This window comes from Schistocerca nitens, chromosome 6 (assembly GCF_023898315.1).
Source record: "Schistocerca nitens isolate TAMUIC-IGC-003100 chromosome 6, iqSchNite1.1, whole genome shotgun sequence".
In the NCBI taxonomy this organism is placed as follows: domain Eukaryota; kingdom Metazoa; phylum Arthropoda; class Insecta; order Orthoptera; family Acrididae; genus Schistocerca; species Schistocerca nitens.
Window position 1 is genome coordinate 79,579,701 of NC_064619.1, and position 72,089 is coordinate 79,651,789.

Sequence of the window (72,089 nt, forward strand, 5' to 3'; positions counted from 1 at the left end):
CTGCCACAATTACAAGGCTGTTCAATAAGTAAAGCAACACTTTTTTCTCTCCCGATTTTATTTCAAAAAATGCAGAATTTGCTGTGGCGTATTCCTGCTTCAGCCCCTGTGTTTTATTATGCTCCTGTAGGGGGTGGGGTTATACGTCTGTAACGGGGTTACGTTCCAAGCAGACAGCTGTCATTGAGTTTCTTTTGACAGAAAACCAGGGCATCACAAATATTCATAGACGATTGCAGAGTGGCTACGTGAACCTGGCAGTGAACAAAAGCACTCTGAGTCGTTAGGCGAGGTGACCGTTGTCATCGCAACAAGGTCAGGCAAACCTGTCCAACCTCCCATGTCCCAACCGGCTGCATACAGCTATGACGCCTCCAATTTTGACGCTTGCAGACACTTTCATTCGAGGTAATCGACGGAACACAATCAAACACCTTGCTGATCAACTGGACGTCTCTACTGGTAGTGCTGACACACTCGTCCACCAATTGTGCTACTCAAATGTGTGTGCGCGCTGGTTTCCTCGTCGCCTAACACAAGACCATAAAGAACAACGAAGCAGCATCTGTGTGGAATTTCTTGCACGTCACGATGCTGATCGTGACAATTTTTGGTCGGTCATCCTCACTGGTAATAAAACATGGTTTCATCACTTCTAACCGGATGCTCTACAGACAATAGTTTGCAGAAAAGACTTTTACATAGAGTGGTAAATACCGACGATTCGTTTTCCACTTCAGATTTCTATATATTAACCTGCAGAAGTTGCGCTGCTGTTACATTTCTCAGACAGGCAGAGCTGTGAGGAAAGGAACAAACATGCATAACTCTACGTTCGATGAAAGTCTAGTGATTGCCAACTACACTCCGAAAAATTTGGAAGACACACTTATTCTCCACAGAGAAGTCAAAGGGCGTAGGATGGACCTTTGGGGAGAATTAGAGATCTATAAACATCTACTAAACATGTACTAAACGACCAGCTGCAGCTCGCCTGTAGACAAATTTTAGATGATTTCAAACCCAGACTGTTGACAAAATATCTTCATACGACAGGGGCAGATGTGGACTCTGACCACATGATGGTCGAAGTAGAGATGATATAAAATGTAGACTGGCAATGGCAAGGAAAGCGTTTCTTAAGAAGAGAAATTTGTTAACATCGAGTATTGATTTAAGTGTCAGGAAGTCGTTTCTCAAAGTATTTGTATGGAGTGTAGCCATGTATGGAAGTGAAACGTGGACGATAAATAGCTTAGACAAGAAGAGAGTAGACGCTTTCGAAATGTGGTGCTACAGAAAAATGTCGAAGATTAGGTGGGTGGATCACGTAACTAATGAGGAGGTATTGAATAGAATTGGGGAGAAGAGGAGCTTGTGGCACAACTTGACTAGAAGAAGGGATCGGTTGGTAGGACATGTTCTGAGACATCGAGGGATCACCAATTTAGTATTGGAGGGCAGCGTGGAGGGTAAAAATCGTAGAGGGAGACCAAGAGATGAATACAGTAAACAGATTCAGAAGGATGTAGGTTGCAGTAGGTACTGGGAGATGAAGAAACTTGCACAGGATAGAGTAGCATGGAGAGCTGCATCAAACCAGTCTCAGGACTGAAGACCACAACAACAACAACGACTTGGGAGCGGTTTATTTTCTCAGAATTCTCTTATACAATTTTTGTGCATATTGCTTCGTTCGTCATTTTATGTTCTACAAGGTTATTGATGCCACCGACTCCTGTCGTGTTTTTCACCTATGGATTTTTTCTTTTTAATGTCACTATGTTTAATAGCGTACTTATGCAAGGGCGTTATCACTTTTCGTACGATGATGCACTGGAGGTTATTTTAATTTGTTTACAGTCATTATACTTGTAATAAAGTACTTATGCACAAACCTCATTATTTTCGTATGATAGTATACTGATGGTCTTATAAGAGCCTTATTGTATGATGGTGGGAGGTAAGCCTTCTATTGCCATGATTTGAGTCACGGCCTGTATTGAAGCCATTGTGATAGTGGGTTTGAAGATGACTGCATAAGGTTTGTTCTATAGTGCTTCTATCAGACTGTTCTCAAGAAGGGCCGTTAAAATTCAGATATATTCTAATCCACAAACGAATTGCTGAAGTAGAATTTGTTGGTACTACTGCAGTACGTGCAGGTCCGAACTTCTTCTTTATTTCTGTATCGATTTGTGGCGAGTACACATGTCTCCATGTTACGTTGTTCAGTTGGGATCGTTCCTCTTGTTGTAAGTACACTACTGGCCATTAAAATTGCTACACCAAGAAGAAATGCAGATGTTGTTGTTGTGGTCTTCAGTCCTGAGAATGGTTTGATGCAGCTCTCCATGCAAATCTATCCTGTGCAAGCTCCTTCATCTCCCAGTACCTACTGCAACCTACATCCTTCTGAATCTGCTTAGTGTATTCATCTCTTGGTCTCCCTCTACGACTTTTACCCTCCACGCTGCCTTCCAGTGCTAAATTAGTGATCCCTCGATGTCTCAGGACATGTCCTACCAACCGATCCCTTCTTCTAGTCAAGTTGTGCCACAAACTCCTCCCCAATCCTATTCAATATCTCCTCATTAGTTACGTGATCCACCCACCTAATCTTCAACATTTTTCTGTAGCACCACATTTCGAAAGTTTCTATTCTCTTCTTTTCCAAACTATTTATTGTCCATGTTTCACTTCCATACGTGGCTACACTCCATACAAATACTTTCAGAAACGACTTCCTGACACTTAAATCTATACTCGATGTTAACAAATTTCTCTTCTTCAGAAACGTTTTCCTTGCCATTGCCAGTCTACATTTTATATCCTCTCTACTTCGACCATAATCAGTTATTTTGCTCCCCAAATAGCAAAACTCCTTTACTACTTTAAGTGTCTCATTTCCTAATCTAATTCCCTCAGCATCACCCGATTTAATTCGACTACATTCCATTATCCTCGTTTTACTTTTGTTGATGTTCATCTTATATCCTCCTTTCAAGACACCATCCATTCCGTTCAACTGCTCTTCCAAGTCCTTTGCTGTCTCTGACAGAATTACAATGTAATCAGCGAACCTCAAAGTTTTTATTTCTTCTCCATGGATTTTAATACCTACTCCAAATTTTTCTTTTGTTTCCTTTCAACCCTGTCTCACTCCCTTCCTAACCACTACTTCCCTTTCATGCCCCTCGACTCTTATAACTGCCATCTAGTTTCTGTACAAATTGTAAATAGCCTTTCGCTCCCTGTATTTTACCCCGGCCACCTTTAGAATTTGAAAGAGAGTATTCCAATCAACATTGTCAAAAGTTTTCTCTAAGTCTACAAATGCTAGAAACGTAGGTTTGCCTTTCCTTAATCTTTCTTCTAAGATAAGTCGTAAGGTCAGTATTGCCTCACGTGTTCCAACATTTCTACGGAATCCAAACTGATCTTCCCCGAGGTCAGCTTCTACCAGTTTTTCCATTCGTCTGTAAATAATTCGCGTTAATATTTTGCAACTGTGACTTATTAAACTGATAGTTTTCACATCTGTCAACACCTGCTTTCTTTGGGATTGGAATTATTATATTCTTCTTGAAGTCTGAGGGTATTTCGCCTGTCTCGTACATCTTGCTCACCAGATGGTAGAGTTTTGTCAGGACTGGCTCTCCCAAGGCCGTCAGTAGTTCTAATGGAACTCCTGGGTCCTTGTCTCGACTCAGGTCTTTCAGTGCTCTGTCAAACTCTTCACGCAGTATCGTAACTCCCTTTTCATCTTCATCTACATACTCTTCCATTTCCATAATATTGTCCTCAAGTTCATCGCCCTTGTATAGACCCTCTATATACTCCTTCCACCTTTCTGCTTTCCCCTCATTGCTTAGAACTGGGTTTCCATCTGAGTTCTTGATATTCATACAAGTGACTCTCTTTTCTCCAAAGGTCTCTTTAATTTTCCTGTAGGCTGTATCTATCTTACCCCTAGTGATATGCGCCTCTACATTCTTACATTTGTCCTCTAGCCATCCCTGCTTAGCCATTTTGCACTTCCTGTCGATCTTGTTTTTTAGACGTTTGTATTCCTTTGCGCCTGCTTCATTTACTGCATTTTTACATTTTCTCCTTTCATCAATTAAATTCAATATTTCTTCTGTTACCCAAGGATTTCTACTAGCCCTCGTCTTTTTACCTACTTGATCCTCTGCTGCCTTCACTACTTCATCCCTCAGAGCTACCCATTCGTCTTCTACTGTATTTCTTTCCCCCTTTCCTGTCAATTGTTCCCTTATGCTCTCCCTGAAACTCTCTACAACCTCTGGTTCTTTCAGTTTATCTAGGGCCCATCTCCTTAAATTCCCACCTTTTTGCAATTTCTTCAGTTTTAATCTACAGTTCATAACCAATAGATTGTGGTCAGAGTCGACATCTGCCCCTGGAAATGTCCTACAATTTAAAACCTTGTTCCTAAATCTCTGTCTTAGCATTATATAATCTATCTGATACCTTTTAGTATCTCCAGGATTCTTCCATGTATACAACCTTCTTTTATGATTCTTGATCCAAGTGTTAGCTATGATTAAGTTATGCTCTGTGCAAAATTCTACCGGACGGCTTCCTCTTTCATTTCTTAGCCCCAATCCATATTCACCTACTATGTTTCCTTCTCTCCCTTTTCCTACTGTCGAATTCCAGTCACCCATGACTATTAAATTTTCGTATCCCTTCACTACCTGAGTAATTTCTTTTATCTCATCACACATTTCTTCAATTTCTTCGTCATCTGCAGAGCTAGTTGGCATATAAACTTGTACTACTGTAGTAGGCATGGGCTTCGTGTCTATCTTGGCCACTATAATTCGTTCACTATGCTCTTTGTAGTAGCTTACCCGCACTCCTATTTTTTTTATTCATTATTAAACCTACTCCTGCATTTCCCTATTTGATTTTGTATTTATAACCCTGTATTCACCTGTCCAGAAGTCTTGTTCCTCCTGCCACCGAACTTCACTAATTCCCACTATATCTAACTTTAACCTATCCATTTCCCTTTTTAAATTTTCTAACCTACCTGCCCGATTAAGGGATCTGACATTCCACGCTCCGATCCGTAGAATGCCAGTTTTCTTTCCCCTGATAACGTCGTCCTCTTGAGTAGTCCCCGCCCGGAGATCCGAATGGGGGACTATTTTACCTCCAGAATATTTTACCCAAGAGGATGCCATCATAATTTAACCATACAGTAAAGCTGCATGCCCTCGGGAAAAATTACGGCTGTAGTTTCCCCTTGCTTTCAGCCGTTCGCAGTACCACAACAGCAAGGCCGTTTTGGTTAGTGTTACAAGGCCAGATCAGTCAATCAGAAATGCAAATGATAAACGGGTATTCATTGGACAAATATATTATACTAGAACTGACATGTGATTACATTTTCACGCAATTTGGATGCATAGATCCTGAGAAATCAATACCCAGAACAACCACCCCTGGCCGTAATAACGGCCTTGATACGCCTGGGCATTGAGTCAAACAGAGCTTGGATGGCGTGTACAGGTACAGCTGCCCATGCAGCTCCAACACGATACCACAGTTCATCAAGAGTAGTGACTGGCGTATTATGACGAGCCAGCTGCTCGGCCACCATTGAACAGACGTTTTCATTTGGTGAGAGATCTGGTGAATGTGCTGGCCAGGGCAGCAGTCGAACATTTTCCGTATCCAGAAAGGCCCGCACAGGACCTGCAAAATGCAGTCATGCATTACCCTGCTGAAATGTAGGGTTTCGCAGGGATCGAATGAAGGATAGAGCCACGGGTCGTAGCACATCTTAAATGTAACGTCCACCCCATACCATCACGCCGGGTGATACGCCATATGGCGATGACGAATACACGCTTCCAATGTGCGTTCACCGCGATGTCGCCAAACACGGATGCGACCATCATGATGCTGTAAACAGAACCTCGATTCATCCGAAAAAATTACGTTTTGCCATTCGTGCACCCAGGTTCGTCGTTGAGTACACCATCGCAGGCACTCCTTTCTGTGATGCAGCGTCAAGGGTAACCGCAGCCATGGTCTCCGAGCTGATAGTCCATGCTGCTGCAAACGTTGTCGAACTGTTCGTGCAGATGGTTGTTGTCTTGCATACGTCCCCATCTGTTGACTCAGGGATCGAGACGTGGCTGCACGATCCGTTACAGCCATGGGGATAAGATGCCTGTCATCTCGACCGCTAATGAAACGAGGGATCCAGCATGGCGTTCCGTATTACCCTCCTGAACCCACCGATTCCATATTCTGCTAACAGTCATTGGACCTCGACCAACGCGAGCAGCAGTGTCGCGATACGCTAAACCGCAATCGCGATTGGCTACTATCCAACCTTTATCAAAGTCGGAAACGTGATGAGACGCATTTCTCTTCCTTGCACGAGGCATCACAACAACGTTTCACCAGGCAACGCCGGTCAACTGCTGTTTGTGAATGAGAAACCGGTTGGAAAATTTCGTCATGTCAGCACGTTGTAGGTGTCGCCACTGTCGCCAAACTTGTGTGAATGCTCTGAAAAGCTAATCATTTGCATATCACACCATCTTCTTCCTGTCGGTTAAATTTCGCGTCTGTAGCACGTCATCTTCGTGGTGTAGCAATTTTAATGGCCAGTAGTGTTGAACCACTTCATCAATTCATAAGGGACGCTGTCTCAAGGCGATTATTGTGCGCATTAGCGCAACAAATGGCTCTGAGCACTATGGGACGTATCTTCTGAGGTCATCAGTCCCCTAGAACTCAGAACTACTTAAACCTAACTAACGTAAGGACATCACACACATCCATGCCCGAGGCAGGATTCGAACCTGCGACCGTAGCGGTCGCGCGGTTCCAGACTCTAGCGCCCAGAACAGCACGGCCACACCGGCCGGCTTAGCGCAACAGTTGCGGTTATTAATCTAGATTTTTATCCTCGTGTTAGCCATCGTAGGGTCTTCCGCAGTGCTTCATACAATGTTGCAGCAATTTGACGCTGTAATTGGCATGTTCTGTAAGGTATTTTTCGTCACTGAGTAGATTTGAAAACATACTAGCAGCGACATCTGCTTTACTTTGGGCCTATTTGGAGCCGTGAAAGAGTTCGCTGTTTGAAGGTCTGCTGGTCGACTTGCATTGCACTTCATAGTTTGTGCACTAGGGGCCACCACCGAATGCGCTGAGGTATGCACTCTGGATAACCTATTCTGGAAACGGCGATTTCAGTTTAGTGGACGAGACGGTCGACTCAAATTCGGTTGAAGTTCACTGGGGTCAAACGAAGGATGAAGATTAGTACATAGCCTCCAGTGACAGTGAGATAGAATGTGAAAATTGGGCCAGTGCAGGGCGAGAAATTGCTTAACGCTGACATTCTAAGGGGTACAGGCGTAACGTTAGTTGTGTAGTGAAAACATAGAAATTGTGTAAAAGAGGACAACGTCAAAGTTGGGAGATGGTTTCTTGTCTAGGACAGGTCGTGACCGAGGGCGGCCGTTGGGGACGTAAGTGCCCTACTGATGTGCCGATTGAAAGTAGTCCGTTGAACGTATCTCGCAGGACGGCTTTCCGAATTAAAAAATGTGGGCAGCTTTTCAAGGAAGGTGTCGGTGGTATTTCCTTACCCATAAAGAAGCCATAGACATAATGAAGGTAAAGCCAGCCATAAAAAAACTCTTAGAACACAGGTCTAAGAAAGGCAATTCTACGTTTATAGGATGGTAGATTTAGAAAAAGTTTTTAACAGTGTCGACCTGAATCCATTCTTGGAAATTCTGATGGTAGCAGGGGTAAAATACGGGGAGCGAAAGGCTATTTGCAACTTGTACAGAAACCAGACAGCAGAAGGCATCAAAGAAAAGCAGCGGTTGAGAAGGAAGAGAGACAAGGCTATAGCCTATTCCCGATGTTATTCAGTCTGAACAATGAGCAAGCAGGAAAGGAACTAAATTTCAGAGAAAAGAAATAAAAACTTTGATGTTTGCCGATGACGTTGTAAGTCTACCAGAGACAACAAAAGACTTGGAAGAGCAGTTGAACGGGATGGGCAGTGCCTTGAAAGGAGGATACGAGTTGTAAACCAACAGAAGAAAACAGGAGTTAATGGAATGTAATCGAATTAAATGAGACGATGCTGAGGGAATTAGATTGGGAAATGAGACAGTTAAAGTAGTAGATAACCGTTGTTATTAGGGCAGCAAAATAACCGATGATGGAAGAAGTAAAGAGAGTATAAAATGTAGACTGCCAATGGCAGGCAAATCGTTTCTTAGGAAGAGAAATTTATCAAAATCAAATGAAGATTGAAGTGTTAGGAAATCTCTTCCGGGCGCTGAGCACTTTCTGCCTCGGCGTCTGAAATGCCCTGGAGGGAGGGGGGGGGGGTGGCTTACTGCTGCACAACGACGCTACGAGAGCGGAAGCTTGTTGGCTGATGAAATGTGTAACTGTTAACGCTATTTTATGGAGCCAACTCCGGACAACATCCTGACGTCAACCAACCGTCTCGATTCAACCCTGCCATTGTAGAGGCTACCACCCTGTGCTTCTACATAACCTAAGGCTCTCCGTAGACCTTGGAGTTATTTATAAAACAAAAAATCATGGTATTCTGTGACTACAGTATCGACAAGTTACAGATGTACTCGATGTAACAATTTGTAAGCATATGAAATGGAAAAATCCCATAGGGTTTGTCTTAGGTAAAGCAGATGGCAGACTTCAGAATACTTGTGAAATGTCTGGATGTCTACAAAGGAAACTGCTTAAAAATCATTCGTGCTACCCATCTTAGAATAGCGCTCACATATGTGATAGCCGTATCCAATATATACAGAGAAGGGTAGCATGAAATTCATTGGTTTGACCAAAGAAGAATCGCACAGAGAAGCTGAAGAAATTAAACTGGACGACACTTGAAGATAGACGCAAACTATCCCCAGAAAACCTACTTACCAAGTTTCAAGAATCAAGTTTAAAAGATAAATCTACGAATACACACACATCAGAAAAAGGTTTGCATCACCTCGGTTCCGAGAATTCCGGAAACTGTACAGAAAATTGGATTAGAGATCAACATAAACATCATTTCCGCCCTTTTTATTGCTCATGAAAACCTCACATTGCATGTTGCACCACCATACAGAGAGTCCCTCAGAGGTGGTGGTCCACATTGCTGTACACACCGGTACCTACAATACCCAGTAGTACGTCCTCTTACATTGATGCATGCCCGTATGCGTCATGGCATACTATCCAGAAGTTCATCAAGGCACTCTTGGTCCAAATTCTCCCATTCCTCAACGGCGATAGGGCGTATATCCCTCAGAGTGGTTGGTGGGCCGCAGCCCTTTTCAATCTATCTCAGGCATGTTCGATAGGTTTCATGTCTGGAGGACATGCTGGCCACTCTAGTCGAGCGATGTCGTTACCCTGAAGGAAGTCATTCACAAGATATGCATGATGGGGTCGAAATTGTCGTCGACAAAGACAAATACAACGATACTATGCTGCCGATATGGTTGCACTATCGGCCAGAGTATGGCATACACGTATCGTACAACCGCTACGGCGACCCCACATATAGTCACCCCAAAAGAGCAGGGAACCTCCACATTGCTACACTCGCTGGACAGTGTGTCTAAGGCGTCCAGCCTGACCGGGTTGCCTCCAAATATGTCTCCGACCATTGTCTAGTTGAAGGCAGATGCGACACTCATCGGTGAAGAGAACGTGATGCCAGTTCTGAGCGGTCCATTCGGCATGTTGTTGGGCCCATTTGTACCGCGCTGCATGGTGTCGTGGTCGCAAAGATGGACCTCACCATGGACGTCGGGAGTGAAGTTACGCTTCATTCAGCCTATTGCGCACAGTTTGAGTCGTAACACGACTTTTTGTGACTACACGAAAAGCATTTTTCAACATGGTGGCGTTGCTGTCAGGGCGCCTCCAAGCCATAATCCGTAGGTAGCGGTCATCCACTGCAGTAGTAGACCTTGGGCGGACTTAGCGAGGTATGTCATCGACAGTTCCTGTCTCTCTGTATCTCCTCCATGTCCGAACAATATCGCTTTGGTTCAGTCGGAGACGCCTGGGTTCAAATGGCTCTGAGCACTATGGGACTTAACATCTGAGGTCATCAGTCCCCTAAACTTAGAACTACTTAAACCTAACTAACCTAAGGACATCACACACATCCATGCCCGAGGCAGGATTCGAACCTGCGGCCGTAGCAGCAGCGCGGTTCCGGACTGAAGCGCCTAGAACCGCTCGGCCACAGCGGCCGGCTTGTGCCTAGGGTGTGGTCCTCTTATTGTACTTAACGAAACGCTTAAATGCGGGAGTAAGTGAACACTTTTTACAGCGTTGTGTGCCGCATACAGTAAAGGAGCAGTTGGAACACGATGACTGTAGCTGTCAGCATGACAATGCTCCCTGCCGCAAAGCAATATCTGTGAGGCAATGGGGTTATGGACAGCAACATCTCTGAAATTAGTTGGTCTGCCCAGAGTCCCGACCTGAATCCAGTAGAACACCTCTGGAATGATATAGAAAATGTCGTCTTCGCTCCAGACCCCAGCGTCTAACATCACTATGTTCTGAGGTTTTGTGTCTTCAGGAACGATGTTGAAACTAAATTTAGGAAAAGCAATAAAAGTGCAAGAGGGACCTATAACAATGGCAAGTTTCGCAGCAGCCATAGTACAGTGTGTTTATAAATGAATATCGGGGATTAACGCTTTATAATATTTATTATATTAAACTTACAGCTATAAATGATATGTCAAATGAAAGATCAACTCAAACAGTTTTACCAAGACCCTTATAAATGTTCAAAGTGAGCACCATTTGTCACACGGCACACATTAAGTCTACAGCCGAGTTCTTCCCAAACGTTGATAAGTGTGTCTTCAGTGTCTGTAGCAACAGCTGCTTCGATCCCGTTTCTTAATGCAGGGAGGTCTACTGGTAGCGGAGGCACGTACACACGATCCTTGATGAAGCCCCAAAGGAAAAAATCGCATGGCATTAGGTCGGATGAACGTGGAGGCCATGCAAAGCAAGCCCTGTCATTGGGCCTTTTGCGGCCCATCCAGCGTTTGGGTACAGTGAAGTTCAACCAATCGCATGCTTCGCTACGCCAGTGAACTTTTGTAAGGTTCTTGGTAAAACTGTTTGAGTTGCTCTTTCATTTGACATATCATTTATAACTGTAAGTTTAATGTAACAAATATTATAAAGCGTTAAAACCCCGATATTCATTTATAAAGACCCTGTACTTCTGATCGGAGCTAAGAAAGGATTACAAAACTTGTTGAAAGGAATTAACAACGTACTTCGAGCGGAATATGGATTACGAGTAGACAAAGAAATGAACGAAAGTGATGAAGAGTAGCGTTTGGTGGTTCTCGTACTTAAGTCCTGAATGACTGGGTTTTACTGATTTTTGTCGAAACTTTAGACCGTGAGGGCTCAAATCTAGATAACTCTTTAAAGTCCGTACCGCCATTAGACTGTTTTTTATTTGCAGTGTTACATTTACACGATCATGATTCCGGCTTCAAAGTGCCGTTATCAAGTGTTTTAACTGTTATACAGTGCCTAAGATGCCATACTGTCGTATTGAAAATACACTGTTAGACACATTGTCTAAGTGTCAATATTTGTGGTAAAGCCTACTGCTTTGTTTTATCACTGAGTATACCATCTTGACTGAATGATAGGTGGCTAAGGTATGTATAACAGTTAAAACACTTGATAATGGCACTTTGAAGCTAAAATCATGATCGTGTAAATGTGACACTGCAAATAAAAAACAGTCTAATGGCGGTACTGACTTTAAAGAAATATATTATGAATGTGGCCCCACGTTATGAAAAATTATTAAATCTAGATAAGAACCAGTTCCAACAACCCGGCCCGGATGAACCGTGCATAAAAAACCGCCCAGAGCCGAAAAGACAAACATTTCCGATTATGAGCAACACATCCAGTGCTCATAGTCTTGCTGGAACCTTAAATTCGCATCTCAACATACGTAATTCCTACAAATGCAGAAGTTCCAACGCTCGAGGCGAACAACAATTCCAAGTAGTTAATCACTACATCCAAAGAATAATTATTACTCCTTTCAATGCATGTGTAGCTTTATATGAGAAGTAAATTTCACTTTGCTGTAATATTTTCAAAACGGTTTCATCACGCAGCACAGTCATTCAATCTTCGCACTACGTAAAAAAAAGTGCAGTACTGAACGCTAATATATTGTGAAACCACATACGAGTGTTAGAGAACATTGTTGTTTCTCAACAACCGTATACAATTTTTAAAGAAACGAATTTTGCAGCCAACCGGTTGCAAATAACTTTGCTACAATTGACCTAGATTTCGACACCTAATAAGGGTGTCTTCATCAGAATGAAAATATTGAAGAATCGTAAAACTACATTGCAACAAAGAAATGGTCGGAATTTATAGCAGCTATGCTCAAGTTAAAATTTAAACAAAATACGCTCCAGCCTTGTCACGTATGCCTAACTAGGAATAACATTCCTAGCTAGGCACACGAATAACATTCCTAGCTGGGCATAGGAATAACATTCCTAGCTAGGCGTACGTGACAAGGCTGTAAAATATTTTGTTCAATTTTGACTTGAGCATAGCTGCTGTAAATTCCGACCATTGCTTTTTCGCCATTTAGTTTTACGATTCTTCAATTATTTCATTCTGTTGAAGACACGCTTAGTAGATGTCGAGACCTAGGTCAATTGTACCAAAGTTATTTGTAAAACTGCTTTGTTTAAAAACATACTAGTATAGAACTACCGGTGGTGCGGCTTATGATACCTAACTTTCAAATAAGTCAAACCAAGTTAACTTCAGTATCAATATAAAATTGGCTGACCTGGTGTAATAAGATACTAATATCGGTCTCGAATGAATATAGGTCAATGACTGATCCTCTACATCCTTTCCAATCGGAAACAGCTCCCGCCCACTTCGGCGGTACGTCACAAAAAATGTTCAAATGTGTGTGAAATCTTACGGGACTTAGCTGTTAAGGTCATCATTCCCTAAGCTTACACAGCACTTAACCTAAATTATCCTAAGGACAAACACACACATCCATGCCCGAGGGAGGATTCGTACCTCCGCCGGGACCAGCCGCACAGTCCATGACTGCAGCGCCTAAGACCGCTCGGCTAATCCCGCGCGGCGGTACGTCACATAAATGGACATTTGGAGAAAGGGAAAGGAAGTCTTTGTTGTGCGACTTGTGAATTATTTCAAGACTGTGTACGTGTGCGCGATGTATAAGAAAGATTTAAAAAAGTTAAATAATACCACCAAAAATCACAAACAGCGATGTGATATAAAGAATAAAAGAACATTCTTTTTATGAGTGTAATGAAAATGAACATGACCAGGGACTTGCTTTATTGAAAGCTCTCCTGTTTTTGTTTCGTCTGGAGGTAGCGCCATTGTAGCGCTGGATAATAATTAATGTAAGTTTTTCTGTATTTTTGCAACATATAATAGAAATTGTTATTATAAAGTGTGTATTATTGACTTAGTTGCCACCTCTCATGATCGCAACCATTAATTACAATTAACAATTTTTTTACAGAACTTCGTAGTGCAGGGAGCTCATCTCCCCTAGCAGGATTTAGTTGGCCATTACGCTGACTGTATTATTTAATTAAAATTTCATGTCATAATATTAAATGTAAATGCGAGAGGTTTCTCTATCTTGATCTTACAATAGTCTCCGAGTTAACAGAGTAAAAATAGATTTCGTTTATTAATATTTAGAATACTGAATGAGTTCAATATGTTTCATTTTGTCCACCTAACGGCAGATGAGATTCTCTCCAGTTTTGCCTTGCAAATAATGAACAAGAAATACTGAAAATCATTACATTCCGCAATATCTCAGTTAATCTTTGTGTAGTTTGGTGCATAAATAACCAGTAGCCCCTGAAACCCATATTAATAATTACAGTTTGCGTAAGAATACGCATATTTTCTTTTCTAAATAGCAGCGCTCTAGCAAACTACTTATTAGAAGGCGGTGAGTCGCTCATTGTGTTTAAAAAATATTTTATTTTACGTACTTCGGGGCAGCCGATGTCCGTACGAGTGTTATCGCGGTATTTGTTAATTAAAAGTCTCATGCTAGCCTACAATATTTAAATCCACCCTAAACAAAATCATAAAAAATATAATTATAAAAACAAAAATATATAATTATTACGTGATAAGCTGGCCACACACACACACACACACACACACACACACACACACACACACACATATATATATATATATATATATATATATATATATATATATATATATATATACAGGGTGAGTCACCTAACGTTACCGCTGGATATATTTCGTAAACCACATCAAATACTGACGAACCGATTCCACAGACCGAACGTGAGGAGAGGGGATAGTGTAATTGTTTAATACAAACCATACAAAAATGCACGGAAGTATGTTTGTTAACACAAATCCTACGTATTTTTAAATGGAACCCCGTTAGTTTTGTTAGCACATCTGAACATATAAACAAATACGTAATCAGTGCCGTTTGTTGCATTGTAAAATGTTAATTACATCCGGAGATATTGTAACCTAAAGTTGACGCTTGAGTACCACTCCTCCGCTGTTCGATCGTGTGTATCGGAGAGCACCGAATTACGTATGGATCCAAAGGGAACGGTGATGGACCTTAGGTACAGAAGAGACTGGAACAACACATTCCGTCCACATGCTAACACCTTTTTATTGGTCTTTTTCACTGACGCACATGTACATTACCATGAGGGGTGAGGTACACGTACACACGTGGTTTCCGTTTTCAATTATGGAGTGGAATAGAGTGTGTCCCGACATGTCAGGCCAAGAGATGTTCAATGTGGTGGCCATCATTTGCTGCATACAATTGCAATCTCTGGCGTAATGAATGTCGTACACGCCGCAGTACATCTGGTGTAATGTCGCCGCAGGCTGCCACAATACGTTGTTTCATATCCTCTGGGGTTGTAGGCACATCACGGTACACATTCTCCTTTAACGTACCCCACAGAAAGAAGTCCAGAGGTGTAAGATCAGGAGAACGGGCTGGCCAATTTATGCGTCCTCCACGTTCTATGAAACGCCCGTCAGACATCCTGTCAAGGGTCAGCCTAGTGTTAATTGAGGAATGTGCAGTTGCACCATCATGCTGATACCACATACGTCGACGCGTTTCCAGTGGGACATTTTCGAGCAACGTTGGCAGATCATTCTGTAGAAACGCGATGTATGTTGTAGTGGTCTCCGATACACACGATCGAACAGCGGAGGAGTGGTACTCAAGCGACAACTTTAGGTTACAATATCTCCGGATGTAATTAACATTTTACAATGCAACAAACGCACTGATTACGTATTTGTTTATATGTTCAGATGTGCTAACAAAACTAACGGGGTTCCATTTAAAAAAACGTAGGTTTGTGTTAAAAACCTTACTTCCGTGCATTTTTGTATGGTTAGTATTAAACAGTTACACTAGCCCCTCTGGAATCGGTTCGTCAGTATTTGATGTGGTTTACGAAATATATCCAGCGGTAACGTTAGGTGACTCACCCTGTATATACCGTGATTCCACGCCATGCTGTCCGCTTTACTGTTGAGTTGCCGTGCCCGCTCGCGCCTCTTCCGTCCAGCAGTCCATCCCCTGGAGGGTTGAAATATTGCACGTCGGCTTGTCACTCAATGTGAAAAAGGTTTCCAGAACAATTAACAGAAATTATTATCCCCACGGTGTTGTCAGGGCGTATGGCGGGCGACAGTCAGATTGGTATCCTGCCATTGTCTGGGCACCTCCAGGCACGTCTTCACTGGCCATCAGGGCTTGGTTCCAATTGGGGCTCATCACTGAAAACAATTCTGCTCCAGTCTATGAGAGTCCAAGCTGAAGAAGTGCCTGGAAGCACTCCGGTCAGCAGTGGGATAACAACCTGATTGTCGCCCGCCATACGGCTCCAGAACCAGGAGTGATGGTGTGGTGTGCCATTTCATTTCATAACAAGACCCCTTTGGTTGTCTTCCCCGGCACCCTTGCGCCACAGCGGTACGTCGACGACATTCTAAATCTCGTTTTGTGGTCATTCATGGCAGGCCGTCCTGGGCTTACATTTCAGCAAGATAATTCCCGGCCGCATACGCTGTGAGTCTTTACTGCTTACCTTCGTACTTACCAAACTCTGCCGTCGCCAGCAAGGTCCCTTGATCTCTCCCCAATTAAGAACGTTTGGAGCATTGTGGGCAGGGCCCTGCAACCAGCTCGGGATTTTGACGACTTAAAGCGCCAAATGGGCAGAATTTGGCACTAATCCCTCAGAAGGACATCCAACAAATCTGTCAATCAGTTTCAAACCGAATAACTGCTTACATAAGGGTTAGTGGTGAACCAACACGTTATTGACTTGGGAAATTTGTGAAACTCTTTCCCTTGAACAAAACATCCAATTTTTCTGAAATTGTAATCGTTTGTTTGTCTGTACTTGTACATCACATCTACCGATTTCCATCCCATTCGGACAATTTCTTCACGGTGCGTCTGTTTTGTCTTGGAGATTAACGGCATGTCCGTATCATGAGAGATTAAAATAAGTAGATTAGCACAGACGGAAAAAACCTTCAATAAAATACTTCTGTTGGTATCACATATTTATATGTATATGAGGAAGAGGTTCCTGAAACAGCACATATGTAACACATCATTGTATGGAAATGAGGCATTGTTCATCGAAATCCGTAGAGGAAGAAAGCAGGAGCATTTGAAATGAGTTACCAATTAAAAATTTTAAAAATTAAGTGGACTAAACGAAGAAGTTCTAAATAGAGTAAATGAGAGAAGACGTTTATGAACCGTCACTGCCAGCGGCAACAAGGTAGAGACACATGTCTGGCAACGACAACATCTAAAATGTCTGGTATGTACGGAAACAAATTGCAGTTAACTTTTTGCTGGAACGTGCGGCAGAGAGAAAAATAAAAGGGGCACAACAATGATTATAGAATATGTTCGACGTAGTAGGTAAGTAGAGATGAAAGGGTTATCACAACTCAGGTGAAGACAAAGAACAACACCAGAATAGTAGAAACATTGATGACTTCAGAAATGCGAACAAAGGACAAATACCACGTTGTTCTCAGTTTAATTCGATGGCTTCAAGAGTTCCAGGTACACAGCCAGTTCTTACAGTCTGGTAAGAAAAAAATTACATTTTGGAGGATACGGACATGAGAAGTGCTTTGCTTGATTGTTCTCGGTCTCCCTAAAGAATGCATACAATCTTGTAGGTGACGTGGATGTGCCTATCGACTTTGTATTACGTCCATAATTACATGTAATCTTAGAGTTACAATTACTCGTGGTGTCTTCGGTTGATACAGTCTATGTTTTAATAGAAATCCTTTATCTCAGTTATTAATTTGGAAGAATAGTGCTGCTGGACCAATTACCTACATCTCAGCATGCCATTTGGGCATGTATGCCTTCAAGTAAAATAAAGAATGGGCTGTTAGAAAATCCAATAGTTCCATCAAGAGACTATTATTTTAAAACGCACGTCGTTTGCTAAAAAATTCGATAATTTTGGGTTAAATAGATGCACATCGTGCCTTGTACACTGCGTACGATGTGGTTTCGATGACAGCTCAAGACTGGCAAAATAAATCAGGTCTACGAAGGATACAGTTGAAAACACGCTTCGTATTACGAAGATGATGACAGCGCAACTATATTCTGTGGTGTATAAATACGCAAATATGCAAAACAGTCATGTAGGTTTCAAGAAGACGTTCAGTGAGCGAAGAAAAATGAAAATTCAGTGTTCTGAAACTTGCTTTTTTCTGGCTTTTAATCCAAAATTTCCAAGCAGTAAATGTCAATTAGCTCTGTCTCGTCTCTATTATTAATTGTAGCCATGTTTTCTACTGTCGATATTCACGAGCACATGTTGCTACTTAACATCGGTTATTAATAGTTTCTTTTGTGACATTACGACAGCACTTCTAGTTTTAGTGGCAAAATATCCTGCTGCCTTTTTTATAGAACTATTCCTCTGCAGTGACCTCATTTCAGGCGACAGCTGAGTGACAAATTCTGTTTCGAGACGGATGGTCTACACGAGTTTTACCGAAACTTTCAATAAATCATTTGGAGCACTATGCCCAGACGAAAATGGCGCGTTTTGACTGACGACAAATTGATAGAAAGTCTTAGTAATGCTGCTTATTTTCGTTGCGCTTCAGAAACACGCTGACAGAGATTCTTCGGTTTTGTGTTTCTCGTCCTCAAGGACCTGGTGATATTTCACGAAGAGGTCGATGCACCGATATTTCTCTTTGACAAAGTACCGAGGAGAAAATTGTCCCGCCAGCGAGGTCAGAAAATAAAGAAAATTACTGATGTGGATCGTTCCAGTTATCCTTTTGTGTTTGTGTGTGTCTGTGCTTCGAGAACAACAGACAGTGCATAGTTTCTGCGTGAGCTGCTTTTCATTACGTGAGTATTTCATTCTGCAGCGGTGTGTGCGCTGATGTGATAGTACCTGTCAGAGTAAATCTGTGTTTGGCTGAGTCTAGAATCGAACTCCTTGGCTTTCTCAGGCAATGCTCTGAAAACAAGAGAGAATTATTTTAGTTAATTGTTATTTGATGTTTTAACAACAAGACTAACAACCGCTCGCAATTCCACAGAAGGGCCGAATATGTGAAACTGCGATGCGGAAGAAAGTGTCTCTCGTAACGGACGACTTACACAAATTCTGTGAACAAAGTTATTTCCAATAACTGTGGCATTTACAATATTTCAGCACAAGAAATAAAAATAAAATAAAATAATTTTTTTCAGAGAACAGGTAAACTGGAAGTCATGTGGGGGAGGGGACGTAATCTTCTTTCTTGTCTTTTATCATCTACTCTATAAGACTCCTCGAACTCTGTTACACACAAATTCTGCTTATGAGGAAGCTCCACGAGCTTGGGTCGGAAGATTGATGGCTATCTCGAGCGAAAGACAGATGGTGCCCTACCGCCAAGTATGTGAGCATATAGCACTGTAATCACTCCTTTTCTCTGCCCGTGTGAACATATTCCTCAGTTCCTAATATGCTGCTACTCTTTGTCGATATTGTGACCTAGAGCAGGTGAAGAGAGGTGGTTACTTTATTTCCTCAAACTGATTTATTTTTATGGCAAGAAAGCACGATCTCTAATCTACAGTTCTCGTATTTTTCATCACACTGCCTTGTATATACATGGTATTTTTTTTCGCAAATTTTCTTGTTAATGAGAGTTTTTTTCGTAACATCGTACATTTTGTATGCAGTTATTGGTAGAAATGAAATTAATAAGAAGTAATTAATCATTTATAGACTTGTTTCGTGGCCATTCACTGATCACATACAACATCTGTAACACCTATTTGCTTGCTTCACCCACTCGTCACTTGAGTCCTCCACATGTTTCGATGGTGATACGATTATTATCAAGCGGATTTAATCCTGGTACACACGTTGAACTGCATTTGTGGCATGCAGTGTCTTTGGCGCAGAGCAGTGAAACGAGTAGGTTATGTGTTGTCAGGAATCAGTGGTTACACGTTAACGTTACTTACAGTGGTAAAACGCATTTTGTACAATTCTACATGTAGCCTGTAAACATTACGTACTTTTTAATAGATGAAGATTGTTCACCATCGGTGTCGTGTATTCTACGCCCTGCGAATTTTCCGCCCTGTGAAATTTCCGCCCAGAAAAGGTCGAGTAAGGGCCCTTTAATCCCCCGTGTATTCTCTGTCCTGTGAATTTTCCGCCCTGTGAAATTTCCGCCAAGAAAAGGTCGAGGAAGACCCCAGTGATCCCGTGGGGACGCGAGCTAGCATGCTCAAGCCGTACGGTACTAGCCATCTATATGTTGCCTGTAACAATTTCAGTATTATTAGTTCTGATATGTACATGTTTTTACGTATAGATTTCATACTGATTAAAAGTAAAAAAAAATGATTCTATTAATTTAAGCAGAAATTTGTTTTAGAACACACACACAGTGACGTTGCCCAAGTGGAGCACAAAATAAGTAAATAAATAAATAAACAAATAAATTGCGGTCAGGTTTTTGAAGGGCCATTTGTTAGCTGGTTCAATGCTGAAATTTGTTAAACTTACGTCAGAGAAGCACTCGACCCACAGGACATGAAAGAAGGCGCAAAAATATTATAGTTCAAGAGTGCATTTGTAGAGGATCAAAAAATTGACGAGACTAGCAAAAATTAAGAACCCATTAAGTAGGTGGTTCTTGGAAAAACTGAAGGACTTAAAGAAAACGTAGAAAATCTTGCACATAACTGTTATGCAAAAGAAGACAGAGTAGTAATTTAAGAAAGAGCAAATGAAGAAGAATCCGATGAAAGTAGTAGTAATATTTTCTTTTCTGACATCTGTCAGTGGCCTTTGACTGTCTTGGAAATCTAACAGTTGAATCATCAAATCAGTGACAAAACATTTAAAAACAAACGTGACTCATTCGTTTTTGTTTAACAAACAATCAGATAAAAAAAGCGTTAACCAACAGTTAGCGTCTGACTCCTTCTATATCAGCCACAGCGTGATAATGTTTTTAGAACTTGGATAGCACATTTAATTAAAAATCACAGTTTGTTCTGTTCTTGTTGTAGTCTCTTTACCGCAGGCACGAGTTTGAACAATGCATACACATTTGTTAAAAGTTTTCAAGCATGGTTGAATTTTTAAACCTTAAAACATTAGGGAGAAGTCTAACTGCAAACAGAAATATCTTACCCAGACAGCTCCTAATCGGAAGAATGGACCTATCGGAATTAGTAAATAAATAAATGATTTTATGAGGATGGTAATTGGTGAGAATGACGGAAGTCCTCGTTGGGTTCCAAAATACATAGCTAAACAAACCACTGCGTAAACGTCAGTCTGAAGCAGAAAAAATATTCGACGGGTAGGTAACAAAATAGGAAATTAATACAGTTCTGTGAGAGCTCGAAACTCATCACGGCACATATCGCCAAGTCATCCAGTAACTTAATGTTTAAATAGCTCAGAAGTCTCATCTTCCCATCATTAGTGCGAGTCTTTCTAAAGTGAATGGAAACTCACAAAAAGCAAGTTTACATTCCAAAGATATGCTTAATTTTAGCTCAGTATATGATCATTCATCATTACAACGTAGAGAAAACCAATTTTGCGTTTGGTGTTTCATGTCACGTCCACAGTTGTGGTCATTAGAGATTTAGATTTAACTCAGATTGTTGGTTACGGAAGAGGTGGGGGTGGGGGAGGGGGGGCGGGAGGAAGCTACCATGACCTCTTTAACGAACCTCCACAGCATTTGCTTAAACAAGGAAAACCAAATACAGTAGACTATGAACGGTCAGATGATTGAGCCCTGATTAGCCACTGCGCTTACCTCGCTTATTACGATAAACAACAAATAGACGGTAGATAGAACAAAATAGGACTTCACAGAGACATTAGAATATTTCAATACATAAAGAAGATTCGTTTCTTTACAGCACCAGACAGCAGTCATGGTCAACAGATACAGTTTCATAAAAGTGTGCTTATTAAATACATGGAAATATTAAGTGGCATTATGTTCACATATGTGTAGTGCAGCTTAATTTTAATTGTTAATTTGTAAACGCTACTGAGGCATGGGACTACTGGCGCTTTGGGTTTCGATGTGTTAGAAATCACATACCTAAATTTTAAAAATAATCTGATTCCCATCGCACTTTATCCAGGCTTTGGACCGGCTAAATGGCAAAAGTAATTTTATTGTTATTTAGGCGTGTTTAAAATCAACTTATAAACTTCGTGAAATTTTTTATCTTCTTTTTGTTCTTTTTTTGTATTTTTTAAGACTGCTATTTAAATTTCATATATTTTTATTTGCATACTTATTTTGACACATTGTTTAATCTAGTTTTGGAGGTAGTAGATAGCCTTCAAGCAAGCCCTTACCTCACCATCCTCCTCGTACTTTTTCTATATTTTCTCCAGCCTTTCATCCCATTTCATGTATACCGTTTTCTTTCTTTTACCTTCCATACTCTGCTCTGTTCACATTAACGTGCAAGCTGAATTTTCTGCTTCTGTTTTCATGCAAGTAATTACTTAACTAGTTTTAGGATTTGGTTTGGAAAGCATATTATTAATTTTGTGACGCCAGCCCTCTACGGAGTTAGTTGTTCGATGGAGCCGTTTGTAACAGCTTCACAGGCATCAGGGTTTTCTTCATTTTCCAACCATCTCTCTACAAAATAGTCGAAAAAGTCAGAAAGCCTAGGAACACCCGGTGTACGTGAATGTATCTCCAGCCAGCCATCACATGCATCTTCAGGCCGTAGAACTGCCAGCGCAGCACACATGCGAATTTGCTGTCTCACGTCTTCATTTTCTTTATATTCGCGAGTGAGTCCAAGATACTGCACTTCTCTCGAGAGAGACTTTCTCATATTGAAATGGCATCCACGCACTGAGGAAGTTGGTAACATATGTATAATTGCAGAAATCGCTGCTGACTCAAAATTTAGTCACACTTGGAGGGTTTCATTCTGGAATATTTTCCAGCACATTTCTTAAAATTCGGATGTATGTCTTTTTCCTTTTATTTGGTAATAATGCAAAGACAACTGGGTAGATATTAGCCTCATTTTTATTACTTCCAAAAACTGCATGTACTGTATATATCTGTGAAAACTGTTTTCTACAGCACTTGAACGTACCATACATAAAAAAGTCTCGTTTACTTCTTACAGCCTCTCTCCCTTCTCTTCCACAAAAAACTATTATCCCGTCTCCTGATTTATAGTTGCTTAACAGGAAACTGCTGCCATCACTCATAGTTAATGTTGTTGTTGTTGTGGTCATCAGTTCTGACACTGGTTTGATGCAGCTCTCCATGCTACTCTATGCTGTACAAGCTTCTTCATCTTCCAGTACCTACTGCAACCTACATCCTTCTGAATCTGCTTAGTGTATTCATTTCTTGGTCTCCCTCTACGATTTTTACCCTCCACGCTGCCCTCCAATACTAAATTGGCGATCCCTCGATATCTGAGAACATGTCCTACCAACCGATCCCTTCTTCTAGTCAAGTTGTGCCACAAGCTCCTCTTCTCCCCAATTCTATTCAATACCTCCTCATCAGTTATGTGATCTACCCATCTAATCTTCAGCATTATTCTGTAGCACCACATTTCGAAAGCTTCTGTTCTCTTCTTTTCCAAACTATTTATCGTCCATGTTTCACTTCCATACATGGCTACACTCCATACAAATACTTTCAGAAACGACTTCCTGACACTTATATCTATACTCGATGTTAACAAATTTCTCTTCTTCAGAAACGCTTTCCTTCCCATTGCCAGTCTACATTTTATATCCTCTCTACTACGGGCATCATCAGTTATTTTGCTCCCCAAATAGCAAAACTCCTCCACCACTTTAAGTGTCTCATTTCCTAATCTAATTCCTTCAGCATCAGCCGACTTAATTCGACTACATTCCGTTATCCTCGTTTTGCTTTTGTTGATGTTCATCTTATACTCTCCTTTCAAGACACTGTCCATTCCGTACAACTGCTCTTCCAAGTCCTTTGCTGTCTCTGACAGAATTACAATGTCATCAGCGAACCTCAAAGTTTTTATTTCTTCTCCATGGATTTTAATACCTACTCCGAATTTTTCTTTTGTTTCCTTCACTGCTTGCTCAATATACAGATTGAATAACATCGGGGATAGGCTACAACCCTGTCTCACTCCCTTCCCAACCACTGCTTCCCTTTGATGTCCCTCGAGTCTTATAACTGCCATCTGCTTTCTGTACAAATTGTAAATAGCTTTCCGCTCCCTGTATTTTACTCCTGCTGCCTTCAGAATTTGAAAGAGAGTATTCCAGTCAACATTGTCAAAAGCTTTCTCTAAGTCTACAAATGCTAGAAACGTAGGTTTGCCTTTCCTTAATCTTTCTTCTAAGCTAAGTCGTAGGGTCAGTGTTACCTCACGTGTTCCGATATTTCTACGGAATCCAAACTGATCTTCCCCGATGTCGGCTTCTACTAGTTTTTCCATTCGTCTGTAAAGAATTCGCGTTAGTATTTTGCAGCCGTGACTTAATAAACTGATAGTTCTGTGATTTTCGCATCTGTCAACACCTGCTTTCTTTGTGATTGGAATTATTATATTCTTCTTGAAGTCAGAGGGTATTTCGCCTGTCTCATACACCTTGCTCACCACATGGTAGAGTTTTGTCAGGACTGGCTCTCCCAAGGCTGTCAGTAGTTCCAATGGAATGTTGTCTACTCCCGGGACCTTGTTTCGACTTAGGTCTTTCAGTGCTCTGTCAAACTCTTCACGCAGTATCATATCTCCCATTTCATTTTCATCTACATCCTCTTCCATTTCCATAATATTGTCCTCAAGTACATCGCCCTTGTATAGACCCTCTATATACTCCTTCCACCTTTCTGCTTTCCCTTCTTTGCTTAGAACTGGGTTTCCATCTGAGCTCTTTATATTCATACAAGTGGTTCTCCTTTCTCCAAAGGTCTCTTTCATTTTCCTGTGGCAGTATCTATCTTACCTCCTAGTGAGATAAGCCTCTACATCCTTATATTTGTCCTCTAGCTATCCCTGTTTAGCCATTTTGCACTTCCTGTTGATCTCATTTTTGAGACGTTTGTATTTTTTTTTTTTTTGTTTTTGCCTGCTTCATTTGCTGCACTTTTATATTTTCTCCTTTCATCAATTAAATTCAATATTTCTTCTGTTACCCAAGGATTTCTACTAGCCCTCGTCTTTTTACCTACTTGATCCTCTGCTGCCTTCACTATTTCATCCCTCAAAGCTACCCATTCTCCTTCTATTGTGTTTCTTTTCCCCCTTCTTGTCAATTGTTTCCTTATGCTCTTTCTGAAACTCTGTACAACCTCTGGATTAGTCAGTTTATCCAGGTCCCATTTCCTCAATTTACCACCTTTTTGCAGTTTCTCCAGTTTTAATCTACAGTTCATAACCAATAGATTGTGGTCAGAGTCCACATCTGCCACTGGAAATATCTTACAATTTAAAACCTGGTTCCTAAATCTCTGTCTTACCATTATATAATCTATCTGAAACCTGTCAGTATCTCCAGGCTTCTTCCATGTATACAGTCTTCTTTTATGACTCTTGAACCAAGTGTTAGCTATGATTAAAGTGTGTTCTGTGCAAAATTCTACCAGGCGGCTTCCTCTTTCGTTTCTTAGCCCCAGTCCATATTCACCTACTATGTTTCCTTCTCTCCCTTTTCCTACTGATGAATTCCAGTCACCCTTGACTATTAAATTTTCGTCTCCCTTCACTATCTGAATAATTTATTTTATTTCGTCATACATTTCTTCAATTTCTTCGTCATCTGCAGAACTAGTAGACATGTAAACTTGTACTGCTGTGGTAGGCGTAGGCTTCGTATCTATCTTGGCCACAATAATGCGTTCACTATGCTGTTTGTAGTAGCTCACCCGCATTCCTATTTTCCTATTCATTATTAAACCTACTCCTGCATTACCACTATTTGATTTTGTGTTTATAACCCTGTATTCACCTGACCAAAAGTCTTGTTCCTCCTGCCATCGAACTTCACTAATTCCCACTATATCTAACTTTAACTTATCCATTTCCCTTTTTAAATTTTCTAACCTACCTTCCCGATTAAGGGATCTGACATTCCACGCTCCGATCCGTAGAATCCCAGTTTTCTTTCTCCTGATAACGACATCCTCTTGAGTAGTCCCTGCCCGGAGATCCGAATGGGGGACTATTTTACCTCCGGAATGTTTTACCCAAGAGGGCGCCATCATCATTTAACCATACAGTAAAGCTGCATGCCCTCTGGAAAAATTACGGCTGTAGTTTCCCCTTGCTTTCAGCCGTTCGCAGTACCAGCACAGCAAGGCCGTTTTGGTTAGTGTTACAAGGCCAGATCAGTCAATTATCCAGACTGTTGCTCCTGCAACTACTGAAAATGCTGCTGCCCCTCTTCAGGAACCACACGTTTGTCTGGCCTCTCAACAGATACCCCTCCGTTGTGGTTGCACCTACGGTACGGCTATCTGTATCGCTGAGGCACGCAAGCCTCCCCACCAACGGCAAGGTCCATGGTTCATGGGGGGGGGGGGGGGGGGGGGGGGGGGAAAGAAATCAGTAAACACGAAAATTTGTTACTGCACTCTGACACAAGTTACAGTTTCAATACCGATACAATCTCTAACCATCTGCTGCAGGGCATCTCGTCACGATAACTCCGTAAATATGAAGAATTTTGAGAGTCTGCTCATAATAGTATTCGCTTCTTTCCAGCGAATATATATATATATATATATATATATATATATATATATATATATATATATATATATATATATATACACTACTTCTCCATATACACTACTTCTCCATATTTTTGTCCAAAACTGTACGACCAACAAACAAATTAAAAAGTAACTCTAAGCCTTCGGTTCCGACCAAGGGTTTTGGGAGGTTATCTTTCGATACAAGACACTTAACAGAACAGGTAATCCTATCCCAAATATTCCTACTTGGGAAATAACGTAATACTGTAAAAAACTGGCCCTCTGTCCTACTACCAGCTCAAGAGGATTTCGCTGGAAAGAAGCGATTTCTATAATGAGCAGGCTCTCAAAATTAGGACTCAAATCTAAGAACACGTTTGTAGCCACCCTCTTCATATTTATGGAGTCATCGTGACCAGATACTCTGCAGCAGATGGTTCGAGATTTTATATATATATAAAATCTCGAACCATCTGCTGCAGAGTATCTGGTCACGATGACTCCATAAATATGAAGAGGGTGGCTACAAACGTGTTCTTAGATTTGAGTCCTAATTTTGAGAGCCTGCTCATTATAGAAATCGCTTCTTTCCAGCGAAATCCTCTTGAGCTGGTAGTAGGACAGAGGGCCAGTTTTTTACAGTATTACGTTATTTCCCAAGTAGGAATATTTGGGATAGGATTACCAGTTCTGTTAAGTGTCTTGTATCGAAAGATAACCTCCCAAAACCCTTGGTCGGAACCGAAGGCTTAGAGTTACTTTTTAATTTGTTTGTTGGTCGTACAGTTTTAGACAAAAATATGGAGAAGTAGTGTACGTACGTTTACCTATTAGTGTGAGAATTTAAAGTCAACGAGCTGTTCGATATGTACGGAAGGCCTGCAGTATGACTGTTTAAAACTCCCGTGAAACTACGATTAGACGTAAAATAGCAAATACAGCAAAAAAAGCCCAGAATCACATACAAGACTAACGGCAAAGACTGGATGGAACTGTAAATGATGTTAACCAAAGAACACTGAGAATAACACTTCGAATAAAAGGTCAAATCATCATTCACAAATCTAACCAGAGATGTACGTTAATTTTTAGAATTTTAGAAGTGAACATACTGACATTAAAAAGTTTTCGTATCTGATATTTAACTAATATGGCGTGATGTTTACTTGTGGTGATATTACAGTTAATGCCATCCATTTGGGACCCGCCAACATGCAATCCGCTGTGCAAAACCTTAATATTGTTTTGAATGTTTCCTGCTGCCATTATTTACGTAATTTAATGTCCGCCGAAACCACTCTTATTTGACTATGAGCATTAGAACGGAACTACCCTTCGTTCCAATTGTAATTTTAACGGTCTCATATAGGTCGTAAGCTCGCGAATGTTTCCGAACCCGTGCCCTTTTCTGATCTATAAATTATCCTAGTATAATAAAATTAAGGCCTTCGAATTAAATTATCAATTTAATGAAGATATCGTTAAGCGATATCACTCTACAATTGCAAATTGGATTGGAACAGCAATTTCTGACGATGTGGATAACGCTCTGGAAGAGGACAGTCAAAGAAAAGTACGTTCTGGATACGGGGCTCGATTTCTCTGCACAACTCATTGCAGGCATATTGATCTCCCTCATAAAAGATGATAGGAACGGAATAGTCAACAGGTTAGCGCGAAACTGAAATCATCGGCATGACAAACAGAGCTCTCTTTTACGTACCCGATTAATTTACTCGAAACACAACCAAAAATCAAGGTCAATTTTCACTCTACAGCCAACACAGCTATTAACCAAACGTGACATCTAGAATCTCATTGATATAACCCACCACACACCGAAATCGTTTGCGCACACAAAAGGGAACGCAATTGCACATTAAACGACTCATGTTTTCCATATGCATTCGCACGCGTGTACTGACTAGAGCAGTACACAACCACCTGAGAGACTAATTATCATGGGCAAGCTGAGCAAAGCAGTAGGTAAAGTGGATTACGAGAGGCCCGCTCTTTTGAGACACCCCGAACTCTACCGGAGCTTGAAGCAAAAACTCGAGTCGCAATGCACGATAATGTATCAAGCAAAGGAAAGGAGAGCTCATTAATTAGAAACACGCCGGCAAGCGACATAGGAAACGGAAGCATGATTACTAGGCCTCGGTTTTCTGAACGCGTGAAGCGAGGGTGGACGAAGACAAACCCGTTTTCGGCATAAAAATGAGCACGAGAAATGGCTACAAACTAATACAGCATCGTTTATTTAATGTCGGAAACGGGATTACTTCGGGTAGAGTGAAGGTTTGGTGTGTGCATGGGCGAAGCCCCTACTACTTGAACACTGCCACATGGAATGTTACTGCATTGTTTCCTCTGCGAAATTTCAAGAATTCCATGGGCATCGATTAATAAATCACGCTGGATTTTAAACGATTATTATGCACTGATTTAAACCAAGACTATTATGGAAGGTGCCACTGCTCGCTAACCACGAGTTTGTGTCCGCGTGCCGCGGTGGAGAGACAAAGGGAGGCACGCTAAACTGCAATAAATCGTCATCCAGATGACCACGAATATGCTCAATGTCAACAGGTGTTTTGAGCAAACTGCACCACTGCCATTAATAGACCTCGTGGTTGTGCACAGCACAAAGACATGGCAAGTTTGGAGGAGAACTATGGACATATTTCCCTGAAATCTGACGAAAATAGCACTCGAAAACTCCCACTCCCAAGTACACACAATTAACAGACGCGGACTTTTCAGAACGGCTACCACTCAGGCAAAAATTGGTAACTCAAGGCAGCACACTGGAACTCATCATCGCTCTGTGCTTTACACATCGAAATTACAGAAACGACCAAAATCAGAAAACCCTACTCAGTTCAGTAAGAATGACGCTCCTGAAAGAGAGAGAATTACTAAATTCTACAACTAAGCAACATATTCTGATTCCTGAATGGAGCATCTGCACATTTACCCCTCCGAAGAGCCAACGCTCAAAACAAGGCGGATTGTAAACAACGGCTCTTAGTTCAACAGGTGTTGGGGAAAATACACCTGGGGGCTGTTGCCAACCATGGAACACCAAAATGAGATTTTCACTCTGCAACGGAGTGTGCACTGATATGAAACTTCCTGGCAGATTGAAATTGTGTGCCGGACCGAGACTCGAACTCGGGACCTTTGTCTTTCGCGGGCAAGTGCTCTACCGTATGAGCTACCCGAGCACGACACAGGACTGGTTCTCACAGCTTCAATACTGCCAGTACCTCGTCTCCTACCTTCCAAACTTCACAGAAGCTCTTCTGCGAGCCTTGCAGAACTATCACTGCTGGAAGAAAGGATATTGCAGAGACATAGCTTAGCCACAGCCTGGGGGATGTTTCCAGAATGAGATTTTCCCTCTGCAGCGGAGTGTGCGCTGATACGAAATTTTCATGGTACACCAAAGTTTGAAGCCCTCTATACCTCTGGCTCACTTACTGTTACGCACAGCTCGAAACAAGAATAACCAATAGCTGAAATCGGGAATCGGTAATGTGACGTCCGTATCTCGCTGTATGGTGCGATCTTTGTCTCGACGGCCAGATTAACAAAAGCGTTGTTAAGGAGTCAACCCCAGATGAATATTTGCGACAATCAAGACTATAAATAAAACTGCTGCTCGTTTCGTTCGCGGCAATTTAAGCTGCATTCTTAGGTTCCTATCTATCCACACCGCTGGAAACTGTGACATTTTCTGAAATAAGCAGCCAAATAATTGTGACAAGCTGGAATGTAGAAGTGATTTAAGCTGTACTCTTAAATTACTGTGTAACCAGAACATCTAAATCGCAACATATTAGGAAAAAAAGGTCAGATATTTGTGACAAGAAGAAATGTAAATGTCGTTGCTGCTTGTTTCCCTCGTAGCAGTTTCATATTTCGTTTTTTAATCAGAGTGAAGTCACGAAGTGCAAGAAACTAATTACTGAGAGAGCACGATTTTATGCGTAAATTTTTGTAAACCCTCGTCGCCAGTTTTGTAAAGGCCTTGTCACTACTGCAGGGGAGGCCGAGTTGTCACTGTTCTCACGGTAGCCCTAGTTTGTGAGTTAGTGAAACAGCTTCTGGTGCAGTACACCGCTAAGACAATTTCTTCCTCCCACTATTACACAGCTATGCCCCAGGATCAGGTAACAGGACAGGACAAATTAGTAACAAAGTTACAAAAGTGAGTTAAAAAAGTTTAATTATCTTTGTGACTTGAAGAATAGTGAAGTGTCCAACACTGCTTGTAATGATGTTGTTGTTGTGGTCCTCAGTCCTGAGACTGGTTTGATGCAGCTCTCCATGCTACTCTATCCTGTGCAAGCTTCTTCATCTCCCAGTACCTACTGCAACCTACATCCTTCTGAATCTGCTTAGTGTATTCATCTCTTGGTCTCCCTCTACGATTTTTACCCTCCACGCTGCCCTCCAATGGTAAATTTGTGATCCCTTGATGCCCCAATACATGTCCTACCAACCGATCCCTTCTTCTAGTTAAGTTGTGCCACAAACTTCTCTTCTCCCCATTAGTTACGTGATCTACCCACCTTATCTTCAGCATTCTTCTGTAGCACCACATTTCGAAAGCTTCTATTCTCTTCTTGTCCAAACTGGTTATCTTCCATGTTTCACTTCCATACATGGCTACACCCCATACAAATACTTTCAGAAACGATTTCCTGACACTTAAATCTATACTCGATGTTAACAAATTTCTCTTCTTCAGAAACGATTTCCTTGCATTGCCAGTCTACATTTTATATCCTCTCTACTTCGACCATCATCAGTTATTTTACTCCCTAAATAGCAAAACTCCTTTACTACTTTAAGTGTCTCATTTCCTAATCTAATCCCCTCTGCATCACCCGATTTAATTTGACTACATTCCATTATCCTCGTTTTGCTATTGTTGATGTTCATCTTATATCCTCCTTTCAAGACACTGTCCATTCCATTCAACTGCTCTTCCAAGTCCTTTGCTGTCTCTGACAGAATTACAATGCCATCGGCGAACCTCAAAGTTTTTACTTCTTCTCCATGAATTTTAACACCTACTCCGAATTTTTCTTTTGTTTCCTTTACTGCTTGCTCAATATACAGATTGAATAACATCGGAGAGAGGCTACAACCCTGTCTCACTCCTTTCCCAACCACTGCTTCCCTTTCATGTCCCTCGACTCTTATAACTGCCATCTGGTTTCTGTACAAATAGTAAATAGCCTTTCGCTCCTTGTATTTTACCCTTGCCACCTTCAGAATTTGAAAGAGAGTATTCCAGTTAACGTTGTCAAAAGCTTTCTCTAAGTCTACAAATGCTAGAAACGTAGGTTTGCCTTTTCTTAATCTTTCTTCTAAGATAAGTCGTAAGGTTAGTATTGCCTCACGTGTTCCAACATTTCTACGGAATCCAAACTGATCTTCCCCGAGGTCCGCTTCTACCAGTTTTTCCATTCGTCTGTAAAGAATTCGCGTTAGTATTTTGCAGCTGTGACTTATTAAACTGATAGTTCGGTAATATTCACATCTGTCAACACCTGATTTCTTTGGGATCGGAATTATTATATTCTTCTTGAAGTCTGAGGGTATTTCGCCTGTCTCATACATCTTGCTCACCAGATGGTAGAGTTTTGTCATGACTGGCTCTCCCAAGGCCATCAGTAGTTCTAATGGAATGTTGTCTACTCCCGGAGCCTTGTTTCGACTCAGGTCTTTCAGTGCTCTGTCAAACTCTTCACGCAGTATCTTATCTCCCATTTCGTCTTCATCTACATCCTCTTCCATTTCCACAATATTGTCCTCAAGCACATCGCCCTTGTATAAACCCTCTATATACTCCTTCCACCTTTCTGCCTTCCCTTCTTTGCTTAGAACTGGGTTTCCATCTAAGCTCTTGATATTCATACAAGTGTTCTCTTCTCTCCAAAGGTCTCTCTAATTTTCCTGTAGGCAGTATCTATCTTACCCCTAGTGAGACAAGCCTCTACATCCTTACATTTGTCCTCTAGCCATCCCTGCTTAGCCATTTTGCACTTCCTGTCGATCTCATTTTTAAGACGTTTGTATTCCTTTTTGCCTGCTTCATTTACTGCATTTTTATATTTTCTCCGTTTATCAATTAAATTCAATATTTCTTCTGTTACCCAAGGATTTCTATTAGCCCTCGTCTTTTTACCTACTTGATCGTCTGCTGCCTTCACTACTTCATCCCTCGGAGCTACCCATTCTTCTTCTACTGTATTTCTTTCCCCCATTCCTGTCAATTGTTCCTTTATGCTCTCCCTGAAACTCTCTACAACCTCTGGTTCTTTCAGTTTATCCAGGTCCCAACTCCTTAAATTCCCACCTTTTTGCAGTTTCTTCAGTTTCAATCTGCAGTTCATAACCAATAGATTGTGGTCAGAATCCACATCTGCCCCTGGAAATGTCTTACAATTTAAAACCTGGTTCCTAAATATCTGTCTTACCATAATATAATCTATCTGATACCTTTTAGTATCTCCAGGATTCTTCCAGGTATACAACCTTCTTTTATGATTCTTGAACCAAGTGTTAGCTATGATTAAGTTATGCTCTGTGCAAAATTCTACAAGGCGGCTTCCTCTTTCATTTCTTCCCCCCAATCCATATTCACCTACTATGTTTCCTTCTCTCCCTTTTCCTACTGTCGAATTCCAGTCACCCATGACTATTAAATTTTCGCCTCCCTTCACTACCTGAATAATTTCTTTTATCTCGTCATACATTTCATCAATTTCTACATCATCTGCAGAGCTAGTTGGCATATAAACTTGTACTACTGTAGTAGGCATGGGCTTTGTGTCTATCTTGGCCACAATAATGCGTTCACTATGCTGTTTGTAGTAGCTAACCCGCACTCCTATTTTTTTATTCATTATTAAACCTACTCCTGCATTACCCCTATTTGATTTTGTATTTATAACCCTGTAATCACCTGACCAAAAGTCTTGTTCCTCCTGCCACCGAACTTCACTAATTCCCACTATATCTAACTTTAACCTATCCATTTCCCTTTTTAAATTTTCTAACCTACCTGCCCGATTAAGGGATCTGACATTCCACGCTCCGATCCGTAGAATGCCAGTTTTCTTTCTCCTGATAACGACGTCCTCTTGAGTAGTCCCTGCCCGGAGATCCGAATGGGGGACTATTTTACCTCCGAAATATTTTACCCAAGAGGACGCCATCATCATTTAATCATACAGTAAAGCTGCATGTCCTCGGGAAAATTACGGCTGTAGTTTCCCCTTGCTTTCAGCCGTTCGCAGTACCAGCACAGCAAGGTCGTTTTGGTTAATGTTACAAGGCCAGATCAGTCAATCATCCAGACTATTGCCCCTGCAACTACTGAAAAGGCTGCTGCCCCTCTTCAGGAACCACATGTTTGTCTGGCCTCTCAACAGATACCCCTCCGTTGTGGTTGCACCTACGGTACGGCCATCTGTATCGCTGAGGCACGCAAGCGTCCCCACCAACGGCAAGGTCCATGGTTCATGGGGGAAATATAACACAAAAAGGCCCTCGATGACTAAGTGCAAATAATCGTAGGTAAACGTCACAGTACATAGCAAATGAATTTCACAACAACTGTCTGTTCACTTCTATTGGTTCACTAAACGACGTTTGCTGTCCAAGTCAGCCCTGGACAATCTATAACCAAGTGGACGAGAGCTGCTTTTCTATCTTCCGAGTAGGTTTCTGTCCGTTGTCGTTCAGTCATTGGTGGATTGTACTCGGCCGGCAGTTGGCCCAGGCAAAGTCGATATCTTCAACTTCAGCTCCGCTCTTGGTGCTGGTGGAACTCGCGCAAGTTGCGAGTCTCTATGGCACTGGGACCAGCATCTTTGCGCCTGTGGTGCTTTTGTCCTGGCTGTGTCTTGTTCAGACGACACAGCATAAATAACATCGAATATTGTAGAATACCTCCGATACATAAATTAGAAGTCTCAAATGGTTGAAATGGCTCTGAGCACTATGGGTCTTAACTTCTGAGGTCATCAGTCCCCTAGAAATTAGAACGACTTAAACCTAACTAACCTAAAAGACATCACACACATCCATGCGCGAGGCAGGATTCGAACCTGCGACCGTAGCGGTCGCGCGGTTCCAGACTGTAGTAGCGCCTAGAACCGCTCGGCCACCCCGGCCGGCTAGAAGTCTCAGAATGTGTTGCAAACACGAAGACTAATAGAAAAGAATTAACCACGTTCCAAGACACGAACGTACGTCCCTCTCTTTTACAATAATATAGCATGGCTGTTCGCCATTGGCTTTATTGCCGTTCATGTTGAAATGTCCTTAGGATTTTTGCAGTCGAAATTATATTAACTGGCGCTTAATTACAGGAAATCGTACCTAGAGTGAGACGTTTGTCATAAATCTTCATTGCGCCGTTGCCTTGAAACCGCATACTGTCATAACACGCGATTTATATCCAATTCCGATAAACTCAATGTGGCGAGAAAGGGATGGCCCATGTCTTACATGCCAGACGCTAGCCATGGTTCTCCCGAAGATATGTTCTCACAGTTACAGGACATCTGGTTATATAACATAATACGTATTTTTCGACGATGATTTGTGATTTACTAAAGACAAATGAATTTTGACGTAACACTTGAAACCGGCCCAAGGCTGAAATATAGATATTGAAATAAACCAATTATATCCAGTTAAATGGTGTAAATATCTTTTCGAAAACTTCCGAAGCCATCGTACTGGCAGTCGCTATTCTGAAATGCTACTAGTAATTCTCGTTTCGGGGCGAGCAGTCCCAAACGGTTAGGTCTGGCTGAACCCCCTGTCTTTACTGTTTGCTGTCCGCCCCTGGTAGCTGCGTGGTCAGCGAGACGGAATGTCATACCTAACGGCCCGACTTCGATTCCTGGCTGCGTCGGACATTTTCTCCACTCAGGGACTGGATGTTGTGATGTCCTTATCATCATCTTTTCATCCCCATCGACACTCAAGTCGCCGAAGTGGTGTCAACTCGAAAGACTTGCACCAGGCGAACGGTCTACCCGACGGGAGGCCCTAGCCACACGGCATTTCTATTTACTCTTTGCTAAACTTGCCCGAAACGTTACGTTGGTAAGGAGCTCATCCTGTCACCCTACACATGCATCTGTGGTTTGTCTGCGCCACCATTCAAACCTCATGCCCACACTTTACAGGAACAAAGAGAAATCACACACGGAGTGGAAAAGAGAGTGCACCAATTAAATGAATGAAAACGCAGTTGTTCCACTCTTTTTCCAGAGGCTGTCGGTGCGCTGACTCAATAATTGCGTAGCAAAAGAGTCGTAATGAATGAATGAAAGGTGCACAGGAATGAAGACTAATGGAACGGTACGTGCAATCCATTTCAAGGGTAGAAAAGGTCCTACCGATTCGATTATTGTAGCAAATATTGCAATGTTCTGTATTTGGCATTACAGTCTGTAACACGTAACATCTGAATGATACGCTGGAAACCGGCCGTGGGTCACAGATGACATATGTGCCGTCCAAGTGTGGGCAGTGCACAGAACGTCAGCACAGGGTGTGAGGCCCCCGCATGGCAATAGGGGCTGTGGTTCAAACCACAAAACGTGACTGCCACGTCTACATACCCACTTTGAAAACCACTGTGAAATGTATAGTAGAGGACACTTATCACAGCAAGACATGTAACGCCTTCTTCCCATTCCAGTCGTGCAGTCGTGTATGGTGCGAGGGTAGATTGCCTGCTTAAACACTCCATGTATGCTGCAACTAGCCTAACCTTGTTTTCATAGTTCCTATGGGTGGGAAGCGGAGGAGTCTGAAGAATATCTCTTGATACTTAAAGTTGGTTCTTGCAGCTCTGTAAGCTGTCTCTTTTGAGATAATTAACGTTTGTCTGCAAGAGTGTGGAACAATACCTGCAGCTTTTTCGTGATTTTCATGACATTCTCCCGTGACTCAAACAGCCCTATGACCATTTCTGTCGCCCTTCATCGCAACCGCCCAATGTCCTCTGTTAGAACTGCTTGGTATGCGTCCCACATACTTTAGCAATAATCGAGGATGCGTCGCAGAAGTGATTTGTAAACCGTCCCCCTTGCAGACTGACAGTATTTTCCCAATGTCCTGCCAATGAAGCAAAGACTGCCCCCTGCCTCATCTACAGTTAAATCTAAGTGGTCATTTCATTTCATATCTCAATAAATGGTTACTTCCACAAATTAGCATAAATTCTATAGCACTATCTGCATGTACGTGGATAGTCTCCAAACCACACTCAGGTGCCTGGCAAAGGGTTCATCGAAACACTTTCACAATAATTCTCTATTACTCCAATCTCAAACAGCGCAGGAAAAACAAACACCTATATCTTCCGTGCGTGCTCTGATTTCCCTCATTTTATTATTATGATCGTTTCTCCCTATGCGGGTCGGCGTCAACAAAATATTTTCGCATTCGGAAGAGAAAGTTGGTTCTTGAAATTTCGTGAGAAGATTCCGCCGCAGCGAAAACCGCCCTTGCTTTAATCATGTCCACCCCAAATCTTGTACGATCTCCGTGACGTTCTCTGCTCTATTTCGCGATAGTAGAAACTTCTCGATGTGCTCCGTTAATCCTATCCGCTAAGGATCCCAGACCGCACACCAGTACCCCAAAAGAGGACGGACAAGCGTAATGTACGCAGTCTCTTTAGTAGATCTGTCACATTTTCTAACTGGCAGCCTTTGTTTTGCCTTCCCCATAATTTTTTCTATGTGTTCTTTCCAATTTAAGTTGTCCGTAATTGCAATTCCTGGGTATTTGGCTGACTTCATGGCCTTCAGATTTGATTGACGTATCGTGTAACCAAAGTTTAACGGATTCCTTTTAGCACTCGTGTGGATGACCTCACACTTTTCATTATTTAGGGCCAATCGCAAATTTTCAAACCCTATAAATATCTTTCCTAAGTCGTTTTGCAGTATGTTTTGATCTTCTGATGACTTTTCTAGACGACAAACGACAGCATCATCTGCAAATAACCTAAGGCGGCTGTTCAGATTGTCTCCAATTAACTGATTTCAATTGTGACTCATTACATACTTACATAGAGAGTCTTGCAAATGATCAAAACACACAGTTCATCCTGTTATCAGCTATAAGATTGTATTGTATTCTTTATTTGGTTTCCTAATGCTGTTGCATTCTTTTCCAGTACATATGTGATGCAAGTAAAGTTCTAGCAACAACAACCATTTACAGAGTCTGAAACAGCTTGCAACGGTAATTCTGAAGCGCTCCATGACATCCACCTATCATATTCCAGTGGTGAGCCTCTCTCCATGCTGCATATTGGCTATTGGAGTAATAATCCCCCTAAGCAGAGTTAACGTGTTGTATACAAAAAAAAAAGTATTGACTAAGTATTTTTGCAAGTGCCAGGTTGTCGGAACGAATATTCCGTCTACTGGTCGAATCTCGTGTTGTGTATAAAATAACTCCTTTTCACTAGATACATGTTATAGTAAAGCACAGAACCGTGAAGCAACTCTATTTCGCAGGTCACCTACATGCATAGAGTGCTTTCAACAGCAGCCTTATGTGGGAAATGCTCTGCACGATGCATCTAGCGATGATGCAGACCCCGCGGCAGTGGGCGATATTGCTTGCGTTGCGAAAATGCAACTGTAAGCTCTGTAACGCAACCTAGTTCTCGCAATTACACGAACGCACACCGCTGGCACCAGCACATCGTCACCCTTTTTGCACCAGCCTGCCAGCGGTGTGCTCATGTGCAATTCCGACAACTCGATCACGTCACAGCGCTCATACCTAGGCCTACATTTTCGCAATGCACACACTGTTTCCCACTGTCGCGGGGCCTGCGTCCTCACTAAAATCATCGCACGCAGCAGTTCCTGCATACTGCCGCTGTTAAAACCACTCCACAACTGCAGAGAAGTACAGCTTACGTTTCATACGCTGGTTCTTTCTTTCTTAACGCCTACGAAATAACGTTGCTTGACAGTACGGTGGAGAAAAATTCATTTCTCCTGCTGCTTTAAATTAACGCATAGCGATGTAGGTCTTGGTTTACACACAACAACCGATTCGACCAGTAAACGGAATGTTCTTCGTGACAAGCTGAGGCCTGCAAAAGTAACTACTCAATACTTTTAGCTTTTTTTGTATACGTAACACAATAACGACGCTTAGGGGGATTCTTTCTCCAAAAGCCAACCTGCAGTTCACCACACACAGATTGGTATGCAGGCTGCTATGGAGCACTTCCGAATTACCGTCACAACTGTCGTTCCATCAGTTTTAAACTATGCAAAAACAGAATGAGATTTTCACTCTGCAGCGGAGTGTGCGCTGATATGAAACTTCCTGGCAGATTAAAACTGTGTGCCCGAGCGAGACTCGAACTCGGGACCTTTGCCTTTCGCGGGCAAGCGCTCTACCATCTGAGCTACCGAAGCACGACTCACGCCCGGTACTCACAGCTTTACTTCGGTAGCTCAGATGGTAGAGCGCTTGCCCGCGAAAGGCAAAGGTCTCGAGTTCGAGTCTCGGTCGGGCACTTCTGCCAGTATCTCGTCTCCTACCTTCGAAACTTTACAGCTCTCCTGCGAACCTTGCAGAACTAGCACTCCTGAAAGAAAGGATATTGCGGAGACATGGCTTAGCCACAGCCTGGGGGATGTTTCCAGAATGAGATTTTCACTCTGCAGCGGAGTGTGCGCTGATATGAAACTTCCTGGCAGATTAAAACTGTGTGCCCGACCGAGACTCGAACTCGGGACCTTTGCCTTTCGCGGGCAAGTGCTCTACCATCTGAGCTACCGAAGCACGAGTCACGCCCGGTTCTCACAGCTTTACTTCTGCCAGTATCTCGTCTCCTACCTTCCAAACTTTGCAGAAGCTCTCCTGCGAACCTTGCAGAACTAGCACTCCTGAAAGAAAGGATATTGCGGAGACATGGATTAGCCACAGCCTGGTAGAAGTAAAGATGTGAGGACCGGGCGTGACTCGTGCTTCGGTAGCTCAGATGGTAGAGCACTTGCCGGCGAAAGGCAAAGGTCCCGAGTTCGAGTCTCGGTCGGGCACACAGTTTTAATCTGCAGGAAGTTTCATATCAGCGCACACTCCGCTGCAGAGTGAAAATGTCATTCTCGATTGTGTTGTATTAACCCCCAGAAACTGATAGTCTCTCTCTATCCCATACTTAAAATTTCCGTTGAGTGTCGATCCCGCTTATGCAGACCTAATCGTGTTAATATAGTAATATGCTGTCTGCAACATATGGCACATTCCAGATGCGCCATAGACACTTGATTCTCGACTAACCGAAATGTCTAAAGTATTCGTTGTAGACTTTTCATAGCCACATGCTCCCTAGCAGTTTAATGTACCATTTATCGTATGTAGGGCTGGTTGCACTGTTTTATTTTGTCCTCAATACGTTGCATTATGCTGGTGATAAGTGAACTACAACGTGTGAAATTGTATCCTGCTGTTCGAACACGGTATATGTTCCAAAAATCTTAAGAACTACTCCCAATCTTTGGACAGTGATATTGCTGAACCCGTATCTGCAGAATCAAGCGTTGAATAATGCTTATGGTGGAGTATGTGTTATTGGTTCCTCCATACGTCATCTCGTTACAATAAAAGTGAATTACGGCACCATACGCTATAGTGAGCGCATGTTATGGTCGTTTGCTTTGGTAATTCTATAATGTTTCCTAGGTGGAGCATAATAATTGCTAGGGGGACGGGCGTACATTTCGCCTAAAAAGACACCTAAAGTTCTCCTTTAGTAGTTACATGGACCTCTTTTATGCTCCAGGTACCGCTTTACTGTGCAATAATGTAAAAAACGGGTGACGATCTTGTTTTGTAGTGTTTATGACAACGCATCAACTCGACTACTGTCTACGTCATTTACTCCAGTTTTCGTTCCTGGACTTCGAGGTCCTACATTTTTGGTTTTCTTTTGTTTTTATATTAATTTTTGTTTACAGGATGTTTCCGTAAGAGCGTGCAAATATTTAACAGGGCATAGAGGAATCTCCAACGAACAATTTGAGGTACGGAACCTTGCTTCGGAGAAGTTAGCTTATGGAGATAACGGGAATAAAACTACATCACTGTCTAATATTTTTATTTACATTACTTACAGTTAACTGCAAATACCATAATTGATCCAATGCATGTACCACTGGTACTACGCTTTACAAAATGTGCTGAAACTGACGACCATCAGCCACAATGCAAGCATGACATCGGCGAACAAGGCTATGACACACCCTGACGAATATCCCTGGTTTGTTACGAATCGTGTCACAGGTAGCTACAATTCTCGCAACTAATTGCCGGTCGCTGTGGCCACCCGGTTCTAGGCGCTTCCGTCCGGAACCGCGCTGCTGCTACGGTGGCAGGTTCGAATCCTGCCGCGGGCATAGCTGTCTGTGACGTCTTTAGGTTAGTTAGGTTTATGCAGTTCTAAGGCTATTCGACTGATATTACGTCCCATAGTGCCCAGAGCCATTTGAACCATTTGGCAACTAATTCCATCACCGTATCCACTGACGTTTCATACACAAGTGACTACAGACATCCCAATCGGATATAATCAAGGGGATTCCGGTCAGGGGATCTCGCAGGCCATGGAATAGGACCTTCCCTCCCCTTCCAATCCAGCGATCAGGAAATATAGCACTGAGATGGTTGCGGATATCCACACTAAAGTGAGGCGGTGCACCGTTATGCTGTATCCTCATCCTCTCACAAACATCCGAGGCCACGCTTTCCAAAAACTCAGTTAGAATTCTTTGCACGAACTTCAAGTACAGGCGTCCATTCAGATGGCCAGGTAGAAGATATCGCCGAATGAGGTTGTCGCATACAATGCCGGCCCAGGTTCGTCCTACTTGTTTCCTTGCAGGAAATAAAGAATGTACAGGTAAATAAACAACACAGTACGTGTAAACTTGTACGCATGTTAGCTGCAAATAAGCTGAGAAACAGTGATGCTAGACAAAGACGTTGACAAGTTTACTTCCATAGGTCCTTAAACTGGCTTCTCCGACTCCAGGTCCACTACCTCAAATTGTTCGTTGGAGAATGTCCTATTACATTTTTGCACGCTCTCACGGAAACACGTTAACCGTTTTCAGCGGGTTATTACTACAGTATACAAACTGCAAGCACCACACGTAGATAGGCCTTCTTTTTTTTGTATGCAGAGAGTCCATTGGAATATAACAGCAGGCTACTATCCACAGACTATTCTGCCTCACGGGAACTATAATATGGATGGAAATTAACGGATGTGTGTCGCTCTCTGTGTTTCCTCACTGCCACGCAGCAGTCATACGAACCAGCTTGCTTCGGTAGTTCTATACAGCTTCCCAGGTGGGGCGTGACGTTTGCTTGGAGGTGACATCTCGTATACAAAACGACACCTAGGATTATACACTCCTGGAAATGGAAAAAAGAACACATTGACACCGGTGTGTCAGACCCACCATACTTGCTCCGGACACTGCGAGAGGGCTGTACACGCAATGATCACACGCACGGCACAGCGGACACACCAGGACCCGCGGTGTTGGCCGTCGAATGGCGCTAGCTGCGCAGCATTTGTGCACCGCCGCCGTCAGTGTCAGCCAGTTTGCCGTGGCATACGGAGCTCCATTGCAGTCTTTAACACTGGTAGCATGCCGCGACAGCGTGGACGTGAACCGTATGTGCAGTTGACGGACTTGGAGCGAGGGCGTATAGTGGGCATGCGGGAGGCCGGGTGGACGTACCGCCGAATTGCTCAACACGTGGGGCGTGAGGTCTCCACAGTACATCGATGTTGTCGCCAGTGGTCGGCGGAAGGTGCACGTGCCCGTCGACCTGGGACCGGACCGCAGCGACGCACGGATGCACGCCAAGACCGTAGGATCCTACGCAGTGCTGTAGGGGACCGCACCGCCACTTCCCAGCAAATTAGGGACACTGTTGCTCCTGGGGTATCGGCGAGGACCATTCGCAACCGTCTCCATGAAGCTGGGCTACGGTCCCGCACACCGTTAGGCCGTCTTCCGCTCACGCCCCAACATCGTGCAGCCCGCCTCCAGTGGTGTCGCGACAGGCGTGAATGGAGGGACGAATGGAGACGTGTCGTCTTCAGCGATGAGAGTCGCTTCTGCCTTGGTGCCAATGATGGTCGTATGCGTGTTTGGCGCCGTGCAGGTGAGCGCCACAGTCAGGACTGCATACGACCGAGGCACACAGGGCCAACACCCGGCATCATGGTGTGGGGAGCGATCTCTACACTGGCCGTACACCACTGGTGATCGTCGAGGGGACACTGAATAGTGCACGGTACATCCAAACCGTCATCGAACCCATCGTTCTACCATTCCTAGACCGGCAAGGGAACTTCCTGTTCCAACAGAACAATGCACGTCCGCATGTATCCCGTGCCACCCAACGTGCTCTAGAAGGTGAAAGTCAACTACCCTGGCCAGCAAGATCTCCGGATCTGTCCCCCATTGAGCATGTTTGGGACTGGATGAAGCGTCGTCTCACGCGGTCTGCACGTCCAGCACGAACGCTGGTCCAACTGAGGCGCCAGGTGGAAATGGCATGGCAAGCCGTTCCACAGGACTACATCCAGCATCTCTACGATCGTCTCCGTGGGAGAATAGCAGCCTGCATTGCTGCGAAAGGTGGATATACACTGTACTAGTGCCGACATTGTGCATGCTCTGTTGCCTGTGTCTATGTGCCTGTGGTTCTGTCAGTGTGATCATGTGATGTATCTGACCCCAGGAATGTGTCAATAAAGTTTCCCCTTCCTGGGACAATGAATTCACGGTGTTCTTATTTCAATTTCCAGGAGTGTACTATACGAAAAGGCCGTTGGGTTTGACTGTTTACCGTGGATGACCCCCAGATGTAGAGTAAAACGTACATAACATATTCATATGTCAAATCACAAGCCAAGGAGTGAACAAAGTGTTTGTTAATCACCTTATAGGTTTTATAAAGTGTCCAGACTTGCAAGTTTTAGGTCTTACTTGGATTATCAGGCTAGAGACCACAGTATACAGTTACAGAATGGATCGTGTGTTTGATCCCAGTATAAGACTGTTCCGGTCTTTTCAACTACTCTGTTATGGAATATAATTACTTTGCTTCGGCAATTATTGGTAATTACCCGCCTCTATCGTTGCTTTACTCACGTTACTTTATCTGTTTTCCGTGTATTACGACGTCGATAGCATCGTCTATGCAAACCGGAAATGTCATGCTGTCACATTCAAGTTGAAGTACCATACCTCGTAATATTTACAGCCATTTTGTTTAAGCTTTGCTTATTGGAGGTCCGAACATGAACGATGTGGTAGAGGATATTGTATTAAGCGTATATTTCAGTCGTAGCAGCATCAAGGATTCGTAGAATCTCTGACGTCATTTCAGGTTCTGACATACTAATCCAAAAATACAGTTACTAGCAAATGTCCGTCTACGTACCTGTATGTTATAGAGAATAACATCACTTTAAGACGTGTTGCGGCATTTGCTTAGCATTTATAGCAATGGAGGGTGGTCATACAATGGTGTGCTTGCAGAGAATGTCTCGCTTTACACGTCAGGTATTAGGCGTTAGGCGTATTTGATGTCTCATTATGCTTGCAAGGTGTGCGAAATCTCACATATAATAAAACTTTATTTTTTCCTCTAATTTTCAAATAGGTCTTGTATATTAATACAAGCATCCTGGATGTGTACGCATTCTAAGGAGTTATACAGACAATTTATATGTAGCAATATGTAATTTGAACTTTCATTATGTTTGCATTGTGGGAGAAATATTACATGTAATGCAATTTTATTTTGCTGGAGTTTTCGTAGAGGTCTCGTACATAATAGGATAAGCATGCATTTTGATAAGTAAGTACAGACGATTTACATGCTGAAATTTTTTTTTTTAATTTCATTGTGTTCGCAAAGTGTGGGTCGTCTCACAATATATGGCAAGTAATTTTATTTATTTCCGAGATGCCGTCTCTGACGTTTTCTTTGAAAATATCACACATCTCCCACTAGTACCGTTTTTGGGCGTCTCTTTCGCGAGTGTGTGTTTATAAACGGCCCACGTCGTTCTACAGTTTGAGTGTTATATGCTGATAGAGCTCCTTATTCCCTCCTAAAATCGAACATCTTTCTCCTTCCTCCCCTATTGAGACAGTTGTGTTATGCATGTGTGTCTGGCGGTACTATAATTAGTTGTTGGTGTAGTTAATTAAATATTTTGTTCTCAGGAGCCATATTTTCCCAAAATGCAGCAGAAGTTTGTTTGTACTATTTTTCTTTTTTTACTTGTGGTGCGTCATCTCTGCCCCTCCTCCCCCACCCCCACCCCCCCAAACTCCCCCCTAGTCTGGTGATGAACAAAAGAAACGTTATGTGATTACAGTACACACATTATCAGACTGAATGCACTTTACGTACTTAGATACTGCTGCAACCTAAATTTTACATTATCTGATGCGTGTTAGAGTATTGTTGCATCATAGATGTGGTAACGTAATTAATTTGAGCCTTACAACGTTTCTTTCGTTCTTAAAGTACACTATTATTTTTGCACTATCTATAATCGGATATATTTTTCTAGTGATACAGTTTCTTCAGTCACCTCTTCCCCTTGACACTTAGTTTAGACTTCACAGGCATAACGAGCTATGTGTGGAAAATAATTTTGATGTAAATCACTGTGATACTGCGCAGATTAAATACATACTTCCCGTATTTAGACAGTGCTGCGACGTAAACGTTACGTTTTCTGATGCATTTTAGAATATTGTGACACCACAGATCTGGTAAAGTTATTGAACAGAGCGTTACAGCACTTTTTCTTGTAGTTAACCTCAACTAGCACCTAGATAATCAATGTAAACATTGCGCTTTTCACATGGCCGCTGTATTTAAAAGACATTTTAGAATATTGTGACATAATATATGTGGAAAATAATTACTTTTAGTTTCTTTTATGGGTTAAACCAATAATGGTTCATAAACGGAACTTTGAACGCTTTTAGCAACTACAAACACCTGTCGGTGATGGCGAGAACAATTATGGTACAGAGACCAAACTTTTCTTGCATTTTGACATTCGAGCCATCTGTTGGTAACGGAACAACTCGTAGTACTGATGCGGAACTTTTGTGGCTTTTCAACGCTGGAGCCATCTACTCGTGACAGTAAGGAACTGAGATGTGAGACTACTTGATTTTATTTTGCGAGGAATAGTATTCAAGGTAAAACTCGTCTTCAGCAAATGCTAATTCCTATTTGCTATCTATTTTTTTACGTATTTAAAGAAAAATATGCCATCTACACGTTCCATTGTTAGGCAGCAAATGATATATAGCTTGGAATGGAATTTACCGATGTGACTGGTGAACGAGTTTTTAGAAGGAAGAAATGCAAAAATAGTTGACAAAATCTTTGGTATCTTAGCTGTGGGGAGGCCTTGATGATAACAAAGTGCTGATGCTGACATCATCGAAAAATTATAACAAGCACAATGGCCTCAGCATTGTGGATGCTGGGCCTCCAATCTCTAACTTTGACAGGTGTCGGCAGTGATCTGCCACAATTGTATCAGCTGCAATAACGACACCGCACATAAGGAAGTGCTGATGCTGACGTCAGCACATTTTCCGCCGATATCCACAGTGACCCAATGGCGACGTCAGCTAGAGGAATGCATGTTTATTCCCACCCATCCTCTACCTGACCCATTGCTACTGGTCGCGCCACTGTAGGTGCACCTCCCTCTGCTGCTGCAACAAGGAAGTACGCAACAATGGTGGCCTATTGACAGTCCTTAGTGGTCCATTTATCGTCGCATTGACTGCGTAAATACTATCCTGCTACTAACAAGTTCATTTCCCAACTCAGTGTAGATGATATAGGTATACAATCCCGCAAAGCCGAGTGAATAAATGTCTGTCCTCTCAGGCGCTAGTAGCGTGCTGCCACTAAGACCCTGCTTGGCGTTGAGTATAACCCTTCTAACCGCATCGTTTCCATATCTGCCTGATAATCTTGGGATATCGACCCACGCGGGAAGCAATATCGTGGAACAATAAACTGCAGTTTTCTATGGGTCGAATTCCAACATGTGGTGGTAGACATTTTTCCTTCATACGCTAGGTTTAACACAACCTCTAGCCAACCGGGCAACGCCCTTGCCGCAGTGGATACAGCGGTTCCCGTCAGATCACCGAAGTTAAGCACTGTCGAGCGTGGCCGGCACTTGGATGGGTGACCATCCGAGCCGAAATGCACTGTTGCCATTTTTCGGGATGAACTCAACCTCGTGATGCCTATTGAGGATCTACGCGACCGAATAGTAGCGGCTCCGGTCAAAGAAAACCATCATAACGACCGGGAGACCGCTGTGCTGACCCCACACCCCTCCTATCCTCATCCTCAGCTGAGGATGACACGGCGGTCGGATGGTCCCGATGGGCCACTTGTGGCATGAAGACGGAGTGCCTTGCCAACCGAACAACATTCAGATGCGTTTTCTGAATGAAAAAAGAAACCCAGAGTTAAAGCTTTGCCTGTCTACCGAATGTAGGTGGCTTTACCCTACACTACTTTATGCGGCTATGCTGCAATGCTAATCAGAGGCATGTGAAAGCATGTAGGTAATTTGAAGTTTGTTGCACGTCACCTTCATGTTATTGCAATTTTAATGGACAGCAGAGTATATCCGCCACGTTTCTAACGAGTCTGCAGATTGGATTCAGCACGTGCCATGTCAAGTTAACAGTTGATGGTCACACTTGACGTCGGTTGTGGCGTCTGGTGCTGCGTCAGACAAACACACACAAAACGGAGTAAGGAACGCTTTTGCCCAAACGTGCTGCTGTAAGGACGCTAAGTTTCTTAACTGGCGTGCCATGTACACTATCTGATCAAAAGTGCTTGGACACTCCTACGTAACTCGTAACAGACCACGAGAGACAGACCCACCAGTATAAGAGGAGGCATGGAGTATTGTGTTGTCAGTGGAGAAGCTGGTGTAAGTAATGGGAATGGGCCACTCAGGAAGGTCATTGACTGCAAACGTGGAACAGTCATGGCATGCCAATTGAGTAACAAATTCACCAGGAACATTTCTACCCTTCTAAAGCTGCTCAAGTCGACTGTTGGTGATGTCACTGTGAAGTGGAAACGTGAAGGAACAACGACAGCAAAATCAAGACTAGACAGACCATATATACTGACGGACAGCGACCGTCGAGCACTGCGGAGGGCGGTTGTGAAACGACGCATGAAATCAGTGGAAGGAATAACTCGTGAGTTCCAGAGTGTTGATCAACACTCCAGCCAGCACAGTGAAGAATGGGGTACAATGGTCTAGCAGCTCCTCATAAGCCACGCACTTCTGTGGTCAGCGCTAAGCGAAGCCTGAGGTGGTGTTAAGTGGACAGTGGATGATTGGAAACGAAGAACTGTAGTGACGGTGGCACGCTATATCCTCTGGCAATCCGGTGGAAGGTTTGGATTTGGCAAATGCCATCATATGTAGTGCCAACAGTGAAGTATGGAGGAGGTGGTGTAACGATATAAGATCGTTTGCCTTGGTTAGAGTGTGGTATCCTTATTTTGCTTCAGAAAACATGAAATGCGAAAGGATATGAAACATGTTACAGCACTGTGTACTGCGTACAGCAAACGGACATTCGAGTGGACAATTAGAGCATGATGATTGTCGCTATCAGCATGACACAACACCCTGTCATATAACAGCAACTGAGAGGAAATGGTTTGGGGGCGAAAACATCCCTGAAAGGGACTGTTCTGCCCAGAATCCCGACCTGAACCCCAGGGAACACCTTTGGGATGAGTCAGAACGTCGACTTCGCTGCAGACCCCAGCGTCCAACATCACTGACTTTTCTGATTTCGGCTTTTGAGCAAAAATGGACTGCTGTTCCTCCACAGGCCTTCAGACACCTCATTGACAGTGTCCCCGAACAGAGCATCACAAATTCTGATGACTGACACCCTCCCTCATATCAATGCCCGCTAATAGATGCATTTTATCAGATGGTGTGTACACCTTCTTTCCGTATTATACTGACACAGCGTAGTCCAAAATGAGCTGCTATGATGACCTGAATTTCACATTCTGTTATTTAGATCGTGATGACTGCTAAACATAGGACGTTTCTAAAAATGTTTCTACTAAAAAAAATTATCCACACTGAATACATTTCACTCTGTAGCGGGGTGTCTTCTGTAGAGGAATTTCCTGACAACTGCTACCTACCACCCTGTTTTAACGAACGTGACTCGGGAGGGGAACCTGCATGGACTATCTGATTTGCTCGAGATGATTTTGGCTCGTCAGTTGTCTGGAGACCGGCAGCACACCATTTCAGAACAAATCCTATTTTTTTAACTTTATAAAGTTCGTTGCAGACTTTTATTTATTTATTTATTTATTTATTTATTTATTTATTGTTCCGTGGGACCAAATTAAGAAGTCTCCATGGTCATGGAACGAGTCAATACATGAAATTATAACACGATATTAGAAACAGATAAAATGAAATATAAAAAAAACATATTCAGGTGACAAGTCGTAAGTTTAAATGAAGAAAATCAACAATGTAACACTGGAATTTGCTTAATTTTTTAGCTCTTCCAGGAGCTACTCGACAGAATAGAAGGAGTGAGCCATGAGGAAACTCTTCAGTTTGGACTTAAAAGTGTTTGGGCTACTGCTAAGATTTTTGAGTTCTTGTGGTAGCTTATTGAAAATGAATGCAGCAGAATACTGCACTCCTTTCTGCACAAGAGTCAAGGAAGTGCATTCTACATGCAGATTTGATTTCTGCCTAGTATTAACGGAGTGAAAGTTGCTAACTCTTGGGAATAGACTAATATTGCTAACAACAAACGACATTAAAGAAAATATATACTGTGAGGGCAATGTCAGAATTCCCAGATTTTTGAATAGGGGTCGACAAGAGGTTCTCGAACTTACACCACATATAGCTCGAACAGCCCGTTTTTGAGCCAAAAATACCCTTTTTGAATCAGAAGAATTACCCCAAAAAATAATACCATACGACACAAGCGTATGAAAATATGCGAAGTAGACTACTTTTCGTGTTGAGGTGTCACTTATTTCAGATACTGTTCTAATGGTAAATAAAGCAGCATTTAGCTTCTGAACAAGATCCTGGACATGGGCTTTCCACAACAGCTTACTATCTATCCGAACGCCTAGGAACTTGAACTGTTCCGTCTCGCTTATAATATGCCTATTCTGTCTGATCAAAATATCGGTTCTTGTTGAATTGTGAGTTAGAAACTGTAAAAACAGGGTCTTACTGTATTTAGCATCAAATTATTTCCCACAAGCCACGAACTTATTTCATGAACTACATTATTTGTTACTGTTTCAATATTACACAAACGATTCTTCACTATCAAGCTGGTGTCATCAGCAAACAGAAATATTTTTGAATCACCTGTAATACTAGAAGGCATATCATTTATATAAATAAGAAGCAGCAGTGGCCCCAGCACCGACCCTTGGGGAACGCCCCACTTAACAGTGCCCCATTGGGACTGAACATCACTACCACTCTCAATATTGCGGAGAATTACCCTCTGCTTTCTGTTCTTAAAGTAAATAAACGAATATATATGGACTTGATTTTATGAAAAGAGCTAGGCGACAAGAGGAATTATTTTTAAATTCAAGACTTCATTCACTAACGCATAGCTCCGTTGTATGGGGACTAGTTACCTCAGCAATTCGAGTTGACAGCCAGATTTACAAGAGCTGTCTCGAAGCGTCTGTCGCACATCGCGAATAAATGATCAACACACCCTGTATACCTACACACTTCCTCTGTTGTCTCAAAGGCCAAACAGTTCTAAGACAGTACTGAACTGGTCCCGCGAAATAATCTAAGTACCAACGCTTTCACTACCCGGCCACCTTCTGCTCAGATATCAAGGTAAACGCCAACTTCATAAACGTGCGTCCAGAAAACGAATCCCGGCTGAGGTTCGAGTCCTCCCTCGGGCATGGGTGTGTGTGTTTGTCCTTAGGATAGTTTAGGTTAAGTAGTGTGTAAGCTTAGGGACTGATGACCTTAGCAGTTAAGTCCCATAAGATTTCACACACACACACACACACACACACACACACACACACACAGAAAACGAAGCTCCTCCCTATTTTGAGGTCTAAACACCCTGCATGCCACGTTTTCATCTCCCAAAGTTTCGACAGCAAAGCTTTCCTCCTCTGCTTTTGTAGCTCGCTAGCCATTTTGACTGCAAATATCTTCTCTACTGTGGCGCTCCGTTCTGGTGATGCGCACTACATTGCAGTATAATATGCAGCCGGCCGGAGTGGCCGAGCGGTTCTAGGCGCTACAGTCTGGAACCGCTCGAACGCTACGGTCGCAAGTTCTAATCCTGCCTTGAGCATGGATGTGTGTGATGTCCTTAGGTTTAAGTAGTTCTAAGTTCTAGGGAACTGATGACCTCAGAAGTTAAGTCCCATAGCGCTCAGAGCCATTTATAATATGCATCTTTTGAACCAGTCGGCCCAGAATGAACAAAATAACATAAGATATAAGTAATCTGCATATTTTACACATTTAATAAGGAACAACTGAGCAGCGACAATAGCATGACACCTCTCATTCAGTGTGTTGTCAGAAGTGTCTGTGCAGATCACATTTCGCCACACTTTGTGTAAGGCATGTGAGGTGAAGTAGTGAGCGGAAATTTGTGATAAACTGAGTGAAAGCAATGCACTAAACAGCAATTGATTGAGACACCAACCAGGGACACGAAACAGGACGGAAAATTTTGCAGATGACATGCTGTCAAAAAAATCTACGTAAAGGAGTACTAAAATCGATGTATAATGATGCAGTTCAGTTAGCGATGTAATTTTAAGTAATAAAATTTGACCCACAGAAGATGACTCACTGGTGTCAAAACATGTCTGGGTAAATACAAAAAAAAGTAATTGTGTTTGCATAAGGCTGATTTCCTAAATTTCCCAGTTTTTAAATCGCAAACACGGAAGAAAGAAAAGAGGAGCTTCAAACCTTATTTTAAAAAAATGGTTCAAATGGCTCTGATCACTATGGGACTTAACATCCCCTAGAACTTAGAACTACTTAAACCTAACTAACCTAAGGACATCACACACATCCATGTCCGAGGCAGGATTCGAACCTGCGACCGTAGCAGTCCCGCGGTTCCGGACTGCAGCGCCTAGAACCGCACGACCACCGCGGCTGGCCCTTAGTAAAAAGGATACGGGAATTAGAAATAAGGGGACCTAGTTTTGCGTGCTGTAGTGTGCGTGTTAAGTGTTGTAAGACTACTTTTTAGGAAATTCCACTTCATTCTGCGGTTACGAAAGACGCTCCTCTACGCAAGTGGAGACAGGCGGATGCTTGTCTGGACGTACGCGTGACCGTCTAAAAGCAACGCTCCTGCTCTCTCACTAAGTCGTTTCCATACTGGAAATTCCTGAGTCCCATTTACAGACAGAAACGTTCCGAGCTGCAGTATTTATAAAGCGATCCGTCAAAAATATTCTAAGCCACTCTGCGAGCTCACATCTTAACTTCCTCCTCTCAAGGGCTCTGTAGTCAGCGTTCCTCGCCGGATATCTTTAAAATACTGAATCCGACACTCAGGAGATCCCCAATGACTACTCGTATTTGTGTTGCTTGGCTCGTCTGTCCAAGCTGCAAAGCATCGTTCTCCACACTGAATTACTGTTAGAAATTTTTGTTTCCGCTCAATCCAGATGCAAATTTTCATAGTGTAACGTGTCACACCTTAAAACTGCATGCCTTGGTAAGACTACAACCCAGAGCTTTATCTTGCCGTGATGTCTTTTGTTACATGAGTGCTAGTCCAACAGTGTACGTATCAAACTTTATTTGGAACTTAGAACGTCATGAAGAACTGAAACAGAACAGAGCCGTTCCAGCATTCTCTACAAGTGGTGTAGAAGAATCGCGGAAAATCCAATTCCGACTGCCCAGACGGGCATTTGTTCTCCCATCATCCCAAATGCTGTCGAGTTTCTTTAACCCAGCAGCCTCTCTCGTGTAATTAAGAGATCATTTACACGAATACATCTGTAATACGTTAGGTTACAGATGTTTGTCACTGAGGTTATCAATGAAACGAAGACCAGAAGACACTTATATGGGGCTGGATAGTGATATTAAGTTTGAACTGCACTGATGAATAAAAAACTAACAACACCAAGAAAGAATTGTGCGACATAAACGAAATCTGGTAGGGGTGTTTCTACAACTGAAAGGTGATGTCCATCCACATTTCGCGCCAGTCACGTAAGAGCGGCGCTAGAAGCGCCAGTATGAAGATGCAGATCAGGATTGCTTTCAATACGCGCTGTTACGGTAGTAATCGTTAGTTGCCAGAACGTTACTTACGTTTGAGATTGTACGAGGTGAGATGATGTTAGTCAAGACGGCATTAGCTACACCTCACAGTGTTTGAACGAGGTCATGTAATAGAGGTACAAGTAGTTGGACGTTCCTTCTGTGATACTGCAGAAGGACTTGACAGGACTGTAGCCACTGTACGTGACTGCTGGCATCGGTGGTCACGAGAGTACAGGGCTATTACAAATGATTGAAGTGATTTCATAAATTCACTGTAGCTCCATTCATTGACATATGGTCACGACACCCTACAGATACGTAGAAAAATTCATAAAGTTTTGTTCGGCTGAAGCCGCACTTCAGGTTTCTGCCGCCGGAGCGCTCGAGAGCGCAGTGAGACAAAATGGCGACAGGAGCCGAGAAAGCGTATGTCGTGCTTGAAATACACTCACATCAGTCAGTCATAACAGTGCAATGACACTTCAGGACGAAGTTCAACAAAGATCCACCAACTGCTAACTCCATTCGGCGATGGTATGCGCAGTTTAAAGCTTCTGGATGCCTCTGTAAGGGGAAATCAACGGGTCGGCCTTCAGTGAGCGAAGAAACGGTTGAACGCGTGCGGGCAAGTTTCACGCGTAGCCCGCGGAAGTCGATGAATAAAGCAAGCAGGGAGCTAAACGTACCACAGCCGACGGTTGGAAAATCTTACGGAAAAGGCTAAAGCAGAAGCCTTACCGTTTACAATTGCTACAAGCCCTGACACCCGATGACAAAGTCAAACGCTTTGAATTTTCGGCGCGGTTGCAACAGCTCATGGAAGAGGATGCGTTCAGTGCGAAACTTGTTTTCAGTGATGAAGCAACATTTTTTCTTAATGTTGAAGTGAACAGACACAATGTGCGAATCTGGGCGGTAGAGAATCCTCACGCATTCGTGCATCAAATTCGCAATTCACCAAAAGTTAACGTGTTTTGTGCAATCTCACGGTTTAAAGTTTACGGCCCCTTTTTCTTCTGCGAAAAAAACTTTATAGGACACGTGTATCTGGACATGCTGGAAAATTGGCTCATGCCACAACTGGAGACCGACAGCGCCGACTTCATCTTTCAACAGGATGGTGCTCCACCGCACTTCCACCATGATGTTCGGCATTTCTTAGACAGGAGATTGGAAAACCGATGGATCGGTCATGGTGGAGATCATGATCAGCAATTCATGTCATGGCCTCCACGTTCTCCCGACTTAACTCCATGCGATTTCTTTCTGTGGGGTTATGTGAAAGATTCAGTGTTTAAACCTCCTCTACCAAGAAACGTGCCAGAACTGCAAGCTCGCATCAACGATGCTTTCGAACTCATTGATGGGGACATGCTGCGCCGAGTGTGGGAGGAACTTGATTATCGGCTTGATGTCTGCCGAATCACTAAAGGGGCACATATCGAACATTTGTGAATGCCTAAACAAACTTTTTGAGTTTTTGTATGTGTGTGCAAAGCATTGTGAAAATATCTCAAATAATAAAGTTATTGTAGAGCTGTGAAATCGCTTCAATCATTTGTAATAACCCTGTATACGAGATCGAGACGGCCACATGACACTACCGAGAACGAAGAGCGTCATACTGGGCCTGTGGGTCTGTCGCATAGTAATGCATCTGCAGCAGCAATCTGAGCAGCAGTTGGCAGCACAGTGACACAACGAACTTACCAATCGGTTACCTCATGGACAGCTCCGATCCAGACAACATGTGGCGTGCATTCCACCGACCACAAACAACTGCCATTCGCGACTTCAGTGTTGTCAAACGAGAGCTCGTCAGAGGGCACGTGGAGATCTGCTGTGTTTTGTGATGGAAGCTGGTTCCGTCTCCGTGCAGTGATGACCATGTGTTCGTTATAAGGCCAGTTGAGAATCTATACCCAACCAGCCTGCACGCTACACACACTGGACCTACACCTGGAGTTATGGTCTGGGGTGCAAGTTGCGACAGGGCGGTAAATAAAGAAACAGCGGTTGCGAATGTTCACACGAATGTGCATATACAAATGTTGGTTGACAAATGTTATTGCAAATTTTGGCTCTCACGTAAGTCTCAGGGGATGATTTCCAAACTTGGTGCATTAGTACACTTCCACACCCGCACATTTGTTATATTTTTTGAATTAATCATACGTTTCTAGCATTTGTAGACTTAGAGAAAGCTTTTGACAATGTTAACTGGAATACTCTCTTTCAAATTCTGAAGGTGGCAGGGGTAAAATACAGGGAGCGAAAGGCTATTTACAATTTGTACAGAAACCAGATGGCAGTTATAAGAGTCGAGGAACATCAAAGGGAAGCAGTGGTTGGGAAGGGAGTGAGACAGGGTTGTAGCCTCTCCCCGATGTTATTCAATCTGTATATTGAGCAAGCAGTGAAGGAAACAAAAGAAAAATTCGGAGTAGCTATTAAAATTCATGGAGAAGAAGTAAAAACTTCGAGGTTCGCCGATGACATTGTAATTCTGTTAGAGACAGCAAAGACTTGGAAGAGCAGTTGAACGGAATGGACAGTGTCTTGAAAGGAGGATATAAGATGAACATCAACAAAAGCAAAACGAGGATAATGGAATGTAGTCAAATTAAATCGGGTGATGCTGAGGGGATTGGATTAGGAAATGAGACACTTAAAGTAGTAGACGAGTTGGGCTATTTGGGGAGCAAAATAACTGTTGATGGTCGAAGTAGAGAGGATATAAAATGAAGACTGGCAATGGCAAGGAAATCGTTTCTGAAGAAGAGAAATTTGTTAATATCGAGTATAGATTTAAGTGTCAGGAAGTCGTGTCTGAAAGTATTTGTATGGAGTGTAGCCATGTATGGAAGTGAAACGTGGACGATAAATAACTTAGACAAGAAGAGAATAGAAGCTTTCGAAATGTGGTGCTACAGAATAATGCTGAAGATTAGATGGGTATATAACATAACTAATGGGGAGGTATTGAACAGAATTGGGGAGAAGAGGAGTTTGTGGCACAACTTTACTAGAAGAATGGATCGGTAGGTAGGACATGTTCTCAGACATCGAGGGATCACCAATTTAGTATTGGAGGGCAGCATGGAGGGTAAAAATCGTAGAGGGAGACCAAGAGATGAATACACTAAGCAGATTCAGAAGGATGTAGGTTGCATTAGGTACTGGGAGATGAAGAAGCTTGCACAGGATAGAGTAGCATGGAGAGCTGCATCAAACCAGTCTCAGGACTGAAGACCACAACAACAACAACATAAGTACAGTTTATGCTAGGGAACAAAAATTAGGCGATTATTATACCATAATCAGTTTTTCACGACACAGTTCAATCACTATTTATTCGCATTGTCCTTTTCTTTCACACAATGAAATTAGCACTGGTGAGACGGTTTACAGTTTTACTTTAATAATAATTTTACTCCAAGCCCCCAATAGCAGTAATGTAGGTTTCTATAAACGAAGATGTTTCAAATAATTCGAACAGAACCACAAGTCCCACTGTCCTCTTTGTTCTAGAAGTTTTGGCGCGAAATCACAGATCACTTACGCCAATGTATACCTCGTAATTCGCACACACACAAATAATCGTAGCACTTCCAGTTCACCAAATACATGCTTGCAGACTTGCACTACTAAAGAGTACTCTTTGTCGAAATAAATCGGCGCGAGAAGAAATTCTCAAACGACCACATGGGCCACCCTCAAGTGGGGCTTGCTCACCACCCACCCTCCAGAACGACTGACCAACGACTGACTCCTGGCCAAGATGGCCGCTCGCTTATATAGGCTCGGAGGTCAACCCCCCTGGTTATTTAAGTACCAGTCTCAGCAGTTAAGGTTACAAATATTGATACATACATCCCTCGACAGAAATAAGTGTACCATCGGAACCGCGCTAAAAAGTACATCTCATCTACTATGTTACATTAATTTCTAGGGTTATTCTATCGCGCGTAAATGAAGTTTTACTTTTTGCAAAATTTCGCCACTTAGCGCAAATTTGTTTGTTTACATCTGTGCTGCAAAGTTTTAACATAGAACTGCATATAACACCGTTTTTATACGCAATCTGTAGCGATGTACACATTGCGCTGCTCAAAATCTTCATATCTATAATAATTAATTAACTATAGTCGAAAAATGTTAATAATAATATGCAAACAGTGAAAACTATTGCAAGTTAAGTGTATAGTATAACTTAACTAGTTTCAAACACATGTGACGCCACCCAAAATATTATATAATGCCGTTCTCTATGTCATGAATTTTCTATTGAATTTTATAAACAATTTCCCCTTAAACTTTGTTTATTGCTCTTTAAAGGCTTAATTATTTATGAATCTTAACATATGACCACGGCACTCGATCCGCTATGACGAGACGTTTTTAATGAGTGCTCGCTCATCCCTGTAAGTTGTTATTTACTATTTTTATTACTCTTTAAGTATTCATGATATTAACCGATTTTGAGGATACTATAATTTTTGCGTCTCGTGACTTGAAATAAAGATCGATCTTTGAGAAGGTGCGTATTGCTGACCACAATCCACTGCCGCATCGCTCTTCACCGTAAGTTACATAGTTTTCGCGTAATGCGCGAAAAACCAAACAATGCACCAAGATACGGGCCATGTGGCCGCCCCCCGGATGGAGACATCCCACCGACCGTTGAAAATCTCTCGCGGGCGCGCCACGCGCTTCTGCGAATCACGCACCATGTAGCGCGCTCGCTCTCCACAAAGCAATCCTTGCAAACTAGAAATATTCATCTAGTAACGGGGCTTCGTACCGTCACAAATTTCCTTCGACACCAGGAGCTCTCTCGTGGTTATCCCACGCAGCCTGGCTGCAATTTGGTGATTCGACCTGCTGTGCAGACATTCATGAACAGTATTCGTGGAGTATTTTCCAATAGGATAACGCTCGCCCACAGACCGCTGTTGTATGCCAGGATGCTCTACAGTGTGTCTACATGTTGCCTTGGCCTGTTCAGTTACCAGATTTGTCTACAACCGAGCATATGTGCAATGTCATCAGGTGACAGCTCCAGCGTAATTCACAAACAGCATTAACCATCCTGGTATTGACTGACCGTGTGTAACAGTCCTGGAACTCCATTCCATAAACTGACGTCCGGCACCTATACAGAACAATACGTACATGTTTGCTTGCTTGCATTCAACATTCTGGAGGTTACACAGGTTATTAATGTAACATAATTTCCCATTTGCAATGGCTTATCTCGCGCTTACATTAACCTGTGTTCTTGCAATGTTAACCACTTAAATATGTTAGCTAGAGAAATGTATTTCCAAAATTTCATTACTCTATATTAATTCTTTTTTGATGCTGCATTTTTTCCGTCAGTATTTTCACAAACAGATAAATCCCTCCTCAGCCATTCCTCTTGTCACGTAATGATTGAAGTGGGAAAACTCGACCACTGGAGAACTCTTGAAGTCTTTGATAAATTGTTTACACATCTCAATAATAATAGAGTGCATTGCTGAATTTTTAAGCTTAAACATTCTAGATTTAGTTTCATTTCGGTGAGGAAGTGTCCACATCTACAGAGAGAAAAGCTTTGGTAAGATCATAGAAGATGTCAACCAAATGATTTTATTTTCTAGTTGTCATATTTAATAAAGTGAAGTACGGTTTTCTCCAAAAATCTGTTTAACTGTAGAGAACCTACAGGTTTTCAGTAAGTCATGTGCATAGTAGTGTTGCTTCCTACTACCGAAAATATTTTAAAAAGAAGAACAGTTTCTTTTTGTTATTCATTCCCCCATTGGAACAGGTTCGTAGCAACTAAGCGTCTTCTCTACAGCAATACAGATTTTAAATATAATAAAGCCGAAAAAAGTAACATTAAAAATTGTTAGAAGTGAAAATGAAAATGAATTAAACCACGACATATACAATGAAGCGCCAAAAAAAACTGTAATGGGCATGAGTATTCAAATACAGAGGTACAGTATGTAAACCGGCAGATTCTGAGCTGCGGTCGGCAACTCCTGTATAAGACAACTGGTGTCTGGCGCAGTTGTTAGATCAGTTACTGCGGCTACAAATGCTCGTTATTAAGAATAAAGTGAGTTCGAACGTGTTTTTGTGGTCGGCGCACCAGCAATGGGACAAAGCATCTCCCAGGTAGCTATGAAGTGGCGATTTTCTCGTACGACCATTTCACGAGTGTACCGTGAATATCAGGAATCGGGGAACACATCAAATCTCCGACATCGCTGTGGCCGGAAAAAGATTCTGCAAAAACGAGATCAACGACGACAAGATAATCGTTCAACGTGACAGAAGTGCAACTCTTCCGCAAATTGCTGCAGATTTGAATGGTGGGCCATCAATGAGTGTAAGTGTGCGAACCGTTCAACGAAACATCATCAGTATCGGTTTTTGGAGCCGAAGGCCCACTCGTGTACCCTTGATGACTGCACGACACCGACACAAGCTTTACCTCTCACCTGGGCCCGTCAACACCGACATTGGACTGTTGATGACTGGAAACATGTTGCCTGGTCGGACGAGTCTCGTTTCAAATTACATCGAACGCATGGATGTGTACGGGTATAGAGACAACCTCATGAATCCATGGACCCTGCATGTCAGCAGGAGACTGTTCAAGCTGGTGGAGGCTCTTTAGTGATGTGGGGCGTGTGTAGTTGGAGTGACATGGGACCTGCAATACGTCTATATACAACTCTGACAGGTGACACGTATGTAAGCATCCTGTCTCATCACCTGCATAAATTCACGTCCATTGTGCATTCCGACGGACTTGTGAGATTCCATCACGACAATGTGACACCTCACACTTCCAGAATTGCTACAGAGTGGCTCCAGGAACACTCTTCTGAGTTAAATACTTCCGCTGCCCACCAAACTCCCCAGACATGAACATTATTGAGTATAACTGGAAGATCTCCACCTGTCGTACTCTTACGGATTTGTGGGCAGCCCTGCAGGATTCATGGTGTGAATTCCCTCCAGCACTACCTCAGACATTAGTCGAGTCCATGCCACCTTGTGTTGCAGGACTTCTGCGTGCTCGCGGGGGCCCTACACAATATCAGGCAAGTGTACCAGTTTCTTTACCTCTTCAGTGTAGATGCGACGATTAATGACAGCACTGCTGATATGACTGGTTGGATCTGCTTCTGCTTTACTGGAGGTCGTCTGTCTGGGCCTGATGACTGTCGTTGAGTAGAGAGTAGGATAGAATGGAATTGTGGGAAGAATAACTTGGTCAGACTATAGATGGGGAGTTGATGACGGGGTGTGGATTGGAGGCTGGAGCTTTTAGGTGACCAACACGAGAGTTGTGGCAATGGAAAGGGATTTCACTGTACATGTGGTGAATCCAAAAAAGAAGGAGGAAAAGTACAAGCGTGTAATGTTAAGGAACTGCGGGAAGGTGGCAGGTATTTAGTTTGAGTTATTGCTGGAAGATATTGGTCGTTGGGTGTACAGGTCTGCATGACGCTATGGGTGTCACGTTAAGGACAGAGAGCGAATTTTGTCACATCGCCCGTAGGTCGTTAGTTTTAATGGGCGTTGGAGAGACTAGCAGCGTGAGATACGACATAACTACGTACTTCCTAAACGAGATTAATTACGCAAACTTTCACAGATTCCCAGCGTATCAACTCCTAACAATCTCTCAGAGTTTCCAGACGGCTCAAGTTGTTACATGTGCGCAGTATTTACGGAGGTATTCCTGCGCGTTTCGGGATCGTTACCGTACGATCAAAGTTCTACGACATTATTACGGGCAACACTAACAGATGGTTAATATTTTGTTTATTATAGTTTCCACATCACAAGTAAGAAGAAATTTAGTCACTTTACATTTTCGTATCTATTTCCGCGCCTGTTTCGTAGTATTGTCACCCTAATTCTACTGTACGAAAGTGCAGACTTCTGATTTCATCTAACTGCACCATACACTCTTTTTCTAATAGACTTTTCCCAATTTATTTCTCGTATTTTTTAGAGCCATTGGTTCTTTCTTTACATGCCTACCATTTCATCATTCCATACTTCCTATACTCGACAAACGCGACGAACTTTGCTACATCATATAAAAAGGACAGATAAAGAAATTTGCTGTTTCATACAGTATTTCCTCTGTACATGTCATTTTCATCGTATTTCTCTGACATCTGACTTAAAATAACTGTTTCGTTTTTCAGACATAGTGTTTTAGTATCTCCTGCAATTCTACGCCAGATTTTTTTGACGATGAAAACTCCATTCACGCCTCGCAGTTTTCTCATTATATGTTCGTCATTTCTGCCATCTTTGTCACTAGATATCAGAGTCTTTCTTCATTCTGTGGCTGTACAATTCCAGAACTCGTCCCACGTTTTTAAAGTTTTATGTCTTCTTCTACAGGAGGTCTCGTTTTGTCTTCTATTCTGAAATTTAAATTTCTTTTGAGCAACTCATTCATTCCCTTTAACAGTTTCTCGAAGTCTTCCCTTCTCTCTGCCTCAAGATATACACAGTTTCATCTTGTATCTACACTCCTGAATTGAAATTTTTCTTCCTGCTTGTTAGTCGTACAAGTTGGACTCCTGGGTCATGAACTGGAACACTCATATACATTCTTTGTGACACTAGTGTCATCGTCATCATCATCGTCATCATCATCATAATCAGCAACATCTTGAATAGCTTCCAGCCTTGGGCCGGCTCTGCTGGTAAGAGTACATCTCCACCATATTTTTCCTCGTCTTGCATCACACCTCATTTCTTTTCCTTAGCCTATTTACTTCTGTGTACACAGTCCAGCAATCGGTCCCTAGGTATTCCTCTGAATCTGTCTCCTTGAAACATGAAGTCGAACATCTTTTCTGCACTGTCTCCTACAGTTCTTCTAATATATTCACCAGCCAGTCGAACAAAAGCCATGTCTCCTCTCCCGACTTCACTGTAACTCAACTGTCTCCATCTCCCTGTTCCTCTGATTTTTTACACATACCACGCGGACATAAGTACTTAAATTACATTAAATACACATGTACAACATTTACTCAGTTTAAAGTTTACATACCGGTATATCAGGTAACACAAATAGTGTTAATTATAGAAGAGGACAAAACACGCAAAGAAAAATTCCGTCTAGCTATAAAAACGACAGCATCAGTGACTTTTCATTGTTTGTTATAAGTATTTCCTGTAATTTTATTTAATAACGTTTTTCAAACAAATAACATTTCCCAGATAATTTTCCAATGATCTTCAGTATTAATAAACCACTTCAGCTGTATTTACTCCTTTATTTCTAGATCGCTACCGGTTTCATCGCACTAAGAGCCACATCTTCTAACGAACATCTGCATCAAAAATTTTAAACATTTTTCAAAAAACTGTTTTAAACATTTTTACAAAACAATAATTTTAAAATTTTTAAAGTTTTTTAAAGTTTGAGTTTTAAGGTTTATTTAGTAGATACTGTCGACAAATCTGTTTCTTCGCCATAATAAGTGGACGTTATGTCCCTCATTTAAGCCATTAAACGCCCTTCCTTCGAGAGTTCCTTTAGGTTAACATAACTTAAGGGGGTTACGAATAAAAATAAATGTCAGCTGCCACTATTATATTCTACGGACATTTTTTAATTTTTTTACTTGTTATCTCAATATTCCTTGTTCTCATTCATCATTCGTGCGTTCCCCCAGAAGATCACCGACCATAGTAATGAGCCCGCCCACCATCAGCGCATGCGCGAGCCCTGTGTAGGCAAGCTGTTTACGTTCATGCCATCAGTAGGACACAGCATTCGTCTCGTCTCATCTTCCGCGATTACGTGTAGACCGGAGAAGCGGGAACAGCGTGTTTTTCAGGTTCTACTCTTCCGTCAATAGCTATTTAGTTGACGCATTTTGTCCAGGTTACTTAGAACATCCCCCCATTTTGCTGCAACCACTTCTTGGTCTTTTCATGACAGCCGCCAATTTGGTCTCGACTGTTTTTCATATATTTTCATCTTACCTATGTATGATGATTGCGTCCTCTCGGGTAAAATATTCCGGAGGTAAAATAGTCACCCATTCGGATCTCCGGGCGGGGACTACTCAAGAGGATGTCGTTATCAGGAGAAAGAATACTGGCGTACTACGGATCGGAGCGCGGAATGTCAGATCCCTTAATCGGGCAGGTAGGTTAGGAAATTTAAAAAGAGAAATGGATAGGTTAAAGTTACATATAGTGGGAATTAGTGAAGTTCGGTGGCAGGAGGAACAAGACTTCTGGTCAGGTGACTACAGGGTTATAAACACAAAATGAAATAGGGGTAATGCAGGAGTAGGTTTAATAATGAATAGGAAAATAGGAATGCGGGTAAGCTACTACAAACAGCATAGTGAACGCATTATTGTGGCCAAGATAGATACGAAGCCTACGCCTACCACAGTAGTACAAGTTTATATGCCAACTAGCTCCGCAGACGATGAAGAGACTGGAGAATTCCATGATGCGATAAAAGCAATTATTCAGACAGTGAAGGGAGACGAAAATTTTATAGTCATGGGGAACTGGAACTCGATAGTAGGAAAAGGAAGAGAAGGAAAAGTAGTAGCTGAATATGGAATGGGGGTAAGAACCGAAAGAGGAATCCACCTGGTAGAATTTTGCACAGAACAAAACTTAATCATACCTGAAATAGTGAAGGCAGCAGAGGATCAAATAGGTAAAAAGACGAGGACTAGTAGAAACCCTTGGGTAACAGAAGAAATATTGAATTTAATTGATGAAAGGAGAAAATATAAAAATGCAGTAAATGAAGCAGGCAAAAAGGAATACAAACGTCTCAAAAATGATATCGACAGGAAGTGCAAAATGGCTAAGCAGGGATGGCTAGAGGACAAATGTAAGGGTATAGAGGCTTATCTCACTAGGGGTAAGATAGATACTGCCAACAGGAAAATTAAAGAGACCTTTGGAGAAAGGAGAACCACTTGCATGAGTATCAAGAACTTTGATGGAAACCCAGTTCTAAGCAAAGAAGGGAAAGCAGAAAGGTGGAAGGAGTATATAGAGGGTCTATACAAGGGCGATGTACTTGAGGACTATATTATGGAAATGGGAGAGGTTGTAGATGAAGATGAAATGGGAGATATGATACTGCGTGAAGAGTTTGACAGAGCACTAAAACATCTAAGTCGAAACAAGGCCCCAGGAGTAGACAACATTCCATTAGAACTACTGACAGCCTTTGGAGAGCCAGGTCTAACAAAACTCTACCACCTAGTGAGCAAGATGTATGAGACAGGAAAAATACCCTCAGACTTCAAGAAGAATATAATAATTCCAATCCCAAAGAAAGTAGGTGTTGACAGATGTGAAAATTACCGAACTATCATTTTAATAAGTCACAGCTGCAAAATACTATCGCGAATTCTTTACAGACGAATGGAAAAACTAGTAGACGCCGACCTCGGGGAAGATCAGTTTGGATTCCGTAGAAATATCGGAACACGTGAGGCAATACTGACCCTACTACTTATCTTGGAAGCTAGATTAAGGAACGACAAGCCTACATTTCTAGCATTTGTAGACTTAGAGAAAGCTTTTGACAATGTTGACTGCAATACTCCCTTTCAAATTCTGAAGGTGGCAGGGGTAAAATACAGGAAGAGAAAGGCTATTTACAATTTGTACAGAAAGCAGATGGCAGTTAGTCGAGGGACATGAAAGGGAAGCAGTGGTTGGGAAGGGAGTGAGACAGGATTGTAGCCTCTCCCCGATGTTATTCAATCTCTATATTGAGCAAGCTGTGAAGGAAACAAAAGAGAAATTCGGAGTAGGTGTTAAAATCCATGTAGAAGAAATAAAAACTTTGAGGTTCGCCGATGACATTGTAATTCTGTCAGAGACAGCAAAGGACTTGGAAGAGCAGTTGAACGGAATGGATAGTGTCTTGAAAGGAGGATATAAGATGAACATCAACAAAAGCAAAACGAGGATAATAGAGTGTAGTCGAATTAAGTCCGGTGATGCTGAGAGAATTAGATTAGGAAATGAGACACTTCAAGTAGTAAAGGAGTTTTGCTATTTGGGGAGCAAAATAACTGTTGATGGTCGAAGTAGAGAGGATATAAAATGTAGACTGGCAATGGCAAGGAAAACGCTTCTGAAGAAGAGAAATTTGTTAACATCGATTATAGATTTAAGTGTCAGGAAGTTGTTTCTGAAAGTATTTGTGTGGAGTGTAGCCATGTTTGGAAGTGAAACATGGATGATAAATAGTTTGGACAAGAAGAATAGAAGTTTTCGAAATGTGGTGCTACAGAAGAATGCTGAAGATTAGATGGGTAGATCACATAACTAATGAGGAGGTATTGAATTGAATTGGGGAGAAGAGGTGTTATATTCTGAAGGACACAGCACGTTGGGTACTAAGTTCCGATCTTCTTAGCTCTAATTCCTTAGTTATCTAAGTACAAATATTTTAATGTTCTTTCGAAAAAGTTTTTAGATGTCCGAGTTTTTACTCCTTCTTGATTTATTTTTATGCATGTGTTCACCTCGAATGTGGCTCTTAGCGGCATGAAACCGGTAGTGACCTGGAAATAAAGGACTAAATGCAGCTGAAGCGATTTATTAATACCCAAAATGATTACTTATAGCTGTGGTTGCCCTATCTATCACATTGTCTACAAGTTCCTAATAGCTGTAGTAACACTTCTTATTAAAAAGTAATGGAAACATACTACTTAAACTACTTACTACTATCTCTATTCTTTAATTTTGACTACACCCTTTATCACACATGGTTATATTGTTATATTATTTTACTTGTTGTGGTGTCTTATATAGGGTTGGAATATTATTTGGCGCAGATTTTGGTTTGTACTACTGGCTGTCAAGTGATATCCTGTTAAATAAATTCGTCACCTGCGTAATCTGTTCTTGAGTTTGTGAAGAATCGCCGCGTGATTGGCAGGTTCGTTCACCATGCCTCCATCGTGTCTGCAAATACACGTCAACGCAGGTGTTTGTAACTCTCTAGATATTTATGGGAGTGTAATTGTAGACGAATAATTAATTGCGAGTCTCACCTCCTAATCAGCTGAGATGAGCTCTTGTATTTCTCCTGATAAAATACAATATATCAATAGAGCTGTACTATTTTCTAGATAATCTTAAAGAGAACAATAGCCCGAAGAACAATAGTCAGAATATATGAGAATTCAGGATTTCTCGGCGAATCTCGATGTTAAAATCTTCTCTGGTAGGAAGCCGAGTCATGCGTTGTTCAGTTGGTTTGATGCAGCTCTCCATGCTACCCTGTCCTGTGCAAGGTTCTTCATCTCTTAGTAACTACCGCAACCTACATCCTTCTGAATCGGCATAGTGTATTCATCCCTTGGTCTCCTTCTACGATTTTTACCCTCCGCGCTTCCCTCCAGTATTAAATTGGTGATCCCTCGATGCCTCAAAACGTGTCCTACCAACCGATCAATTCTTCCAGTCAAGTTGTGCCACAAATTCCTCTTCTCCCCAACTCTACTCAGTACCTCCTCATTAGTTACGTGATCTACCCATCTAATCTTCAGCATTATTCTGTTGCACAACATTTCTAAAGCTTCTATTCTCTTCTTGTCTAAACTATTTATCGTCCATGTATCACTTCCATACATGGCTACACTCCACACAAATACTTTCAGAAGGGACTTCCTGACACGTAAAACTACACTCGATGTTAACAAACTTCTCTTCTTCTGAAACTCTTTCCTTGCCATTACCAGTCTACATCTTATATCATCTCTACTTCGACCATCAACAGTTATTTTGCTCCCCAAATAGCCAAACTCGTCTACTACTTTAAGTTTCTCATTTCCTGATCTAATTCCCTCAGCATCATCTGATTTAATTCGACTACATTCCATTATCCTCGTTTTGTTTTTGTTGATATTCATCTTATATCCTCTTTTCACGACAATATCCATTCCGTTCAACTGCTCATCCAGGTCCTTTGCCGTCTCTGACAGAACTACAATGTCATCGCCAAACCTCAAGGTTTTTATTTCTTCTCCATGGATTTTAATTCCTGCTCCGAATTTTTCTTTTGCTTCCTTCACTGCTTGCTCAATATACAGATTGAATAACATCGAGGATTGGCTACTACCCTGTCTCACTCCCTTCTCAATCACTGCTTCCCTTTCATGCCCCTCAACTCTTATAACTGCCATCTGGTTTCTGTACAAATTGTAAATAGCCTTTCGCTCCCTGTATTTGACCCATACCACCTTCAGAACTCGAAAGAGAGCATTCCAGTCAACATTTCCAAAAGCTTTCTTTAAGTCTGCAGATGCTAGAAACGTAGGTTTGCCTTTCCTTAATCTATTTTCTAAAGTAAGTCGTAGGGTCAGTATTGCCTCACGTGTTCCAACATTTCTATGGAATCCAAACTGATCTACCCCGAGGTCGGCTTCTACCAGTTTTTCCATTCGTCTGTAAAGAATTCGTGTTAGTATATTTCAGCCGTGGCTTATTAAACTGATAATTCGGTAATTTTCAAATCTGTCAACACCTGCTTTCTTTGGGATTGGAATTATTATATTCTTCTTGAAGTCTGAGGGTATTTCGCCTGTCTCATACATCTTGCTCACCAGATGGTAGAGTTTTGTCAGGGCTGACTCTCCCAAGGCTATCAGTAGTTCTAATGGAATGTTGTCTACTCCCGTGGCCTTGTTTCGACGTAAGTCTTTCAGTGCTCTGTCAAACTCCCATTTCATCATCATCTACATCCTCTTCCATTTATATAATGTTGTCCTCAAGAACCTCGCCCATGTATAGACCCTCTATATACTCCTTCCACCTTTCTGCTTTCCCTTCTTTGCTTAGAACTGGGTTTCCATCTGAGCTCTTGATATTCATACAAGTGGTTCTCTTTTCTACAAAGGTCTCTTTAATTTTCCTGTAGGCACTATCTATCTTACAGCTAGTGATATATGCCTCTACATCTTTACATTTGTCCTCTAGCCATCCCTGCTTAGCCATTTTGCACTTGCTATCGATCTCATTTTTGAGACGTTTGTATTCCTTTTTGCCTGCTTCATTTACTGCATTTTTATATTTTCTCCTTTCATCAATTAAATTCAATATCTCTTCTGTTACCCAAGGATTTCTACTAACCCTCGTCTTTTTACCTACTTGATCCCCTGCTGCCTTCACTATTTCATCTCTCAAAGCTACTCGTTATTCTTCTACTGTATTTTTTCTCCGTTCTTGTCAATCGTTCCCTAACGCTCTCTGAAATTCTCTACAAACGCTGGTTCTTTCAATTTATCCACTTCCCATCTCCTTCAATTCCCACCTTTTTGCAATTTCTTGAGTTTTAAGCTACAGTTCATAACCAGTAAATTGTGGTCAGAGCCCACATCTTCCTCTGGATATGTCTTACAGTTTAAAACCTGGCCCCTAAATCTCTGTCTAATAATTGTATAATCTATCTTAAATCTTCCATTGTCTCCAAGCCTCTTCCACGTATACAACCTTCTGTCGTGATTCTTAAACCAAGTATTAGCTATGATTTAAGTTATGCTCTGTGCAAAATTCTACCAGGTGGCATTCTCTTTCATTTCTTACCCCCATTCCATATTCAGCTACTACTTTTCCTTATCTTCCTTTTCCTACTATCGAGTTCCAGTTCCCCATGACTATAAAATTTTCGTCTCCCTTCACTGTCTGAATAATTGCTTTTATCGCATCATAGAATTCTCCAGTCTCTTCATCGTCTGCGGAGCTAGTTGGCATATAAACTTGTACTACTGTGGTAGGCGTGGGCATCGTATCTATCTTGGCTACAATAATGCGTGCACTATGCTGTTTGTAGTAGCTTACTCCCATTCCTACTTTTTTATTCATTATTAAATCTACTCCTGCATTACCACTATTTGATTTTGTATTTATAGCCCCCCTGTATTCACCTGACCAAAAGTCTTGTTCCTCCTGCCACTGGACCCGCATTCGGGAGGACGACGGTTCAATCCCGCGTCCGGCCATCCTGATGTAGGTTTTCCGTGATTTCCCTGAATCGCTCCAGGCATTTGCCGGGATGGTTCCTTTGAAAGGGCACGGGCGACTCCCTTCCCCGTCCTTCCCTAATCCGATGAGACCGATGACCTCGCAGTTTGGTCTCTTCCCCCCAAACAACCCATCCCCCCTCCTGCCACCGAACTTCACTAATTCCCACTATATCTAACTTTAACCTATCGATTTCCCTTTTTAAATATTCCAACCTCTTTAAATTTTCTAACCTTTTTAAAATTTTCTAACCTTTTTAAATTGTATAACCTATGGTATTGTCGCGTGTAAAACAGTGACCCAGAAAATGTAGCATAAATTTCTTTTACTTCCATCTGTGATGACAAAACTTTTTATTCCTTAGACTATGGCTTTCGGTCAGTGATGACAATCTTCAAATGTGTCTTAAAATGTCACGTAATTCACTTGGAGCCATAGTGGTATCTTCGAAAAATACGAACAAAATCAGCATCGACGCAAATATTTAAAAGATGGTGTAAACTAGACCACAGTTCCTGCAGTCATGCCATTAACAACACCACTATTTGTTGTGAACTATGCCGCAGTTAATAGGGACTGTGACCTAGTTTAAGCCAGATTTTAAAATATGTGCGACGATGCAGAGCTGATTTTGTGTGTATTTTTTGACGCTGCCTCTGTGGCTTCATTATATCAGAACATATTTTACAAGAGATCTGAAACTGGTAGTCTAACGACAAAAACTTTTCTGATCATAGGCAGAAATACAAGAAGTTTATTCTGACCTTGATACTGGCATTGGGACGCAGCTGACGTCCGAACTGGTCGAACACATATTCGATCGGGGACAAATCTGCGGATCTCGCTGGTCACTGGAGTGCCTCAGCATCACTAAGACAGTCATATAGACACGTACCATGTGCCGACGAACATTGTCGTGTTAAAAATGAAAGCAACACGACACTGTCGCAGAAGAGATAACACAGGGGGACACAATATACTATTGTGGCAATGTAGCGCTGTGCCGTCAGAGTCCCCTCAGTCACTACCTGCCGTAACCTGAAGTCGTGCTCCATGGCTCCCCACACCACGACGCTAGGAGTCAAACCCAAGTGTCTGTCTCGCGGTTCTAAGCGCTCAGTCCGGAACCGCGCGACTGCTACGGTCGCAGGTTCGAATCCTGCCTCGGGCATGGATGTGTGTGATGTCCTTAGGTTAGTTAGGTTTAAGTAGTTCTAAGTTCTAGGGGACTGATGACCTAAGCTGTTAAGTCCCATAGTGCTCAGAGCCATTTGAACCCAAGTGTCTCTCCAAAACAAGGGACGAACGCGATCTCTCCCCAGCTCCTTACCATACTCACCAACTGGGCATCCGTGGTAGTGCAGAGCCGTGATTAGCTGCTGAACACAGTGCGGCCTGATTCTTCAGAAATCGATGCTTCACAGTCACGGCATCGGCTGAAGTGCAACTACTCGTACTTAGTTGTAGTGCTAACGGCGGCTTACCAGCCTGCGGATAGCACGGCGATTCCCTAGTCTAGCTGCCGCTAGTCTCCAACCAATGGTGCGGGATGATACAGAATATCGCAGGCAGCCAATTACTTGTTCTTGTATGGCAGGTGCAGCTGTGAAAGCGTTAAGGCAAGTTCAGGTATAATCGGGTATCTGATTTGGAAGCTAAATAACAACGAGAGGTTTGGTTGTTGGGACTCCAAATATATTTCAGTGAAAAATAAACAAGGCAAGAGCAACATATATGACGAGGACTTCTTTCTGAAGGTTTAAATTACATTTAATACGCGGGCTATTCAGAAAATAGGAAACGTTTCCGTCTGACGCCGCTCGGCGCGCGCCGAACGCGTATATGTTGGTATGTGCGTGCTCGGCAGCTCAGTCGGCATCCATCCGTGACAGCGGGAACGTCTCCGCGCGTCTGGTTCCCTCGACATTCGAATTTGAAATGTGTCCTGCAATCGAAAATCCCGCCAGTTGTGAGGTGTGGTCTGTGATATGGTTTTTGTTGGCAAAAAACCTAAAACCTATAGAAATTTATCGTGAACTGTGCGAAGTGTACAGAAACAACGTAATGAGTGAATCTTACGTCCGGAAATGGTGCATTCGGTTTAAAAATGGCCGAACCAATGTTCATGATGAAGAGGAGAGTGGACTCCCGAGCATTGTGACTGACGATCTTGTCGCTAAAGTTGATGAGACGATTTGTGAAAATCGTTGCTTCACAATAACGGAGTCTTCGCTTTCTTTTCCACAAGTTTCACGGACTTTGTTTTTTGAAATTGTCACTCAAAAGCTAGGATACCACAATTTTTGTACACAATGGGTGCCCAAAACGCTTACAGAGCACCATAAAGAACACCGAATGGGGCAACGTTGATATTTCTGGAGGCCTGTCACAAACATGGTGATTCACTACTGGATCGAAACGTAACCGGTGACGAGATTTGGGTAAAACATGTCAACTCTGAGACAAAATCACAGTCCATGGAGTGGGGGTACAAAAGACGCCCCCCCCCCAAAAAAAACCAAGAAAAGTTTGCAAATCTTGACACCATGGAAGTTGATGACGACAGTGTTTTGGGATAGGCAAGGTGTCATTGATTTTCTCGAACGTGGAGCAACCATAAATTCCGCCCGGTACTGTCAAACTTTTCCCTCATCCACCTACAGCCCCGATCTTGCACCAAGCGACTTCCGCTTGTTTCCCAAGGTGAGTAACTGGCTTCCAGCGGTTGTAACGGCATCAAATGTAACTTATTATGTCAAACGGTTATTCTGTTATAAATTTTTATAATCAGTGTAAGACTTTGTGCTCATCCTGTATTTTATAACAAACTAAAGATACTTAAGCAAATGCCTATCCAACTTCACTTTTATGGTTTTAGCTTTTAAATAATTAAAGTTTTCACTTTCCTACTGATAGATCTTTAAATTTTTGTACTTAAACTTCCTACCTTAACAAATTCACTTGGAGTAGTCCATAAACAAAACAACCAAATTTTACTTAAACTTTTGCTACTCCTTTTAGTTTCGGCAAAAAATCGCTTTTAAACACATGAATGCCAGAACTGTTC